Source organism: Pleurodeles waltl, chromosome 7 (assembly GCF_031143425.1).
Source record: "Pleurodeles waltl isolate 20211129_DDA chromosome 7, aPleWal1.hap1.20221129, whole genome shotgun sequence".
NCBI classification, from domain to species: domain Eukaryota; kingdom Metazoa; phylum Chordata; class Amphibia; order Caudata; family Salamandridae; genus Pleurodeles; species Pleurodeles waltl.
The window spans coordinates 1477008201-1477080289 of NC_090446.1; the positions used below are offsets into that span (position 1 = coordinate 1477008201).

At 44.9% G+C, this 72089-nt stretch overlaps 2 protein-coding genes across 2 annotated transcripts in view; both read right to left on the minus strand.

Moving 5' to 3' along the window:
• Positions 1–1692: 1692 nt before the first annotated feature.
• On the minus strand, positions 1693–15724 carry LOC138246537 (lens fiber membrane intrinsic protein-like). Its single transcript, XM_069201200.1, has 5 exons — positions 15633–15724; positions 12935–13129; positions 9658–9807; positions 7149–7271; positions 1693–2089 (listed from the first exon to the last, which is right to left on the minus strand). The coding sequence occupies exons 2-5, from the start codon at positions 13092–13094 to the stop codon at positions 2049–2051; spliced, it is 474 nt and encodes a 157-aa protein (XP_069057301.1). The 5' UTR covers positions 13095–13129; positions 15633–15724; the 3' UTR covers positions 1693–2048.
• A 55782-nt stretch (positions 15725–71506) lies between these two features.
• LOC138246538 (lens fiber membrane intrinsic protein-like) overlaps positions 71507–72089 on the minus strand; it is a 14061-nt gene continuing 13478 nt past the window's right edge. The window contains exon 5 of the mRNA XM_069201201.1: positions 71507–71903. Coding sequence (XP_069057302.1) covers positions 71863–71903 — 41 coding nt within the window. The 3' untranslated portion in view covers positions 71507–71862. The remainder of the gene's footprint in view (positions 71904–72089) is intronic.

The following is a 72089-nucleotide window of genomic DNA, read 5'->3' on the forward strand; positions in this document are numbered from 1 at the left end:
TACCTGTGGATATATCGGAGCCAGACTCAGATGAGGATGATGATCCCATACCACCCCTACAGCCAGCAGACAGGACCAGTGCAGCAGAGGGCAGGCAAAGGCGTGCTGACATCACGCACAACCATTTCAGATGTAAGTAATGACAACACCACCTCACTGACTTGTATTCCGGTAGTTAGCACCTTTATTACTTTGACTTCAGGTAACATATGTCATACCACCTCTTCCGTATCTCTTCCACCGAGCGCTGCACAACCCCCACTTCACAGATTTTGGACTGGATGTCAGCCCAAAGTTTCCGCTTCTCACTCTCTGGCACCTGGAGTGAGCTCTTCCCAAAGAGCCGGTCATGGCTCCTGACCACCTTCTCAGTGAGCACCTCCAATTCTTGCTCACTGAATTTCAGCTTCCTCTTCCTCTCTCCCTTCTCCTTCCCATTGCCAGCATTGGCCATGTTGGTGTTAGGTCCTGGCTTGCTCACACCAGCATTGGCCATGTTGGTGTTAGGTCCTGGCTTGCTCACAGACTTGCTCCCTGGGGCTGGTCTGTGACTCTCTGACTGCTCCTGTCGGTGTGGTACCTGGAAACAGCATGGGCTGACTCACTTTCTGCTTGTGATCATCAGGCTGTGCCGGGTAACCGTTTTCGCAATTTGCGATTTTCAAATATCGAATCGCAATTTTGTTTGCGATTCGGTATTTGGACCTCACAAATTGCATTAGCGATTCTTAAGAAATCACTATTACCGACTCGCAATGTTGGTACATCACATTTTGTGTGCCGGAAATAGCGATTTCTTAAAATTCGCTATTAGGGACTCGCAAAGCAAAATCTTCATACATCTGGCCCTAAGATCCTAAGACTACATAAGACTAGGCGCCAGATGTATCAAAAGATTTTGCATTCGCAAATGGTGCGAATTGCAAAATTCCTCTGTTTGCGAATGCAAATTCGCCTTTCATGATTTATGAGAGGAATTCGCAGTGCAATTTTAAGGAATCACAAAAATAGTGATTCCTAAAAATTTCAACTCCGATTAGCGAATCGCAATTTACGATTCCCTAAATAGGAAATCGCAAATAGGGAATACCTATTTACGATTACCTATTCACATGTATCATGCATTTCCTAAATGCGAATTTGGCATTTAGGAAATGCAATTACCACAAACTAAAGTTTGGTGGTAAGCATGTGCAATTTTCAAAAAATGCATTAAAAATGCATTTGTAAAAATGACATGTAGCGCAAACATGCCCCTTGGGCATGTGTGCGCTTTACATGTCCACAAATATTTTTTTGGGGTGCATCAAAGGGGGCGTTAGACCCCCAGCACCCTGGAGTTTACATTACCTAATTTGCGAATTCCTAACAGGAATTCGCAAATTAGGTAATGCAAAACCATTTGCACCTATGGGCCTTTAGGGATGAATAGAGTCCCATTCCCTAATTGCGATTCGGTAATAGCGATTATTACCGAATCGCAATTTTCATACATCCCATTTTGCATTTCTTAAATAGAGATTTCTTAAAAATCGCTATTTAGGAAATGCAAACCGGGATGATGATACATCTGGCCCCTGATGCCTAAGAATGCTGTGATTCATTGTTAGTTTGGTCGATGGTCAGACATCTTACTGACTATGATGGTAAAACTGATATTAATAATCTGAAACAAACCGTAGAACCTTCAAAGCCATTAAAAAAACATATTTATTAGAAAATAGAAAACAAGCTCCACAATCTATAGGTTTTGTATGTCACCAATATCAAAGTATTTTACAGTCCATTCTTGAAAGAATGTTAAGTGTAATATTATCTCCTCTTCTGGACACTTTTCACATTCTGAGAGTTGCGAGGGCATCGGAACAGTTAGGATGGTTTTCCAATGAATGCTGGTCTTCCTATTTTCAGCTCTATTTCCACATAAATAAGAGCTGAAAGTGCTGCATATTTGCTCTGAAAGGGTCCAGCGCTGGGCAGCTCCATGCCAGTGTTCTTGAGCATCCATCCCTTCTGGCCGCTGCTTCATGTCTAGTTGAGTTCAGCTTCTATTGAGCTTCCTTCTTAAAGGAGACCAAGGCAACAACACCTGCTCATGAGGGTGCCACATGAAGATGAGACACAGATAACAGAAGTGGTGAGAAAAAGAAAGAGCAAAGGGTCAGTGGGTAAGAAACTAACATTCTTGATGTCTGTATCATACTTTTGCATAGGCGGTGTAGCTCCCCCCAATCTCAACAATGTGACAGAAGCACCAAACATAAAGAACCAACAAGCAAAAAACAAGTACAAAGTGCAACTAATGTTTACCTTCCAAGCAAAAGACAAGTTTCAGACCCAGCGCCTATGTACCTTGTTGTTTCTAAAGAAAGACCAATGCTGCCAGCTTCTGGTGCACATGCAGCACTTGGCACATGGGTGAATGGCTGTCTTCATGCTGCACTAGGTCTCTTCTGACCATGTGTCCACTATCTACTTTATTAGTCTGCAGATGCATCACTTATAAATATAGGAAGACCCTGCCTTGTACATATTCACAAGATGGAGGTGCGGTTGCTTTTCCAGATTGTGAAATATATTGCTGACATTCATGAAGGTGGAGAGAGGAGACCAAGAAACTGAAGAGGGGAAAGAGAAGACAGAGCTTTCTTTAGAAATTCAGGTATTTCTTTTTGCTGAGACGAGCTGCCGATTAGTATTCCTGAGCACTACTGTTTGCTAGATGGTGACGTTAAAGGGTGAGACTGCTCTCTTCAGGTGAGCCCATCCTTTGTCCCTTTCCCGATCACTGTTCAGTGTGGCTGTTGATATCCAGGTGCACAAGCTCACAACTGTCTGTGACTCTGTTGTGGTACTCCAGGCCAGGGACTACCCTACTATGAGGAGCCCTACCGTATTAATTCTGGAGAACATCCTGGAGAGGCCTGATGACAGAAAAATTACTAAAACTGGTTCTAGAAGTGCAAACAGAGATTCTGCAATCCCGGTCTGCAGAAGGAAAAAAACTGTTTTCCTGAAGTGCCTGGAGGCCAACCTGCTTGCTGAAGGAGGGAAGGAGCATGCCATTTTCACAGGTGGTGTGGTTCTCCAGAACGCGCAAAAAGCAGCTGGCCCTGAAGTTTCAGGGACTGTCCACCTAGGAAGATGAAGGACACCAATCTGTATGCTCCTGGGACCTGATTGCAGTCCATCCCAGTTAACTGCAGGCACAGCAAAGCTGTGAAGTTTTGCCTGGACAGATCGTGCCACTGTGACATCATGGAATTATGTCCAAGCGGATTGTGCTGCTATGACCTTCATGAAGTTGTGCCCGAGTGGGCTGTGCAGCTGCAACGTCACGAAGCTGTACACAAGTGGACACTGTGTGTTTTAACTACACCTGAGCAGTCTTTGCCATTAAACAAGCTATATAAGACATGGCCAGGCCATGCTGCCAGAAGAAGTGCGCCTCAAGACAACCCTGTGACCCTTGACCCCACGACTCACCACACTAACCCACCCAAAGCACAGAAGTGGGCTTACAGCTAGCCAGAGACAGTAACCATGCCAGACGTTATGCACCTGCACAGTACATGGGTAGCAGGCTAGGCTGTTGCCTTCTGCGGACCTGACTTGAGTGCCTGTGCACTCGCCAGTTTATCTCGGAAGAGAGAGAGAGAGATAGAGAGAGATTGACAAGTGCTGTGTATCCCTGTCTCGGTCGAATAGCAGATGGAACTCCACAGTGGTTAGATAAGGACAGCACGGACTAATAAGAGTAACTGAGCAAGCAATCTCATTAGAGGGGGTAACAATGTATCTGTACCTGATACCTGATGAAGACAGAAAGCCATTGTCTATTGTGTGTGGATGTCTAGAGTGACAGAAAGCACAGCTGCCATCCACCTCAAACAAGTGATCAGAGAGAGGCAGCAGGCTCCAAATGGCTGAAGTAAGAACATGACAACTTTCTAAAAGTGCCACTTTCAGAATTGCAATATAAAAATCTGACTTCATCATAAGTTATAATTTTAAATTGTGATTCCAGAGACAACAAACTCGAAAAGTTTCTCTCTTCCAGATTGTGAATTACATGTATAAACTATAATAAGGTAATTCCAATGTCATCCTATGGAAGAGGTAGGCCCTGCAATAGTGAAAAGCGAAATTAGAAGATTTTCACTACCAGGGCATGTAAAACTTAAATGTGCATGTGCTAAATTTTAAATGCCATGCACTCAGCCCTAAGGGCTCTTTATTGTCTACCATATACATGTATTAAAAAGGAAGATTTAGGCCTGGCAAAAGTTTGATTTTGCCAGGTCAAAATGGCAGTTTAAAACTACACACAGTTTGCAATTGCAGCCCTGAGTAAAGTGTGAAAGGGCAAATTAATTAAGTGGGTGGCATAATAAATGCTGCAATGCTCACTGGTAAGATTTCATTTGCAGGCATAGGTACATGTAGTACCAATTTACCAGAGACTTACATGAAAATTAAATGTGCCAATGGGGTGTAAGCTAAATTTACCATGTTTACAGGAGTGAGCACAACCACTTTAGCACTGGTTAGTAGTGGTAAATTGTGCAGAGTCCAAGAGCCAAAAAAATTAATTCAGAAAATTCCTACTGCCCCAAATTGAACATATAAGTCAATTTACGTATCAGTAGATTTCAATGGGGAGCAGTGTATCCCATATCAAGAGCCACGGCCATCGCCACTGCATTCACCATGCGGGACCTTACACTGCACATTGTACTTCTGCATCCTGGTTAGTATTACAGCATTCACTTCACTGCACCTGTCAACACTTATGATGCTATTGGTTTTGCCAATGCTAGTTGCATTTCATGACTGGTGGAATACGGGGTCTGCAGTGTGGACAGCATTGGCCCCTGACCTCACTGAGCCGAGCCTTACAGCATCCCTGCACTATCTCAAGACTGCCACAAGGGGGCAAGTTCCGATTGCAGCCCAGCTCACTGGGAGCAACGAATGTGTAGGTATTTGTCCCTTGCAAACCTTATATGTACACTAGTTGTAATACAGAACTAGTCTTCCAGGTTGGGGATCGAACTGCTCACTGCTAGTTATGAATTCCTCATATGCAGACGATGCCCTGACTGCTATTACAAGAATCCACTTCTTCCATGACACAGCCAGACCCCACCATGAGTGAACTTTACTGATTCATGCTATGTCTGAATGAATATTTTAGTGACAAATGGCTACATAACTTGTGAACAGGTTTAAGTTACCTAACAACGTGCCTGTTTAGCAACCCGTCTTGCAATGCAAGAGTTACGTTGCCTAATCGACACGCATTGGCAAGATCAGAAACATGGAACCCAAATAAAGCATACAGTAATAGAAGAGAAAGTGATTCAAAATGTCACTTGCAAAATAGGCAGCAAAAAGAAGATGGTCCCTGTAAAAGTCAAGAGTCTATGCGTTCTGTGAGCAAGACCTTCACCAAGGAAGTGTCAAGTCTGAGCATCTGGGTTCATCCCAGGACAAGGACTTCCAGCCAACTACTGCCGGAAATAAAAACATTTTGTTTTCTTTAATTAAGTGCAATTGATGTTCATCTAAAATATTGTGGAACAGTGTGGACACAAAAGTAATCATTTCTTTCAAGTTGTAAAATGTATCTCAAATGAGTGCGCTGTCTGGGATAAGGAAAGCCTGATGTCATATTTGTTGGTGTTGAGTATCATGGGGAGACTTTTTAAGAAATCTATTACAGTTAATTACCAGTGTTTAGTGATCATACTGAAAGTTAAAGCTTATTAGAGTTAGGAATCATGGTTGCGAATCATGGGGAGTTGATATTAATGTTTATTAGAGTTAGGGTCAGCAATGATGATCATGGTGAAATTTGGGCACAAATTTATCAAATAATTGCGTTGTCCTTGTGTCATCCAAGACGAAGTAAGGGCAAGGCAATCCTTAGGTCAGATTTACTAAGTCGTCGAAGGCCACCTTGCATGGTCTTGAGTGGTTTCATAAATCTGGAGTAAGGCAAAGCAGAAAAAGTCGCTGCCTGGTTACTCTGTGCTGGGAAGGCTTTACAGGGGTGCAACATGTGTGTTCCCACGCATCTATCCAAACATTTTGGTGCATTCCAAGATTTGCTAAAACCTGTAAACCGGGCAATGTGTCAAAATTGTACACCTTCCAAACATCTTTATTTGTCATTTCTATTTCGTAGAAAGAGGAAAATGTCTCCGAGAACTGTTTTGTGCAGGAAGGTGTTCCTTCCTACACAACAAAAATCCCACCTCAACGCAGTCACCCTGCCCCATGGCACAAGGGTGCCTGAATTGGCACTAGGCAGCCACAAGTGCACCATTGAAAGGAGAGAGCATGAATGCACCATATCTTGCTAGATACAGTGAATTCATACCCTCACCATGCAGCACAGCAAGTTGTTTAATGCCTCTACTCCCCTGTTTAGATGGACGAGTCCATAGGTTTAATCATAGCCACGATTAAACTCCTCTGACAGCCCTCTGGCGTAATGAACATTGGAGGCAGACCTGTAATGCCGCCCATCTGATTTAGATGCACGGAATCAGAGGTCAATTTTATCCCCTGTCACTGTCAGGAAAACTCTGGTGGTAAGGGACAGTGGAAACTGCTAAATGCTGTCATGGCAAGGGGAGCATTATCTTTTTAATTTTCAAAAACAAAATCCTATTTTGGGATTTTCCTTTAGAAAATAAAAAAAAAGAAAACCATTTAGTGCAGGGATCCGTCATGTTGGTGGAGCTTGGCACCAAACAGTGAAATGCATTGACAGGAGCCGCAGTGACGGCAGTTCCTGGCAATGCTTCATAAATGGCCGCCAACTTGGCAGTCGTTTAAAAGTATGGTCCCACGGAACAATGGGCCATATACCAGGATTTAAATCAGGCCCCTGGTCCTGAAGTTTATTAGAATTAGGAATCAGCACTGAAGATCATGGTAAGACTTGATAGTAATGTTAATTAGTGTTAAGTTCTGGCCTTGGGAATTATGGTGAGATTTTCAATTAAAGTTTGTTGTAGGTAGGGATCAGTGTTCAGAATCCTAGAGAGACTTGGTAATGAAGTTTATTAGAGGTAGGCATCAGCACTGAAGGACAAAGTGGAGCTTAATGTTAAATTGTATTAAACACAGTGTCTCACCTGCCAACAGACTCAGTCCCACGGAGACCCAACCCAGGGCGTACGACCAAGAAAATGGAACACCGGCTCCTGCGCTGTTTGCGGATCCAGTGAAGACACCCATGGCAATGATGGCACTGCAAGCTGGCAATAAAAAGGAACAATGTGAGACATCTCTTACATCAGGGAATGAAGAGGAGGCCTTGATCAGCAAAGAAGGTTGACTGCTTACCTGGATCACTCAGACTTGTTTAATGTGAGAAAATCATTATAGTCATAGTTGTATTTGTGCTCATCCTGTTCTTTTGCATTATACAAAAGTTTCAAGATTTTTAGAAAACCCAAATAAAGAGAAATCAGGTAAATATTAATAGCACCAGTATTAATAATGACTGTTGTCTGTTGCCTTCCCAGCATCGAAGCAGAAGTGTCTAGTCAGTGATGTGCCAAAGGGCATGGGTTTGACATTTGCATGTTTTAATAGCCAAAGTTCCTGAAAGAAAGAAAGAAACAAACAAACAAAGAAAGAAACAAACAAAGAAAGAATTAACCCCAGGTTTATGCTTGTGGTCAGTGCCATGTGTTCAAGGGAAACACCATTGGCAGAAATGTGCACATCATCATCAAGAAACAATTCCATTAAAAAATGTACATCTAAACTCAAATCTTCTTGAAATATGCATTAACATTTACCAAATATAAACTGGCAAATCTAACGAATTAATCTAAACCCAAACAGCTTGTTAGTGCTGCTCCCGAAAACAATGCACTCGCTAGGAGGTGGAATTATATGTTATATTATGTTATGTTATATGTTATGTTATGTGTTTTATGTTATGTTACGTTATATGTTACGTTATTTTATACGTTACGTTATGTTATACATTGCATTACGTTACGCTATGTGTTACATTACATTACATTCTGCTATGTTATATGTTATGTTATGTTATGTTAAATTATGTTATGTTATATGTTATGTTATGTTGTTATGTTATATGTTATGTTATGTTATGTTATATGTTATGTTACGTTACATTATGTTATGTTATATGTTATGTTATGTTATTACGTTATATGTTATGTTATGGTATGTTATGTGTTATGGTTTGTTATATGTTATGTTAATTACATTATGTTCTGTTATATTATGTTATGTTATGCTATGCTATGTTATGTTTTATGTATTTGTAAAGTGAGCTATACGGTATCCTAGAATAATACACCTACCAGCTCACAGCAAGGCAGTGGATGAGAGAAACTCCTCTTGGCTGATCCAAAATGTGGGACAGTGTCTCAAGGCAATAGCTAAAGGCTGCTGATGCCAAATAACCAACTGGTTGTATATTGTACACAAGAGGTTGACTGCCAGATTCAATAACATCCAGGACGTATTCTGGGTACATTAGTAGAACTTACTGCTTCGCTTTTGAGATAGCAGCAAGCCCTATTGCCATAACTGTATTTCTTCATCCTACAAATGTCTTTCTTAGGGGTTATATGACTATACAATGCTTACCTTTACCATGCATGCCTTCACCACAAATCATTTATCATGCAGATGCCTTTACCATTCATGCCTTTACCACTAAAGGAACATATAGTTCAGGTAAGCTTACCCTTTACCTTTTTATATACCCCGACTATTTTTATATTAAATATAAATGTATGTTTTTCTTTATTTAGGGGAAGACCCTCCAAACCTCCCTTTTTTAAATTACCTTTACCAACCCATACTCCCACCCACACCTAAACCCTAAAAATAGCCTTCAAACAACCATATACCCTCAACCACCTCTAAACCCTAATATTTCCTTTACCGCATATACCATTACTCACCCCTTAATCCTAAAAATACCCTACCAGCCTATGCTTCAATCCCCCCTACCCCTAAAAATACTCTTACCCTCTTCTACCCGGGCCACACTTACACCCCAAATATACCCTTGTCACCCTATTCCATTTTCCACCCCTGCATTCTAAAAATACCCTTATCACACTATACCCTTACTGATGCCTACGCCCTAAAAATGCATCTACACCTCTAAATCCCTACTCAACCCTTACCCTAAAAATATCCTTACCGCTGTATGCCCTTAACCACCCCTAAACCCTAAATTATATGTTTATATGTATGTCTGCCCATACACATACACATGCATGCCCTCTTGTATCTTAAATGTACGTACCTTGCTCTCTAAAGGCATGCGTGGTGAAGGCATATGCTCTATAAAGGCATTTGCGTAGTAAAAGCATACATAGTAAAGGCATGTGTGGTTAAGACAGCATTGCAAAGGCTGTTTCCCTTGTTGGGGTGTGACTTTTATCTGCGCAGAAATCACCCAATGTTGTATAAGATGCCATCCTCGCCTCACCGCTAAGCAGGATCCATTGCTTAACTGACAGAATCAATGTCATTCACAGTCAAGTAAGTGATAAAAGGATTAGTTGTAGAATACCTCATCATATTTATTCCAGTTCTTATGGAGACACCGAACTGTTCTAAAACAAGGATAGTATATGGATTCACCTGCACAAAAGTTCATTATGGTCACCAGTTTCTGCTTATTCACCCCCGCCATGACAGTGCTGATCCAGATTTCAAGGATCTGCAGGACGCCAGATGCCACCAACAACAGGAACGAGATGATGATGAAGGCTCGAGTGGCGTCTACATCAGCTGCAAGGAACCAAGGAAAAGTTTACTAAGCTGATCCAGAACATGTTTCATACGTCACTTTGCCTATGAGTTGCTAATGGATATTCTAGTGATGGTCTTCAATGGCGTTGTTGCTCCTTCTTGATCTGAGCTAAGACAAATTTGTAATTTCTGTGAAGATCCACCTCCCTCCGCTTTTGAAAGGCATTAAAAACATCTCTTCAAGGAACAACCTGTCCATGAGTGTATAGAGCTACCACATTCTGGTCTTGGATGCTACATGACCAGATACCCCACCTCTTCTGCATAAAGCATGCTCCATCATGTAGTCCTGCCCCTAGATTCTAAAGTGCTCTGCTACTTTGTATCAAGGTCCACACTCTACAAATGCCCCGATCAATTCTTTAAGTGCAGTGTTCCTGTGTGATTTGTGGTGATGGCAAGAAGAAGATTTATAGCTTTGATGGGTTCACTCCTAGTAAAGTCTGCCCTAGACAAATACTTTAACTGATTGGTGATGCAGAGGGTGGGATTTAGAGATGGGTGGAAAAGGATGGGGAAGGATTACATCCTTTTACCTGGGATTCAGAATCCATCAGCAGACGTGTATCCGCATGCTATCCTTATCTGGAAATTAATCCTCATGCAGATTATGCGGCAAGGTGGAATCCTCCAGGCGAGCAATTAGCACTTCCTCGACCAATGGGGGGGATTTTTCATCACCGCCTAACTCTAATTCACGCTCATAATTATTCTGTTACCCCCGAGTTTAAAGTTACATGGCTGACAAACCAGTTTGAGGAAGATATACCATCAGCAGATTCTCCTTAGTACAGGATGTGCTTCCAAAGTCTCCTCTGACATTTTATCCCAAATGCTGGGACAGTTCTGTTAGTTGGTATTTCAGAGGCCAAAGCAACACATCCATTAAAAACTGAGAATTTGTTAATGCTGCTCAATTCCATACCCTGCCCTAAGAAAGGGGTCCAAAATTAGAAAACAATCAACAAACACGCAGAAAGGACGTTAAAAAATAATGATTGATTTTAAGAATCCCGGCTCGCGCATTTGACCAAACGTTTGATTTTAGGCAATTTTTTATCATCTCATTGTTCCTGGAATAAAAGTATATGTAGTCTTTTTGCAATGTCAATAAGCTCACCCTCTGGTCTAAGTGAAATCATTCTGCCACCTATGTCTGCGCCACCTTCTTACTGTGTAGAAATGCTTTAATGTTGGCCATCCTCAAGAGGATGTTACAGTCTAGGTTAGATGTAAGGTCAAACCCCAGATCGTCTCCCTAATTGTGGAAAGCTTAAGACCGCAGCCTTTTCTGCAATCTCATGGAGGAAATTTAGGAGCAAATGTATGGAAACAGGACGCAAAAAGAGATCAGAAATGTTGCAACACGCACCTCACTTTGCAATGCAACCTATACACTCGGTCGCATCACAGTCTCAGGTTACAGGAGATGGCACGGCAACGTGACTAATGAATATTGCTTTTGCAATCTGCTGTTGTTTTTGTGCGGCTTTACATAGCGCCAACTCGACCCGGTGGTACCGGAGCGCTTTGCATTACACCAGTTACGTTATACAAGAACGCATTTGGTTCTCGGTAGGCACGGTGAGGTTAAATGATTTTCCCCGAATCACAAAAAGTTGAGCTGATGCCGAGATTCGAGCCTGTTTTCCCAGGTTCAAAGTCGGTAGCTCTGGGCGCTAAGCCACAGCCGCCCTCTTTGGTTACAAATTCAGGTGTGGTAGCTCCGGGAAGGAACAGCGGCGCAGCGTCCCTCTTGCATTTTTTTAAAGGAGCCCATGTATATTGCAGGATCTGTAGCGGCTTTAAAAAAAATGGGCCCCTTCAGGGAAGAAATCGGGGTTCTGGGAACCACTGCCTGCTTCCCCAAGGATGCCCGACATGCTTTTTAAAGGGGACCCCCTCCCTTTTGCAATTCAGTGAGAGAACCACCGCATGTCAGGTGTCGGTAACAGGTCAATATTTCGCAACCACTGAAAAGTACCGCACCGAATCGCAATTATGAAGTAACCCCCCTTTTGCGCCCTTCCCTTATTGCGATTCGCTATGAGGCGCTAGACCCGTGGCAGCTCTTGTAAAGTAGTTTCAACATCTGGCCTTAAAGCAGGGGTCTCCAACCTTTTAATGATGCGCCCCCAGTTGAAAAATAAAAATCACTGGCCCCCTTCACAATTTTTCACCAATATTAATTAAAGATGTCAATGTTTAAATATCTCCAGACATATTTAAAAATTGCAGTTAAGTACTATTACCTTTTTAAAAATACAATAACATGTTTCTGCTTTAAAAAAAACACTTATCTGTGTAATGCTTCTTTTGACCAGAGCCTGACGCCCCCCCTGGGGTCACTTGAGGCCCCCTAGGGGGGCCCGCCCCCCAGATTGAAGACCCCTGCCCTAAAGTGAGAGATGAGCAACCTCTGGACCTTCAGGGTGGGATGGCTGAATTCTGTCATTCTGCAATGGCAGGGGTTACCTTTCTAACGCTCGAACTAACATATTTCATAGTAACCATGCGGGCTTCCACAATAACTGAATTATTCAGAAACATAAAAATAAAATCATATGTTTTTATGGTACTGGTCAAAGATCCCCTTAGCTTCAGGGACGCTGAAGGTTAGGGCTATCAAACTTGGGCACAGGACGGTCGGATCCACGCTAGATTTTCAGGATTACCACTGCCGATGTAACTTGTTTTCATCTAGATTCATTTATTGCAAACATAGCACCCTGAAACTCTGGCAATGCCCAGTGGCGTAATAAAACTGAAGCCCCTCCCCCCCCCCCCACCCCCACCTCCTGTTAAGGACTCGGGGGAGGGTCCTGGGCTCACTCAGGAGCTCTCAGGCCAGGCTGCTGTGCTAAGGCACCCCCACCCCCCGGATCTCGGGGCCACCCCGCACCGCGGGAGCCTTTGTTACGCCACTGTCATGCACCCAGCCCTTCTGGACTCACATTGGACGCTTTAAAGGTTGCCCATCCTTCGAGGCAATGCTTTCAGATAGGCCACCAATTGCTGCTTTTCGTGACTTTTATCGCTTAGATGAAAACATCCCATACACATTGTTACATCTCTGTGCACTCGCCAGTTTGATTCCTTCACTTACCGGCAGATCCAAGACTGGTGCAAATACCCTGGACACAGAGGCGCCAGAGACCAAAAAACGAAACCGAGCTAGATATCCAGTAATCGGATGCGAGCGAGATTAAAACCACGAGAGCGCTGACGAAGATGAGGACCAACGAAGACAACTTCAGGGCGGACATCACTAATGGATTCCTGTAAAACTTCTTTAACTCACCTGAAAAGATACAACACAGGTTATTCTATTGATAACATTTCACATCAATAAATCCTGAAATGCATAACAAAGAAAAACTTCACATGTTAAGGAAACCATAGGCGAAAAGCTTTTCACAATGCTTGTGCTCTCTTCACGCCGACAGAAAGGAGCTTCGAGAAAAAAGCTACTAAGCCTGTCTAACAATGGCTTGTGGTGAAAATGCAGAGGTTTTCCACACAGAGTCAATACAAATCCATTGTGACCTGAAAGTTGAGCTTTCGGCTCACTCGCGTTGATTTGATCCAAGCAGATGCTGCAGTCAGCGCCATCTTGCATTATTTCTCACCTATTTAAATGGTAGTAATGGCCAAAGCAAAGCCCCTTTGGACGTCTGTCCAGGAAAGGCTTATGTTAGGTTTACTCCCTTCATAGCCTTTGTAATCAGTTAGTCTGTAAAATCTAAGATAGGCACCCAAGTGCTTGAAATGTAGGGTAATATCCCCCCTCTAAAAAAAATCACAGTCGGATCCCGACGTTCTTTCAATCAGTACACCTATTTGCAAAGTCCCTCAGAGGGCCAAACTACTAAAACATATTGTCGGGGTCCCACTTCAAGTATATGGAGACCAAAAGGACTTTAGAAGATTCCAGTTGGGGGTTTCACATCACTGAGTAGGTCTCCACAGCATTACCAATGATCCCTGACCACTAGCGCAGAGTAACAGTTTTGCGAGATCTGTCACTGGTCACCAGCACTGCCACTCTTAAGACACTACAGGTATGGTTGACCTTGTCCTAGGGGGCGTAGCTTGTTCACGGATTGACATGTGTCTGTTTCAAAGAACAGAGAGAGCCCACAGTGCCATCTGACGTGCCCCAGGGAGCAGCATCGTCACTGCCGCTTTTTAGCTTTTATTTTCTGGAAACTGACTGTTGGAAGTGTTGTAGTGGCATAAATTAAATCCTAGCAAAACAGAGCAATTCCTACTAGTTGGCCAAAAGAAATCTGAGCAACGGAAATATGTTCAAGTCCAGCACCAACAGTGAAGTTGGAAGGATGGACCATAAACTTTCTATGAAAGCCCAAATCTCTGAAGCTGAAACCACAGGCGTTTACTATCTTCACCTACTGACAAAAATGTTGGCTTTTTCAGTTTCCCCCCAAAATACAGCCGATTTTCGTGATAGTAACAGCCCTGAAACTTTGTAAATTGGTCACATTTGGATGTGAACCAGAATTCTATCACCTATAAAATGTATCTGCTGGGAATCTCATCCCTTTCATCTGTAAAGCCCACATCTCCGGGCGCAGCACATTGAAGCCTACAGTGGCTCCTGGTTGGAGAACGTACTCAATATAAGTCAATAACTATGGCCCAAGAGCTGTATTTCACTAAGGACTTAGCTTCTTGAACCCCCCTTCAGCAGATCTCAACTAACTCAAGAGTTAGGGTCAGTAAATGATGCTCTTCTTGTTCCCAATCACAGACCTGCTAAGAAGGGTGGCCTGCCCCTCTCAGCCGGTGGCACTAGACTATGGAACGCTCTTTCACTGAAATTCCTTATGCACCATTTCCCTAAATAACTACCTTTGAGTGCCAGATGACTGCCAAGGCTTTGTTTCGGCAGTTTATAGGAGTTAACAAGCAGCATGGACATTATATTCAGCATTGTCTCAAATCAGCTCCCAGCAGGATTTTTAATTTGCTACTAGTAACTAATTATTACAGGAATAAAAAAAAACAGAAAAATGGTGATTAGTGTTTCTCCTTTAATTATGTAATTAGAGTAACATCCCACATGTATTATGTTTACCTTCTAAAAAGGTCTGAGTAGGAGAGCACTTTTTAAAATCACATCCTTAAAAAAATAGTTTTTGGAGGGTACAAATCTAATATATTTGCAGGATCAAGAGTGTTTCTAAACATACATTTTCAAAAGATTCGCTTCTTGCTCACATGTTTTTGTAAATGATGAAAACGTTTTCATTTTCACTGGAGCGTCGCAGAGTTTCCCAAAGATTCATTGTTTGAAAAAATATGTAAATTCTCAAAACTATCTGCATTTAATACAGCATGGAAACACAGCTTACAAATAAAAATAACATAATGTATACACTTCGACCTTCATAAGCCTATGCTTTTAGCCAAGCAGCCAGTGTTCCTTTTGTGTATTTAGTTTGAGAAAACTCCTCTGCACAACATTGTTTATATTATCGCTAAGGCTCCAGGCTCTCAAAACGAAATTTATTAATGTTCACCAATCACAAGTGAACAATTAATTTCTGAATGAGATAACATAAGACTTCAAACAAACGTGTACAGTATATGTGGTTTGTTGTGGATTTTTTTTTCTAATTTTGTGAAGTAATTGTGGTACCAGTTGTTCTAGCATAATTTCAAGTAAAATAGCAAAAACCTGCCACGTCAAGCAATGTTGCTCGAAAGAGCATGTTGAACAGTCCAATCATTAAATGCCAGCGCTTTCCCCCAATTATGAAATTCTCTAGTTTTTGACTTACTGGTGTAGCGGTCGCTCTGTTCCTCTGCAGTGACGTGTCTTCTGCTGGGTCAGGTTGCTGTTCCTGTTGAGCACTGCAGAGGGGCCTCCAAGTTTCATTTCTTGCCTTTTCGACCCCTTATATAGGGCGTTCATAGAGTGACTCAATCTACCTACCGCCCACTTGTATTGCACGCGCCTAATTGATAACTACGAAGGTACTTGCACAATCCTTTCTTCTGAGATGCTTTGTAACTGGGGCTATGAATCACCTTTTTTCCTAACAAGCATCAGGAGTGGTGAGGAATCGAAACTCTAGTCTTTAAACAAAGGACATTTCCTCAAAGGATGCTGTTTTACATACACACATACACAGAAGCATTCACACACACCTACACGCACACACATTCATGCACGCACACACACAGACACACACACAGACACAATATATTATATAGCAATATTGAAGTGAACACACACACCCACACACACAATAAATTACATAGCAATATTGAAGTGAACACACACGCACACACAGACACGCACACACACACAATAAATTATATAGCAATATTGAAGTGAACACACACACACAGACACAATAAATTATATAGAAATATTGAAGTGAACACAGAGACGCACACACACACACAATAAATTATATAGCAATATTGAAGTGAACACACACGCACACACAGACACACACACACACACACACACAATAAATTATATAGCAATATTGAAGTGAACACACACACACGGACACAATAAATTATATAGCAATATTGAAGTGAACACAGACACGCACACACACAGACACACACACACACACAATAAATTATATAGCAACATTGAAGTGAACACACACACACACACACACACACAATAAATTATATAGCAATATTGAAGTGAACACACGCACACACAGACACGCACACACACACACAATAAATTATATAGCAATATTGAAGTGAACAAAAACACACGGACACAATAAATTATATAGCAATATTTAAGTGAACATAGACACGCACACACACACACACACACACACAATAAATTATATAGCAACATTGACGTGAACACACACACACACACACACACACACAATAAATTATATAGCAATATTGAAGTGAACACACACACACACACAATACATTATATAGCAATATTGAAGTGAACACACACACACAATACATTATATAGCAATATTGAAGTGAACACACACACAGTCAGTCAGTCAGAATAACTTTATTCAGCATACTGCCATAAAAGTACACATACATACATATAAATCATCATAATATACAGTACCTAATTGTATAATTCAAAGACAAATATCTTTGATCTGCAAATCTATAAAATCTAAGTTTGCCACTTAAGCCTACTAATCAGTATAAAATAATAAATACTTATAAAATCGTATACAGCAGTAAAACAATATCTAAATTCCCTTAATTAATAATCACATTACTGATTCGTATGGGTTCCTAATGGTGATAGCGGATTTGATAAAACTTAAAATAGAACTGCACATTTGTTTGGATGAAAGGCTTTGAATGCCAATCAATCCTTCTTTATAGGAAAGGGTGTGCAAATTATGCAAAATAGGTAATACAAAGATTTCCCTAGGAGCTGAGTCAAGTGTACAAAATAAAATAAAGTGGCAAGTGCTTTGTTTTGAAAAATTATCACAAGGGCATGGTGGTAATATTTTTTCCCACACACATTTTGTCGGGAACGCCACTCTAAAATGGATCAAGTTAAATCTAAAAAGTACAAGTAAAGAGTATAAGGAGGGGATCGGGAACCAAACAAAATAAGGTTCTAACGAATCTAAAGGTGAAATTTGTACATATGAATTAAAAGAACTCAATTTCTCTGCCACTTGATATCTAAGATTCATAACATGCTCTTTATAACGGAGTTTAACAGTTTCTTTTGCATTGGCAGACAAAAGCTCTGGTTTGAAATACATGTACTCCAAGTCCAAGTTTCGAAAGCCATTGCAAACAGAATTTAACCATGGAATTTTGTTAAAATTTGCTAACGAGATACAGTCTTTTATACAATCATGTGTTAAAATGGCCGCCGGATTTAACCATACATTTATCCATAACAGAAGTGGGGCAATATCTATCAGGTCTGTAATATAACGGATTCCCAACTACTCATGGCATATAATATTTGCTATGTTCTTGGGCACCATAAGTGACCGATGGAGAAATTTATTCTCTTCCAGTTGTAATATACTTGAACTGGTATATCCCCGGAGGCCACTCCCATAGATCGCTGCCGAAACACATTTGGATTTATAGAGCGTGATGATCTGGTGAACCGGTCTATGCCCAAACTACGGGCAAAGCGGAAAATTGCTTCAACATTTCTTTCCAGTTGTTGGAGCTTAAAATTCCAATGAAATTTCCATGACAGAGTGGTACTAAAATACAGACCTAGATAACAAAAATCTTTTACCTTTGTTAAAACATTTTCCCCCATTATAAAACATTTAGTGCGTGTGTTTTTAGGGCCGCAAATCATAACATGTGATTTTTTTTAATTTACTTTCAGATCAAGCTCTTGTATGTGTGTTAAAAAAAGATCCAAAGAGACTGTAGGCCATTAGCCGTGCGGGCAATTAAAACAGCGTCGTCGGCGTATAATAAAATCGGCAATTGTCTAAAACTCATCCTTGGGAAATCCTTGCCATTTTGGGCTAAATAACTATACAAACCATTTATATACAGCAGAAATAAAAAAGGTGCCAAAGTGCAGCCCTGTCTAACACCCCGGTTAGATGCAAGAGGATGGGATCTTTCGCCATGTTGTCCAAACGGAATTATAATAATAAGGTCAGAATATAGGCGTTTAATGAAATCCAACAGATCTTGCTCGATCCCCATTGTGTCCATTATTTACCACAATTTTGCTCTGTTCACCATATTAAATGCACTGGACAGATCTATGAAGGCTAGGTGGATAGATTCCCTTTTTGCAATAACATATTTGCTAAGAATGAGATGTAAATTTAGGGCCTGATCCACTGTGCCTAATCCAGGCCTAAACCCATATTGAATTGGCGATAAAATGTTTGTCCCTGCAGCCCACTCCTCCAGCCGAGTCAATATGATACTCCCCAGAATCTTAGCCGTGAAGTCAATGAGAGAGATGGGTCTATAGTAGAAGGGGTCGAGCCTATTACTCTTTTTAAATATCGGGACAAGTATTGCCGTTAACCATGAGGAAGGGATAGCGCTTTGAATAGCACTATTCAAAACATTTGTAATTAGTGGAACCCACAAATCAGGTAAAGATTTAAATAAGTCCACTGGAATCCCATCGAGGCCGGGGGCTTTCCTTATTTTCATTTTATTTATTGCTGCACTGATCTCATATGCCTCAAATAAAATACTACTCTTGATTGGAATGGAGGTGGGCGAGCGTGGGAGGACGCGTACCTCCACACCATAATTAGGGTTATTTACAGACTGAAATACGGCTGAGAAATGTTCTACTCAGACCCCTTCTGGTATCAGACAGTCATCCTCCCTATTTGCCTGCCCTGAAAAATAAGGATGATTAACCACCTTCCAAAATTGGGAGGGGTCCCGCAATTCTGTGGCTGCCATGAGATCTTCCCATGCGCCATTCTTTCTTTCCTCAAGAACTAACTTGTATCGGCCCCTACCCTGTTTAACTAAATCGCGGCTGAATGGAATCGTTTTAATAGCTGTCTTTAGATCTCTATGGGCAGCCGTACAGGCCGAATTGAACCACCGCTGAGGTTGTGCGCCTTTGGAATGTTGGGCACACTTCAGTGCCTCAGAAATAGCATAGCTTAAAGACTCAAAAGCAGTTATAAGATGGTCACAAGTGGATTGCAGGGACAAACAAGTATTGATGTGGACCTTGTTTTGAATTATGAGGGCCTCATGAAAAGTATTTGGGTTTACTCTCTCCCATCTCATGCAGGGGCCAGAATTTCTTTTAAAAACCTCTTTACCTTTATGTACTATTCTAGGTAGAATTTCCCTAGTTTTAAGAGCTAATTTTATGCTCAAGGGATTATGGTCACTGGCACAATGAGATTTAATTTTAAAATCCACCATTGAACGTGAAAGTGAAGGACAAATAAGGATAAAATCAATGGTGCTGCCATTCGTGCTCCGTGTATAGGTGGGTATTTCCCTTGACCGACTATTTGTCATATCCCTTGCAAAAGCGAGATCAAATTTGTAAATAAGAGTATTCATGGCATTACCTAAATTAGAGTGGGTAAAATGGGTGAGTAGCTCTCTGCCTTCTGTGGAAGCACCACACAGATGGGGTAATTCATAATTGCACAATTGAACATTAAAATCTCCAACCCAAATCATATCAAATTCCCTGTCTTGGAGTTTTCCAGCAGAGTCTAAAAAATCTGTAAGCTCTTTGAGGCTTCCTGGGAGGGCGGTACTCGGAATATTATTATAAAAGTTTAAAAGTAAGATGTCTTTCCTGCCCAGTCATTGATAATAAAACCACCAAGAAAAAAGCAGAGGACCAGATCAAAGAAACCTTGATTTTTGGAAGTAATAATGACACAAGTACCAGGAGCCCACCACTTGCTCTGCCAGCTCTGGATGGAAGAGCTGGCTGGGACACAGAATAGTAGCCATCTAGCTAAAAAGGTGCTGTATGCCAAGTTTCATGAAGACAGATGATATCAAAAGTGGATACAAACTCCAACCATTCTAAGTTTTCAACTTTAGAACGGAGACCAGCAATACATTATATAGCAATATTGAACTGAACACACACGCACACACACACAATAAATTATATAGCAATATTGAAGTGAACACACACACACACACAGGCACAATAAATTATATAGCAATATTGAAATGAACACACACAATAAATCATATAGCAATATTGAAGTGAACACACACACAATAAATTATTTAGCAATATTGAAGTGAACACACACACACACACACACACACAAATTATATAGCAATACTGAAGTGAGCGAGTTATAATGGAGAAAGACCAGAACACTGGAGAAAAACACTGCACTTTAAATAGCTAGTTTTGTAGCCTCTTGATTCTGTCAATTGTCAAATATAAATAATTAGTAAACAGGGAACAACTACTAATGAACTGTTAAAAAACATTTTGTTCTCTAAATATATGTTTGACAGTAAAAGTGAGCATTTTGTAATTTAACCCCTTCGCTGCCAGGACTTTTCCCCCTCAGGTGCCAAGCCTTTTTTTGGCTATTTGGGGCAGTTTGCGTTTACGCCCTCATAACGTTTTGTCCACAAAAGCTACCCACACCAAATTTGCGTCCTTTTTTTCCAACATCCCCGAGAGTCTAGAGGTACCCGGAGTTTGTCGGTTCCCCTGGAGGATATGAAGAAATTTGCCAAAATACAGCAAAAATTAAGTTTAAAAAAAATAAAATGGGAAAAAAGGGCTGCAGAAGAAGGCTTGTGAAAATGGCATCAACAAAGGGTCTGCGTTACTAAAATGACCATCTTCCCACCTTTCAAGAACAGGTAGACTTGAACCAGAAAACTAAATTTTTCAACACAATTTTGGCACTTTACTGGGACATAGCCCATTTTTACTATTTTTTGGTCTTTTAGCCTCCTTCCAGTTAGTGACTGAAATGAGTATGAAATCAATGTTGGATAGTGGACAGTTAAACATTTCTGAAAAGTAGACAAAATTCTGAATTCAGCAAGGGGTATCTTGTATAGATCCTACAAGCTTTTCCTACAGAAAATAACAGCTGAAATAAAAAGAATATTGAAATTGAGGTGAAAAAAACATAAATTCTTGTTACCAGTGGTAAAGTGCTCAGAGTTCAAAAGCCAGGTCAGGAAAAATAGGAGGAAGGAGGCAAAAAGATTGGGGATGACCCTGCAAAAAGGGCCATTTCCAACAGATACCATTTTCAAGGGACTTATCTGTGTGTCAGGGCTGTGCCAATTGTGGAGACAAAGGTACAGTTTTAGGGAAAGAACACTGGTGCTGGGGCCTAGTTAGAAAGGTCCCAGCACACTTTCAATCATAACTAGCATCAACAATAGGCAAAACGTTAGGGGGTAACCATGCTAACAGTGGCATTTTCCTACACTTTCCTTTAATTTCCATGCCTCTCTGACCTCCCCTGCCCCCGTACTGGGGAGAAACTAATCGGTTTCTCCTCGGATCGCGCTGTAAGCATGGCTTCCAGTGCGATGGGAGGCGACCTCTGATGAGGTCAGTGCGCGATTGCGCTGTGACCAGCCTTTGTCCCTCATGAAGAATGCCTGTCAGTCTGAGCAAAGGTCAGCCTGTCAGACACTCTTCATGTTCAGCTGAGGCAGCCAGGAGTGAGACAATTTGCTCAGACTCAAGGCTGCCTGAGCTGAACTTTGCTGGGCTGAAGAGGTCTCAGCTCCCATGGGGGCGTGACCTCCTCAGCTCAGCAATGGTGCCTCGAGGCACTCCCCCTCGGTGACGAGGGGAAGCGGCACCCATTGACTTCGACCTGGGCGCTTCAGGTTTAAGCCCTGAAGCGCTTAGGTTGAGTGTCAATCAGTGACACTTCGTCACAGAGTGGGGTGGGGTCAGCAGTCTCACTGACCCCATCCCACTCTGTGACGAGGCTGGGACTGCTGCCTTCCATCATTGGCTGACCTAGGTCAGCCAATGAGGGAAGGCAGCGGTCCCAACCCTCCTGGGGCCTCCGAGCTGATGGTAAGTGTGTGTGTTTTTTTTTTTTTTTAATGAATGTTTGGTGCATGCATGTATGTTTGAATGTTGAAGAGTGTTGTGAATGGATGTGTGTTCGTGTGTGAATGAATGAGTGTGAGTGTGCTTCTCGCCCGCCTCCCTTCCTCCTAAAATTACCGGCCGCCACTGCCGCTGACGTCATCAGACGTCGATGGTGTAGGAAAGTACCATCTTGCCTGGCATGTTACCCCCATTTTTACTTGTGTGTCAGTTTGTTTTTGCCTGTCTCACTGGGATCCTGCTAGCCAGGACCCGAGTGGTCATAGTTGTGGCCTGAATGTGTTCCCTGTGTGGTGCCTAACTGTGTCAATGAGGCTCTGCTAATCAGAACCTCAGTGCTTATGCTCTCTCTGTCTTTCAAATTGTCACTGCAGGCTAGTGACCATTTTTACCAATTCTGATTGGCACACTGGAACACCCTTATAATTCCCTAGTATATGGTACCTAGGTACCCACGGTATTGGGGTTCCAGGAGATCCCTATGTGCTGCAGCATTTCTTTTGCCACCCTTAGGGAGCTCAGAAAATTCTGACACAGAACTGCCACTGCAGCCTGAGTGACATAACGTCCACGTTATTTCACAGCCATTTTACACTGCACTTAAGTAACTTATAAGTCACCTATATGTGTAACCCTCACTTGTTGAAGGTTAGGTGCAAAGTTACTAAGTGTGAGGGCACCCTGGCAATAGCCAAGGTGCCCCCACATAGTTCAGGGCAATTTCCCCGGACTTTGTGAGTGTGGGGACACCATTACACGTGTTCACTACATATAGGTCAATAGCTATATGTAGCTTCACAATGGTAACTCTGAATATGGCCATGTAACATGTCTAAGATCATGGAATTGTCCCCCCATGCCAAATCTGGTATTGGGGTGCCAATCCCATTCATCCCGGGGCTCCAGCATGGACCCTGGGTACTGCCAAACCAGCTCTCTGGGGTTTTCACTTCAGCTACCGCTGCTGCCAACCCACAGACAGGCTTCTGCCCTCCTGGGGTCTGGCAACCCAGTACCAGGAAGGCAGAACAAAGGATTTCCTCTGAGAGAGGGTGTTACACCCTCTCCCTTTGGAAATAGGTGTTAAGGGCTGGGGAGGAGTAGCCTCCCCAGCCTCTGGAAATGCTTAGAAGGGCACAGATGGTGCCCTCCTTGCATAAGCCAGTCTACACCGGTTCAGGGATCCCCCAGCCCCTGCTCTGGCGCGAAACTGGACAAAGGAAAGAGGAGTGACCAATCCCCTGTCCATCACCACCCCAGGGGTGGTGCCCAGAGCTCCTCCAGTGTGTCCCAGACCTCTGCCACCTTGAATGCAGAGGTGTGAGGGCACAATGGAGGCCTCTGAGTGGCCAGTACCAGCAGGTGACATCAGAGACCCCTCCTGATAGGTGCTTACCTGACTAGGTGGCCAATACTCCTCTGAGGGCTATTTAGGGTCTCTTCTGTGGGCTTCTCTTCAGATAACAAATGCAAGAGCTCACCAGAGTTCCTCTGCATCTGACTCTTCAACTTCTGCCAAGGATCGACCGCTGAATGCTCCAGGATGCCTGCAAAACTGCAATAAAGTAGCAAGAAGACTACCAGCGCCATTGTAGTGCCTAATCCTGCCGGCTTTCTCGACTGTTTCCTGGTGGTACATGCTCTGGGGGCTGTCTGCCTTCACCCTGCACTGGAAGCCAAGAAGAAATCTTCAGTGGGTCAACAGAATCTTCACCCTGCTAACCCAGGCACCAAACTTCTGGTTCACCGGTCCTCTGGGTCCCCTCTCATTGTGACGAGAGTGGTCCCTGGAACACAGGAGCTGCATCCAAGTGACCCTGACAGTCTAGTGGTCCATCTGTCCAGATTTGGTAGAGGTAAGTCCTTGCCTTCCCACGCCAGGCAGTAATCCTGTGTAGTGCGTGAACTGCAGCTACTAGGGCTTCTGTGCACATTTGCAAGGAATCCTTTGTGCACAGCACAGCCCAGGCCCCTAGCACTCTGTCCTGCATTGCTAAACTCGCTGAGTTGACCACCGGCTTCGTGGGACCCTCCTTTGTAGTGTTGAGCCAACTGCTGTGCTCATTTTTCTTGAACCTGTGTTCAAGTACTTCTGTGGGTGCTGCCTTCTTCTGCATGGGCTCTCTATGTTGCTGAGTGCCCCCTCTGTCTCTTCCTCCAAGGGGCGACCTCCTGGTCCTTCCTGGGCCTGGGCACCACCCATTTTCTTCATCTGTGACCTTTACAGCTAGCAAGGCTTGTTTGCAGTCTTTCTGCATGGAAACAAATCTGCATCCTCCAGCACACCATGGGACATCTTCTGTGCAAAGGAGAAGTTCCTGACATCTTCCGTTATTGCAGAATCTTCAGCTTCTTCCACCCAGAGGCAGCCATTTTGCACCTTCATCTGGGATTTAGTGGGCTCCCCCACCCGGACACTTTTGTGACTCTTAGACTAGGTCCCCTTCCATTATAGGTCTTCAGGTCCAGGAATTCGTCTTCAGGGCTTGGCAGTCTGTTGTAGTCTTTGCAGAATCTCCTATCATGACTTTAGTGTGTTTCGGGGAAGTAGGGTAACTTTACTCCTACTTTTCAGGGTTTTGGGGCTGGGTATCTTGGACACCCTTAGTGTTTTCTTACACTCCCAGTGACCTTCTACACAGTACACTAGGCCTGGGGAGCCTGAGAGCATTCCACTTTCATAGTATATGGTTTGTGTTGCCCCTAGGCCTATTGCATCCTATTGTGTTCTACAGTGTTTGCACTACTTTTCTAACTGTTTACTTACCTGATTTTGGTTTATGTGTATATTTTGTGTATTGTACTTACCTCCTAAGGGAGTATATCCTCTGAGATATTTTAGGCACATTGTCACTAAAATAAAGTACCTTTATTTTTAATAACTCTGAGTATTGTGATTCTTATGATATAGTGCTATATGGTATAAGTGGTATAGTAGGAGCTTTACATGTCTCCTAGTTCAGCCTAAGCTGCTCTGCTATAGCTACCTCTATCAACCTAAGATGCTAGAACACTACTAATCTACTAATAAGGGATAACTGGACCTGGCACAAGGTGTAAATACCATTTGGTACCCACTATAAGCCAGGCCAGCCTCCTACATTGGTGGTGCAGCGGTGGGATAAGTACTTGTAACTGCTTTGCCACTTTTTCATAGGTACTTTTCATAAGACAAACATATACCAAATACTTTAAGATATACACAGTTAACCTAAACAGTTTAACTTTCTTTCTACAAACTTTCTAAAAAGTTTCTAAAAAGTTTTCAAAAGTTTTCAAAAGTTTGAAAAGTTTTTCTCTTTTCTTTAAAAGTTTATAAAACTTGTTTCTGTCCTAAACCCTTTCTAACAACTATGTCTGCAGTAGAACTTACTCCCACAGTTGTCCAGGTAACCTATGGTAGTTTAACCTTTAAAAGTTTGAGGGGTCTCTGCATAGGAAGAGGTTTAAGCATTGGTGAGAACCCTACCAAAGACCTTCTCCTTAGCCATCTCCTAGAAAGTGACCAGAACCAGTCTGGCCCATCCCAGGATCAGGAGGTGAAGGAGTGGGGTACCCAGCAATAATCAGGGGAGGGCCCTAAAGACTCTGGGGATGGTTCATCCAAAGACCTGCCAGCTAGCAGGCCACACTGGTAGTGGGAGGGAGTCACACACTAGTAGGGCACCTTTCACTCCAAAAGGCCAGGTAACTAGAGTCCAGCAAGTTAGAGACAGGTCCACTTCTGCCAATTCCCACATTTCCTCTGTGTCTCAGAATTCCCAAGCCTCCCACCCTGAGAATAACACCCTAGAGAGGGAACTCAGAAAGCAGAGGTTGGAAGAGGCCAGACTGAAGCGGAGACAGCAGCAGTTCGCCTTAGACAGGGAATCTCTAGATGTAGAGAGGGAAAGGTAGAGGTTGGGGCTAGTTCCCCATGGTGGCAGCAGCAGTGTCCTTGATAGTAATCCTGTAAGAGAACAAGATTCTAGGAACCTGCATAAGATAGCCCCCCCTTACAAGGAGGGGGATGACATTAACAAGTGGTTTGCTGCACTTGAGAGGGACTGTATAGTACAGTTGGTCCCTCAAAGGCAGTGGTCTGCTATCTTGTGGTTATCTTTCACTGGTAAGGGTAGGGATAGGCTCCTTACTGTCAGAGAAAGTGATGCTAATAATTACAAAGTTTTGAAGGATACACTCTTAGATGGATATGGCTTGACCACTGAACAATACAGGATAAAGTTCAGAGATACCAGAAAAGAGTCCTCTCAAGACTGGACAGACCTTTGTAGACTGTTCAGTGAAGGCCTTGGAGGAATGGTTACATGGCAGTAAGGTGACTGACTATGAAAGCCTGTATAATCTAATCCTGAGAGAGCTTATTTTGAATAATTGTGTGTCTGACTTGTTGCATCAGTACTTGGTAGACTCAGATCTGACCTCTCCCCAAGAATTGGTAAAGAAGGCAGACAAATGGGCCAGAACAAGAGTGAACAGAAAAGTTCATAAAGGATGGCAAGAAGAAGGATGGTAAGTCTTCTGACAAGGGTGAGGACAAAGATTAAAAAGCACTCTGAGTCTTCATCAGGCCCACAAAAATCCTCTGGGGTGGTGGGTCCAAATCCTCTTCCAACAATCAAAAGAAGCCATGGCGTTATTTATGTAAAAGTAAAGGCCAAAGAAAAACACCAAGGCTCCCACTACCACAACCCCAACTGCGTCCTCTAGTGCCCCTAGTAAGAGCAGTGGTGGTGGGAAGTCTACAACAAATAGCCAATCAAAGGGTGTAGATGGGCTCACCATTGGTAACATAGTTGGGGTTGGTCTTGTTAGGGAGACCACAGAGGCTACTTTAGTCTCTCATGGTGGTATTGATTTTGCCACCTTGGTTGCCTGTCCCCTTAATATGGGTAAGTACAAGCAACTTCCCCTAATTAATGGTGTTGAGGTTGAGGCCTACAGGGATACAGGAGCCAGTGTCACTATGGTGATTGAGAAACTAGTTCACCCTGATCAACACCTACTTGGTCAGCAATACCAAGTGACTGATGCTCATAACAACACTCTTAGCCACCCCATGGCTGTTGTGAATCTCCACTGGGGGGTGGGGGGTGGGGGGGTACTGGTCCAAAGAAAGTTGTGGTAGCCACTGATTTTCCTGTAGACTGCTTACTAGGTAATGATTTGGAAACATCAGCTTGGGATGAAGTGGAGTTGGAGGCTCATGCAGCAATTCTGGGCATTCCTGGGCATATCTTTGCTTTGACAAGGGCTCAGGCCAAGAAGCAAAGAGGACAGGGAAGCTTGGGTCCTGGAACAATGGACCAAGTACTCCCAAAAGCTTGGGGTAGAAAGGGTAAATCCTTGCCCACTATCCCTCCCTCTCCAGAAGATTCCCCTTTTGAGGAAGAGGAATCCTCTCCCTGTGCAGAACCCTACACCAGATGAGCTAGCACCAGACACTGCTGAACTTTTGGGTGGAGGGGGGCCTGCTAGGGAAGAGCTGAGTGTGGCACAGCAGACCTGTCCCACACTAGAGGGTTTAAGACTGCAAGCTGTCAAACATCAGAATAGGGGTGTCACTGATAGCCATAAGGTCTATTGGGAAGACAACATCCTTTATATTGAGTCAAGGGACCATAAACCTTGAGCTGCCAGGAGATTGGTTATCCCTTTGCAGTATAGGGAGGTTCTTCTGACCTTGGCACATGACATTGGGTTGGTATGTATCCTACTTCACAAAGAGTGCTTCCAGACTTGATTTTGTAGGTAAATAGATAGGTCGGACAGCATTGTGAAGTTCAGGGAGAGCTTTGTAGATGAGGATTTGTTCACACTCTTGTCTTGTTGCTGTCATTGCTGACCTACATCATGTGTGTACTGCTTGAGCATGACTTTCCTTCATGGTAGTATACGCTGTAAGGGTGATTGATGCAGTGTAATTTGGTTATCATTCCTTTCATTTTACAGCATAATTTCTGATTTTAGTATTGCAAGGTGCCTACATTTCTCAGCCACCATTAGTTGTCTAGAATAGCTATAGATGGTGCATCATTCTGTCCAACACAGCATGATTGTGTGTGCTTAGTCCCTTCATCAGTTATTTTCCTCAGTATAGTAAAGCTATGATGCAATCCTGGCCACTGCACAGATGTTTCAGTATACATGAAATCAGGACAGTAGTATAGAGAATCGACATGGTTGCCACACAGCCACTTTGGAGTTATGTACTGCACAGTTGAAGTGTGAAATGACACAGAGACACAATAGGTGTGCAAGTGATATTTATTTTTAGGTGGTGTAGTGCAAAATGTCCATTAACAATGTTAGGTGAGTCCGTTCTGGTGCATTCTTAAATGGTGATCCTATTTACAGGGTGTGGATGATGCTCCTGACATGCTGGGGTGATGTCACAGACGGTGCAGAGGAACAGGAATTGCCAAATGGTAGGAGAGAAACATTCACAGCCAATGTGGACAAGTTATACAGTGGATTGCCGAACAGTCATTGAGGGTAGTTGGAGTGAGACTGGCATGTGTCAAAACGTAGGACCTTGGAAAGAGTAGGCCATGGTGCAGGGACTAGGGCTTCCGGGTACTCTTGCGTGTGAATGTTATCTGTTCCATGTCTTCTTCTTCTGATGTGTGTGTTGCCTGGTGTGTCCTTGTTGTTGTTGGTTGTGAAGGGGCAACACACACCTCAGTGTTAGAAGACATGGAGGCAGACATCCCGGGGGCTGATCCCTGTCGAGTAATGAAGGGCAGTACTGCAGCAAGGAGGGCCTGCTGGTTTTTCAGAATGGCAGCCACATCCCGATGGTAGGCAGCCAGGTCGGCCCTGAGGGGTTCTATGTTGCATTCGTGCACACGTTGACTGGCTTGCTGTTGGAGTTGTTGTGTCAACTGGATGACAGCTGTGCAGATTGCCTTCTGTGTTATTAAAAGTTCCTCCAACAGCGATGTTCTGGCTTGCATTGCAGCTGCCTGATCATCAGTTGACAACATGCACGAACGCACCCCCTCAAGGCTGGCTGCCATAGTTTGCATCCCCACCCGCACCTCCTTGGCCAGCTCCCGCTGGACCCCAACGACTGTTCTTTCGAAGCTGGTGCCAGTGTCGTCAGAGTCCTCTGCTGTGTTGGAGCTGGCAGGTCTTACAATTGGGGTGGCGGGTGGTTCTACTGTGGTGGCTGCTTCTTCTTGGCTCCTCCTTGTGACTGAAGGTGGGGTTTGGAGGCTTTCAAGGACCATGTCAATGGTCTCTTTTGTGAGGTTGATGGTCTCGTCATCCATGTCATCAGGGAACTCATGGACAGGCATATCGGCAGGAGATCCGTGTTCCTCTGCAAAGAAACAGGGTACAATTAGTGTGTCTGTGTTGAGATAATTTTGCACTAAGATACAAGCCTTTGGATGCCTTAACTTTGTACTCTGTTTTTGTCTTGGTATCTGCTGTCCGTCATAGGGCATTGTTGTAGGCCTATGGCCCACCTGTGTGTCACATGTATGATATGGAGCTATCATACATGTCTGCCAGGTCATCTCTAGGTGTTGCTTTGTAATTATTTTGGAATATGCATTTTTTTGTCCTACTCCTCCCTCGGTGTTTCACTATTGTTATGGAGGGACATTTGTTTGGGTGGGCTCTCATTATCCTACATGTGATTCTTGGCTTTCTAGGCAGCAGGATAGCTAATGGTGTGGGGGACTAAGTTTGACCCACTTGTAAATAACTCTGTCACCCAGATATTCCATTTAGCTCAGACAGACTAGCAGTGCCTCTGGTCTCCCACAACAAAGGAATGTTTAGACATCCGAGCGCATGACATCTTTGGAACTTCTCAGGGAAGTGGTGGTCACTCAGGTCCTACACATTTCTATCTTTTCCGGTATGTTCCCATACACAAATGACACAGACAGTATTTGTTTGATATGAAGTTTCTTTGTACAACTGACTTGTAGGAATTTAGGTGTGAGCCCCAATAACCCAAACAATACACACAGTTAGAAATGAAATAGTCCGCAGGAGAGTAATACATTAGTACACAGCTATCATGGTGCCTAACAGTTTCTACTCTCCCTCTGCTTGTTCTATGTATAGCACAGCATGTTAAGTTTGGAGCTTGGCTGTCTGAATCACAGGGGAGACATCATCCCTCATATCAGAGGAATGGGCTGGGATCTGGTTGTGCATCAGCAGCAAGGCAGGCAGCATCTAGTTGTGATTTTCTGTTTGGAAACTCCCCCATGCGTGTCTTGGGACGAGGAAGTGAATTTAAAAGACATATGTCATTGTGATGACAAAGTTTCCCTACGCAGGAATGGCAAACCTTAACCCCTACCACATCTATCATCAACGTACCAGACGGTATCCTTGACTGGGGCACAGAGTGAATATGTTCTGGCAAACTCCAGTGCAGAAGTAGGCTAAACAGGGTGATTTGACTAATTGACAACACCTTAGGACTGACTATTTGCTACATTAACTGATAGGAAGGGCAATGAGAATCATTTAGTGCAAAGTGCTCTGAGGCACTTAGATGTGAGCAAATGAGTATAAGTACATTCAGGGTAAGATGCACAAAGGCCTCCAGCCTGAGGCTAGTGCGCAAAGTATACGTTTCACTTGCCACGCTACACTTTGACTGACTGTGGGTGTTGTGACTGCCCTGCCACCACACTTGCCTCTCAGGCCCTGCCCCATACACTTTTTATTCACATTGCATGATCTGTACATGTTAGGTGGCATTACCTATGTATGTCAATGTTAGGATGTGGTATGGATGTAAACATTGTTGATGTTTGTATATGATGGGGTATCATGTGTGTCTTACTGGATTGGCCTGTTTATCGTATGAATGTCCTATTTTTTGGTTAGACTGTGTAAATGTGTTTCAGTGACCAGTTGCCTGTGTCCCCTCCTCAATGTTGTTGTCTGAGCAGTATGACATTTCTGATGTAGCCTTGTTAGGCAGGCACGTGAGGGACCCTGACGTATGCAGCATGTGTGTGTCGTTAGTGCTGTGTGGCTCCTATTGCTGTTTACTTAGGCTTATGTATGTGTCAGTTATGGACATTCGGCATTTGAGTGTACTGGTACCTTTATCTTATTTCTAGGAGTAGTTGCAGATGTCATCCTCACCCCCTAATTTAGGTATGTATGTTCCAGGGTGGGGTTCCTGCCATTTGGTACTATAGCTGCACAGAGATGAGAGGTGTTATTGTCAACTGTGGTGGCAGTTAAGTTGCAGTTGTTGTATTTGCTACTGCATTACAGGTAGGGACCTAGTTGATGGGGAATAGTTTTTGCAATACAAGTGCCTGGATGTGGATTTGAGGTAGTGTCCTTCCCACCTGTCACTGGTTTCCCTTGGCTCTCTTGTTGTAATTACAGGATGTCCCCGTGGGACTGTTGTTGTTGCTGTATTTTGTCGTGCCCCAGCTTTGGTCAGTACTGGGCATTCCCCCCTGCCGTGCCCCTTTCCCCATGCCACTTCATATATGTGCTAAGTTACATGCATTGTGTAGTAGGTATCCCCCCCTTGCTTACAGTCCCCATTATTGCATTGTAATTCCCCATGCGACTTACCCTGCATGTGCGTAGTGTCGTGGTAGTCTGCGCTGTCCAGTCCTTGAATCCCTGTGACGATCTCCTCCGGGATGACGGCTGCGACCATCTCCTCCATGTGGTCCAGGGCCTCCTGTTGTGCTGGACTCCCCCCTCCAGTCTGCATTGCTGCCTTCCTGTTCCTGGCCATTTTCTCTTTGGTCCTACGTTTACAGTCATGCCAGCGTTTCTGACACTCGGTGACTGTCCGGCGTTCTTCAGCCACACTGTTTATCTTGTCCACAATTTCTTTCCAGATGGCCTCTCTCCTACTGAGTGGCAATTTTGAGGAGATGAAAAGTTGGTGCTGGTGTTCCGTCACCTCTTTCACCAGGATTTCCTGCTCCTCTGCACTGAAGCGACACTTTCTTTTTTTTTTTTAAATGTCCTGGTTCCTGTATGCTTCCTCCTGGCTGGTTCCTGGTCTGCTCTCATCCTCCTGGGGTCTGTTGGGGCATCTAGGATCCATTTTGGGTCTCCTCTCCTGAAAGGGCAGTTTTCGCGCAAAAATGTCACGCAATAGCGTGAAAAAAAACGGCGTTTTCACAATTGCGTTGTCGTAAATCGACCCACAGTGATTTGCGTCGCTTTTACGTTGGTTTCCCTTACGAAAGACCGACGCTGTGTGCGTCACGAAATAATGACTCCCACCTGTTGGTTGCGCCGCCGTACGTCAAAGTATAAATTTTACGCCCGAATGGCGCATCCAAAAGGCGTTAGACGGCGCAAATTTTTTTGACGCAAAACTGCGTTAGCGCAGTTTTGCGTCAAAAAGTATAAATATGGGCCCTAATGAGCTGTCTGATGGTCTTACAAAGACCCTTCTCAAACATGTCTAACAACGCATACCTACAGTCAGTTGAAGCACTGATTTATGAGATCTGCTCCGATGTCTCCACCTTCACCCTCATCACAGTAATCCTCACTTGGCATTTCTGCATTCTCCCCTCTGGAACTGCTGGCTCCCCCTCATCTGGTATATATGGGATCTGACATCTCATGGTGAGGTTGTGGAGCATGTAGCAGGCAAAAATGATTTGACTACACTTTGGCAGGTGAGTAGAGAAGGGCTCCAACAGACTTATCAAAGCAAAGAAATCTAGCCTTTAGGAGTCCAAAAGTCTGCTCCACAACACGCTTTGTTCCTCCGTGGGCCTCATTGAATCAAACTTCCCATGGCAAGTTTGGGTACCTCACTGGTGTCAACAACTAGGGAAGGTTTGGGTAGCCAGAATCCCCTGTAAGGAATTACTACATGTATGCAAACATGAACCTTGGACATCCTTACTTTTGGCAGCAGACATAAGATATTGACATACATCACATATATGACTTACCCATCAGCCAGGCCCTCTCTGTGTACTGTTGTGTCATCAGCAGTAGGATATTGCTGTTCCGCATACTGAAGGCATCATGAACTGAGCCGGGGTGTTTTGCACATACTTGGTAAATGTAGAGGTCTGCCAACAAGACTACTTGGACATTAATGGAGTGGAAGTTCTTCCTGTTCCAATACACCTGTTCATTGCCATTTGGGTGGATCAATTATATTTGGGTACCATCAATGGCTCTAATCGCATGTGGGATGTGTGCCAAAGCATAAAAATCAGCCTTCCCACATAAAAATAAGCCTTTGCATGGGCCAAATCTTCACGTTGTGAAAATCGGATGTAGATGTCCAGGTGTTTCAACAGTGCTGAGAGGACATCCTTCAAGACCATACTGAACATAGGCTGTGACATCCCTTCAGTTGGGCCACTGTATTTTGAAAGGAGCCTGTGGCCAGGAAGTGCAACGCTGAAATGACTTGTACAATGGGTGCAATGCTATTGGTATGACGAATGACAGGCATCAGATCTGTCTCCAACTGACAACAGAGATCCATGATTGTCTGCCTATCCGGGTGGTAGATCTGGATGACATGTCGATCCTCCATGGTCTCAGGTCTGCTAGTGGACAGTACATTGGAGGTTGCCTGACCCTTCTCTTTTAGGGTAACTAGATGAAGGAATATAAGAAGGTGTGTCTATCAGTCATTGTATCCATTGTAAGTGTGAAAATGCATATGTTACACGTAATGCTTGGACATGACATCTGAAATAGTAAAAACATGGTACACATGACATACCTAGGGAAATAATGGCTTATTGCTGCAATGTCATCCCCTTACCTCAATTATGACTTGGAAATGGATATGATTGTCACTCTTATCATGTTTCTCACATAATAGACACAAATACCATTCATCCATTTGCCATGAGGGTGCAGACTATGCCACTAATGCTACATTACCCAGATATCATGAATATTACAACATGTCTGTTAATTCGGATTTTAAATACATGGTTGCTCAAAGCCAGCACTGAAAACTATGGAGTAGATATGTTTCTGACCTCGTGACGCATCTTAAATTTAACTTTTCTGAGCATCTAAGGACCTTAAAATGGCAGCTGCCTAACCCACTGTACTGGACATTAGGATATGGCTTACGTCTGCTGGCAGAAGTCGTCATGTTGGTAGGCGGATACTACGACGGCAGATATTGCAATAGGAACACATTGCTGCCTTTGGGCCAATGGCGATGTCTGCCAGCAGTGACGGTCTGTTACGTGGCAGAAGCGGACGCCATTTCATACTTCATCTCTCACTTGACTCCTGATACTGCTGCCAGCAAGACCTCCAAGACTTGAGCTGCTGTGTACTGCCTCTGGGAGCAATCATGCCACATCCTACAGGTGACAGGGCCCCTGTCTCCTCACCTGAGGAGCTGGAGAGGCTGGTGGAGGAGGTCCTACCCCTGTATGAACAGCTCTATGGTGCACCAGAGGAGCAGGTAAGTGCACCATGTGCACAAATATTTAATTAGCTGGTCTATACTAAGCAAAGGCTGATGGGCGATGTTTCTGATTGTGTCCTTAAAGTTTGTGGGGTTCCAAAGTTGTGATAGAAAGAGATGCATTCCTGATCGTGGACTTATGTTTGGTGACAGATTTTGAGTCCTGAGACTTAGTGGAGAGTGTTGGATGTATGTTCCCTGACCCACCTTGTGACTATTGCACCAGGTTATTGGAGTTGGTATGCCAGACTCCTCCTGAAATACCATATTTGCAAATGTGTTTGCTGCCTGGTCATATGTGATAACATGACAGCTGGTGCTGGAGATGCATGTTGTCTACCTGTTTCCACCTCACATCTGGCGTGACTGCATATGCTCATCTATCAGTCGAGGGGATGTTAAAGGCAGTCTGTGTTTAGCTTGTTGTACTAACTAGTTAGTAACCCTGTCTGTTTTAGTATGGGACATGTGGACATGGCATACTGTTTTATCTATATCATCCATGCAGGTGAAAGCCCATCAGAAGAAGGCTGCGGGCCCACATCCGGCAGAGTACTGACTGTTGGAAGAGGTGGGAGGACCTGAGACGCTGGTCCTGGAAGACCGCAGAGGAAGGGGTGCCCATCAGACCATGACCCCCCCAATGGCCCACATTTTGGCGGTGGCCTACCCTGAGTTGAATGGGCGTTTGAAGGCAGCACAGCAGCCACAGGGGGTAAGTACAGACCTAACTCATGTTGTTCCTTTACCAAGTGATTGAGTGAGGGAACATTATGTTGGCTCTGACAATGTGGTAAGTGCAAAGTGTCACAGATCTCCTGTTTACACATTGATGTACCATAGCCATCTATAGCACACAGGTGTGCTCATACAATTGTATTTAGAGGCATGTTACTCAATTAGGTTGTCCCCTCGGTACAATAGAATATTTGGTGCACATATGACTGTGTCATATGTGTACCACTGCACAGCATTTTCTACTCTGGTGATTGTTAATACCCACCAACAGGTCAATCCTCCCAATGTCATGGTGGTAAGGTGTGTAGGTCCTTGATCTCTGTACTCTGCAATGTCTCAAGATCCCTGTCTATATGTTACATAGAGTCAGACATATTGAAGTAATCTCTAGTTTTCTAATGCTTTCTGTAAGTGCCAGCACCATGTGAGGCTGTGATGACCATCTGACAAGTCACATGACATACAAGGTTAACATCTCCACACCTGTTACAAGGTAATCCCCCTTGGTAAGTGAGGGATATACATAGACATTTGTGAAGTCTCATCAGAGTAGACAACCATGTTGGATACCATTGAGCTGTTACAACATTTCTATGGGCACACATATATTGGCATCAGAGGCTAGGAATGTTACTACCTTGCTAATGTTCTGTTAGTGGACAGTGGCCACACAGCATTGTCCTTGGGCATACTGTTGTAGGCATGAAACATAGGCGATGGTAGCCTATTCACAGTTACATTCTTGACAGATATGTATCAATATCATGTATCAATTGAAAGGTTCAGTAATGAATCAACATCGGAAATAGTTATGTCTACTTGCTGTTGCTATGAAGGATGTGGCAAATGAGTCCTGACAGTTTGGGAACCGAATGTTGGCAATGACACCTATGTGGCACAGTTGTGCTAGTTCACATGTACCTGTGAGTGGTACTGCAAGTGTATCTAGGCTTGTGGTTTGCATCATGGTAGGTGTACCTTTTATGTTACCAACACATGTGCTTTGGCCATGAGAATCCTCCACAGACAGATGTAAGGCTTATCATGTCTGATGTGTGTATAGTAATGAACCCACTCAGTTGGTGGCCTATTGATGGAATAATTGCATAATTAGGTAGGTCTGATTGTCATCTTCCTGCACAGTATAGTAGTCCATATGTAAGGTACACTCTTTTTGACAGTGTGTGGGACATAGGTCATAGCTTGCTTGGCCCTTACTTGACTGATACAGTTTGTTTTCAGAAGACCAATGACCTAGATAACTTGGCCCACATTGTATTTTCAATCCTTGATACATCATTATTGGAGCATGTGTGTGTGACATGTGTTCTGACTCCTTAACCTAAAATTGAAATGTATGACAATTTGAGTTGTTACAGATTTTAATTTGTCCATTGTGTATGGTTGTAAGTATGTGAAATGAAGAAGGTATAACTTGTCTACACTAGGCTTGCTTGCCTTTACTTTACAACATGTGTCATAGCCTAGTACATAACATCAGAGTAAAATATTTGTGTGTGCTGGGTATGTGTTTTTGATTAGTGATAATCAATTTCACATTCCTAAACTATTGCTTGATTGGTGCTTGACTATGTTGTTGTGAATAAGGCACCTGTCTCATGCTGCAAAGTCACCTTGTCATGGTATGGTCAGTGTGATTGGTCCACTTCATTCATGGTATTGTAGATGTCAGTTAGGTAGCTTAAATGGTGTTTAACAATGTTTATATTGCGGAACATACATCATATTTTGTTGTGACAAGATGTTGGCACTTTATTGGCACTACCTGGGGGTGTTGTTGAACAGGATTGTAATGAGACTTATGTGTACTGTATGATGGAAGAGTTATCTTGTGAATGGGATGACCATACCTGATTTCTGTGTTTCAGAACCAGCAGGTGAAGGAGACGGAGCACAGCCAAGTGGGAAAGCTTCTGGCCACGGGATCTCTAGTCACAAGAACACCAACGGCGAAGAACACAGTGGCACGGAGGGTGAGGGAAGTGCCACAGGGGAGACCGGATCCACTAAATCTTCTTAGGCATCCTCCTCCAGTGGCCACTCCCTTGCGGTGTCGGACCTATTTGGGACCACCCCAGTACAATATCTGTCTGCCACCCCCATTCTATCACCGCCTTCCCTGTAGCTCCCCACCCAGTTGGCCATGCCCACTCATCCAAGAGGGTGGGCTTCTCCTTCACCACAGGCACCTCTGCCCCAGACCCTATTAGCCCTGCTGCCCTCAGTGAGAAGGCTATTGACCTCATGAGGTAGATCTCTGTGGGTCAGTTGACCATTGTGAAGGCCATCCAGGGATTGGCAACTCAAATCCAACAGAGCAATGCTGTTAGAAATGGGGTCTCTGGTTGGCAGTCAGTATGCCCTCATTCCAAGCACCCTTTGGTAACGAAGAAACAAGCTGGTGCTTGGAGTCGGGGAGGAGAGGCATTGCTGGATTCGGAGCAAGACGTCGGTCCCTGACGATCCAGCAATGTCGATGAATACCGTAGTTCAAGACATGTTGAGTGACCTCAGGGGGCATGGTCACGCCACGGGCTGCTGATGCCGTAGCGGAGTCGGATGTCACAGACGTCGGTGACACAGCACTTCAGAACCCACAGAGTCGCTGAACTTCGGCGAGGCTGTGGCAGCTTCAGTCCTGTGTTGTTGGATGGGGCCATCACACTCCAGCGGGAACCATGGCTTCAGGTTGTAGGCAGCGATGCAGAGTCACGTAACAGTGCTGGTTCTGGAGTCGTCTGCAGTCGGTATGCCTGGATCTTCTTCTGTTCTCACCAGAACTCGCTTCCAGGGGCCCAGGAACTGGACTGGCACCACTTCACAAGTCAGGGTTCTCAGCAGGAGTACCCAGGAGCTGGTAGGGGAAGTCTTTGATGTCCCTGAGACTTCCTAACAGGAGGCAAGCTCCGTCCAAGCCCTTGGAGAAACTTCACAAGCAGGATTTCAGAAAGCCAGCCCAGTCCTTTCCCCTCTTAAGGCAGAAGTAGCAGCAGCAGGCCAGCACAGCAAAGCAACAAGCAGAGTGGCAGGTCCTCCTCAAGCATCATGGTCTTCTCCTTGGCAGAGGTTCCTCTTGATCCAGAAGTAATTTGAAAATCTGGGGTTTTGGGTCCACAACTTATACTAATTTCTGCCTTTGAAGAAGGCAAACCTCAAAGGAAAGTCTCTGTTGTTCACAAGATCCTGCCTTGCCCAGGCCTGGCCCCAGACACACTCCAGGGGGTCGGAGACTGCATTGTATGAGGATAGGCACAGCCCTTTCAGGTGTAAGTGTCAGCTCCTCCCTCCCCACTCTAGCCCAGGAGACTCATCAGGATACGCAGGATACACCCCAGCTCCCTTTGTGTGACAGTCCAGAGGGAATTCACAACAGCCCAACTGCCAGTCTGACCCAGATGTGAAATGCACAAGCGGGCAGAGGCACAGAATGGTTAAGCAAGAAAATGTCCACTTTCTAAAAGTGACATTTTCAAACAGACAATCTAAAAACCAACTTTACCAAAAGATGCATGTTTAAATTGTGAGTTCAGAAATCCCAAACTCCAGATCTCTGTATGCTCCCAATGGGAAACTGCACTTAAAAGACATTTAAAGGCAGTCCCCATGTTAACCTATGGAGAGATATGCGTCGCAATAGTGAAAACCGAATTTGGCAGTATTTCACTGTTAGGATAGGTAAAGCACATCAATACATGTCCTACCTTTTAAATACACTGCACCTTGCCATGGGGCTACCTGGGGCCTTCCTTAGGGGTGACTTCCATCTAGTATGATGAAAGGCTTGGGCCTGGCAAGTTGGTGCACTTGCCAGGTCGAATTGGCAGTTTAAAACTGCACACAGAGACACTGCAGTGGCAGGTCTGAAACATGTTTACAGTGCTCCTCATGTGGGTGGCACAATCGGTGCTGCAGGCCCACTGGTAGCATTTGATTTATAGGTCCTGGGCACCTCTAGTGCACTTTACTAGGGTCTTACTAATAAATAAAATATGCTAATCATGGATAACCAATCATGCATACAATTTAGACAGAGAGCACTGGTTAGCAGTGGTAAAGTGCAGAGAGTATCAAAACCAGTCAAAGAGAACTACACCACAGGATCCAAAAACCAGAGGTCAGAAGCAGAGTACAGGTAAACCATACCAAGAGCTGCCAGGTCTAACAAATGCGTTTGTGCAAGGCATTCGCGGTGCACTGGCTGGCCTTCAGAGATCATTTCTAGCTCTGGCCTCCACACTGATGGCAGCCAGTCACCCCTTGTCTACCGTCCCCCCTCCACCTTCCTCTTCCCAGTCCAAATCCCCCCTTCCCCAACCCAGCCAAAATACACAAACAGACAGGCATGCATCCATCTCAACATTTAAGGGTAGCGCAGACAAATATAAGCACCACAAGACACATCACCGCCACCACACAGACAACATCCTCCTGCAGACACAGCAACAGTCACGACCTGCCCTGACACCCCCACCACCCCCAGCATCACAGACACAACACCTGACACACCTGCAGACACCTCACCAACATTCAGGACCTGATTACGACCTTGACTGAGGGGAGTACTCCATCACAAATGTGATGGATAACCGTCCACCGTATTACAAGTTCTATAGGATATAATGTAACTTGTAATATGGCAGGAAGGATATCTGTCACGTTTGTGACGGTGCAATCCTGTCTGCCAAGGTCATAATCAGGCCCTCAGGGATCCAGCCACCACACCTATCCTACCCGCAGACTGCACCCCAGCAGACACTCAGACATATACCCCAGTCACACACCTGCAAACACCACAACCGCTGACACACCTTTGTGCACCACATCCAACATACCTGCAGTCACCACACCAACAGACAGCAACCCACCCACCATGGCATCCCCGAGCACCTCCACCTCCCTCAGCCCAAGATACATAAACGCACAGACACCCACCACCCACAAGCACACCTCCCATGATCATGCGCCCAAGACATCCACACATAAACGTCAGACAACCACTCCCTCGTTCTTCACACCTAAACCCCCTTCTGATGACTGTCCCCTTGTGTCAAAAAAGTTTTCCTTTTTGAGTTTGACCTTTTTCCCAACTCTTCCCCCGTGCCACCCCTAAAAGAACTGTTTCCCACCCAAAGGCCATCCCTTCCACCTCCAAGCCTCCCTATCACCCTGCCAGCACCCATGCCCCTCCCACCACCAAAATGAAGTCCATCCCTCCCAAACATATCTGACACATTGCCTGAGCCCAAACCCCCCTTCCCCACCGCCCCCAAGGATCCCTGAGGAACCTGCCTGCCCCCTTGATGCCCCTACCTGTGGAGGTTACTTGGCAGTCAGGAGTCAAGTAGGGGCACCATTTAGTGCCTTTGCTGCTGTTTTCAAGTACAATGGACTGGCCTGTGGCCTTAGACAATCTTATTCAATCCCATTATTTTAAAAAATATTAAACCAAACAGTTGTTGGTTTTCTGGTTACATCTTTGTCCTGCATGTTCTTTCCTAGGTTTGAGTTGTTCCTGGCTGACATTGGTTGTGTGGCAGTATTTGCATGTGTGTGTGTGTGTGTGTGTGTAATGCTTGATGCTTTCAGTATTGTCTGAGCAGTCTGAGAGGTTGTGTGCAGTGCTTTTATCCCCCAGGGATAGGGTGTGTTTTGTGTGATGGGTATGTGTATCAAGTTGAAATGTTGTCATGGTGGTGTGTTGTGTTAGTGTTGATATGTGTTTGTTATAGTGCTTTGTGGCTTTGTGTGTTTATATTGTTTGAGTCTGCGTGTATAGTGCATGGAATAATAGGTTTGGTGTAATGTGTGTGATGTGTATGTCGACTGCTAGGTTGCATGATGGTGAAATAGTGTGTGTTTCATCACAGATGGTTGTATATTGTGTTGTATGTGTGTGGAATCCCTGGCCACTGTCAGTTGTGAGTGTTCGACATGTGTTTATATTTGTGCGGTTGTGGTGTTGTTGTTATGAGTTTGTATGTTGTATGTGAATTTGTGAGGCTGGGTGTTAGAAATGGCGTTTCTGGTTGGCCAGGGTGTGCACTTAAGCCAGGTAGAACCCACCCACTCTAGTCAGAGCAAGGGACTTACACGTTCAAGATAACCCCTGCTCACCCCCTTGGTAGCCTGACACGAGCAGTCAGGCCTAACCCAGAGGCAATGTGTAAAGCGTTTGCACAACACACATGACACAATAAATACACCACAAAGGAACACAACACCAAGTTATGTAAAAACAAACTGTATTGCACAAAATATAATTAGACCAAACATAACATGTCAGTAATACCCTGCTACCCAAGCAGTTGACAGAACATCATATGGTACCCTGAGGAATAAGCAGTAGTCATAATAGAACACATAAGTTACTTATTATTCTGCAACATAACCAGTAGTCAGGAATCACATTAGTCAGAACTACACTTGTCCTAAAAATATCATAAATGCCCATACCAGGAACATTATACAGCGTATGGCAAATCATAAAAACATATTGGCATAGAATGCCACTAGAAGGAACATCAACACATGTATGGCACATCAACAAAAGAAACAGGTTAACCTATCAATCCCAGCAGGCCCATAAAAGGAACGGGGGCAAAACATATGTCAAATCAAAGTACCAGTGGTTGATGGAAGGGCACCTCTAGCGCCCTGAGGCCTACAAGGGGGCCCCCGGTGCTCAGTGCGCTCAACAGGGGCCTTGCGGTGATGTTTGGAAGGAGGGGGGTGATACGCACCCCCTCCGGCTCCTATATTGGGGCCCCTCCTGGGACCTGTGATCTACGGGTCCTCCCAGGGGGGAACAAGGCCCATAGGACGCCTGAAGCGGCCCAAGGGCCCAACAAGGGTGAAAAGGATGGGGCTAGGTGGGGCGGGGGGGCATCCGGTGAGGCTTCCGCCCCGCCCGCAACGTCCACAGACCACTAAGGGGCTCCGGTGGGGCGGGGAGCCCCAGCTGAGGCCTCCTCCCCACCTGATCTCCTCACTGTAAGGGGCTCGATGGGGCGTGGAGCCTCCGATGAGGCTTCCTTCACCGCCCATCCTTCACTGAAGAGGGGAAGCCCGCCTGGGCCGCAGTGGTGAAGCAGCACCAAAGTAGGTGCCTGCTTGTGCCCCAGGGGTGCCTCTCTCGGCACACTTCACCCCATGAGCACTAAGAGGAGTACAGCAGCTCCCATTGTCGCTCCTTCGGCCCGGGTGTACCAGTTGTAGCACGTCTCCAATGCTCTCGGATCTTAGAGAGCCCGGGCTGCGGAGGTGAACTTTGGAAGTGGCAAATCACATCTACAGCGCAAAGGGGAAATTTTTAACCCGGCAATGCGCCTCATGAGCACAAGATAAATCAAAATAAAAGAGCTCACAGGGTGCTAAATTGCACCAATGACAAGTGCTCCCAAAGCACTTCAGAATAAGTAGAGAGCGCTCTCCCTGGCACTATAGCATGAATGGGAAGCGCTCCTTATGAGCTTCAGGTAGTTGCAGGGGTCAGGAGCCACAGCACCCTGCCCCTGGGGGGACACAAAGTGGAGCACAGGGTGGTAGGGCCCAGCAACAGGCCAGCACAAAGTGGATGCAGACAGTGGCAGTTCCTCCTGTGGGTCACAGGTCAGCACAGCATAGCAGTCCATGGAGGTCCCTTGTGAGTCCTTCCAGCAGCATTCTATGTCCAGTTACAAGTCTTTTTCTTGTGCATCTTGTGGGGAAAAATCCCCTGCACTTATACTCAGTTTTGCAAAGCATTTCCAATGCAGGGGGGGGGGGTTCAATCAGCTACAGCTGGTTCTGGGGGTGTCCCCTCTCTCCTCCAACACAGGCTCGAAACATCATTTGGGGGTAAACGACCCTTTTGTGTGTGGCCAGGGAACAGCCATTACAGATGCATGTGTGCCCCGCCTCCCCCTTCTCTCAGCCCAGGAAGACCATTCAATATGCAGATGCACCTCTGTGACACCTCCAGCCTCTCTGTGTACAGGCTGTCTGAGAAGTACGCACAAGGCCCAACTGTCACTCTGCCCAGGCGGGGATTGGAGTCAAGCTGCAAAACACCAGAGTCATAAGCACAGAGAAATGCTCACTTTCTTGAAGTGGCATTTCCAATGCAATTCTATGAGAAGGTAGCGCTCACAGTAGTGAGAAACCAAATAGGCTGTTTGTCACTACCAGGACAGGCCACGCTACTAGCCATATGTCCTGCCTTCTACATACATAGCACCCTGCCCATAGGGCTAGCTAGGGCCTACCTTAGGGATAACTTACGTGTTTTAAAATGAGAGTTCTGGGCCTGGCAAGTAGATTTAGATGCCAGGTCCCCTTGTCAGCAAACTGCGCATGGACGTTCTGCGCTTGCAGGCCTGAGACAGGTTTGCAAGGCTACTTCAGTGGGTGGCACAAGCAGCACTGCAGGCCCAATAGTAGCATTTACTTTCCAGGCCATGGGTATAGGGACACCATTGTACAATGGACTTACAGGTAAATTAAATGTGCCAATCAGGTACAAGCCAATCATACCAAATTTGCAAGGGATCGCACATGCACTTTAGCACTGATTAGCAGTGGTAAAGTGCCCAGAGTCATAACGCCGGCAAAAAAGGGTCAGAAAAATAAGGAGGCAAAGGCAAAATGTTTAGGGAATGACCCTGTAGAAAGGGCCAGTTCCAACAATAGGCCTCTGCTGTGTTGTCATGCATAACTGTGTGTTATTGACGTCTGGTATGTGTGTGTGTGCTGGCTACAGTGTGCGTGCTGTGTATGTGTGGGTGTATTTGTTGCTGTATCTGAGTGTGTGTGTCACTGTACTATTATGTGTGAGTGTAGCTGTCATACCCCTCTCCCTACGGAATGTAACAGTACAAATTAATGCATTTTACAAATGTAACAGGTGAGTGTGTGTACTTACGGTTGTTGTCTTCATCATCGGCGATGATTCCGTTGTCTTTTTGTGAGCAGCGGGATAATGTCTAGATGTGGTTTCATGGCGACTCCAGAGGAGTATTGCTTCCTGGAGATGAGTGTCTCCTTTTATACTGTTCATTTCCGCCTGGTGTTCCGTGGTGGTCCGACTGCGGCGGAAATCTTGGTGGTGTGTAATCTTGTAATGAGTGCAGCAGAAACATGGTCTCCGCCGGACTGTTGGTGGCTCCAATCAACCGTGGCGGTCTGACCGCACTGGCGGTGCCAGCAGTGCTTCTGCGGGATTTTCTGTGCCTCACCGCCAATGTCATAATGTGCTGTTCTTCTCCAATATTCTGTTGGCGGTTGGGCCGCCACCACCAACATGGTGGTCCTCGGACCGCCAAACTCATAATGAGGCCCTAAATGGTCAATAGACAAAGGCAGATGGCCAAGGTCAGGTCCCTGAAATTACAGGCATCAGACAAAGTCATGTGGAGAGGGGTGCTCCTAAAATCGCATAGTGCAAGACATCACCAGATTACGTGATACCCAAGGGTCAAGAAAGCACAAGTCTATGCTGCAGCACTAGCAGTAACAAAGTTGAGAAGGTGCCTGAATCCTCCATCAGTTCAATCGGTGACCACAACATGTGTGTAATGGTTACTCTCCTCCATTTTAAGGTGTCTCGGTAATTATCCCTTTTTGCAGTTGTACACTATTAGTGCCCCAAAAAAGTGTCTAGACTAAGGCCTGTCCCCAAAGCCCTCTCAAACAGCCATGAGGATTCTTCATATACAAAATATAGTTGGTAGAAAGATCCCTGATAGAGCCAGGTGTTAACAAGCCAGGCCATCGGCCTGCTGCCGGAAATCACTGCTCTCCTTCTTAGATTGATTTGCAGGAAAACCTACTGAAGTCATGCATTTTTACTACTTATTCATTTAAGGTGTTTTGTAAAGCTTTGCATATCAACTTGCAGTAACTTTGAAGTAGGCAGGAACAGATCACAGACATAAAAGCATGTAGTGTAATTTACAGTACAGAAGGCTATGGAGAGAAATCTAATGTGATACTCTTTGCTCACAGGCCAAGATGTAAGAAATCGGGGGAACAAATGTCTACATAGTCTGGTTATGTGGAGTTTCATGATTTAGAGATAAGCCATTTGAGTTCTAATGAGGTTCAGAGTTTATGTACTTGCATTCTGAGGGGCCGGCCTCCATGTTTCAATCAAGAGCATGGGTATTTGGGGATAAGGTGTATCAAAGCTTAACAGACTTTCTGCAGTGGTACATAGTCAGAGGGCAGATTATGATGGTACAAAGGGCCTAACTCTCTCTATCAAAGATCAGACCTGATCTATGATAGAGAGAGTTAGGAATTTGTTAATAGACTCTAATGATAGCTAGTAGAGAGCTTTCAGTACTGGACTGACACAGTCAAACTTCCTTAGGTTTAGGTATCCAATGTAGTAGCGCAAAGGAAGTGAATAAAGAAATAATCTCTGGAAGAGGATGATTCTGAAGTTCCAATGTGTATTTGATGACTGTGATGTCTGAGGAAAGAACTGATACAGTTCCTCTGTAATATTTTCCAGAAAGAGCGCCTCTCATGGGGCTGAATTATTCATTTTATTCCATATATTCTTGTAGTTTCATTTATTTATTACTGGAATTGCTGTGTTACTTGAGTATGTGAATGGCAAGGCTGGTGTAGTGAAAGCTAGGTCCTGGTCTAAATGGTAAGAATGTGGAACAGAGGGCATAGACATTAGATGATCAAGAAAGGGGTGCATATTGAAAGGGTATGGCACAAACATATTACACCCTAGAGGAATGGCCATGGAAAAGAGTCTGCCTGGAATTATAAGGGAATACAAAGGAGTAGGCTGTAAATATGATGTGCTGAGCAAGAATTGGGCATGGGAAGGTGATAACGTGGAAGAGAGTAGGATTGGAGAGGAGTGGGTATTGAACAAAATAGTCTTCAGCAGACTTAACATCTCTCCTCAAAGGATGTATTTAATCTACTCTGGTTTGACTTCCAGACTTTTGTCTCTAATGAGATTTTACCAAGACTTTATAACCTCAACTGCCATGTTTACCCCTTTTTTGTTATCATTCTCCTCAGCGGCTTGACATCTTTTGGCAAAGTGGATCATTCCTCTTTGCTCATTTTCATCTCACCACCCAGCATTATTGGCTCTGTAATTGATTGTTTCTCTTTCTACTCATTTGACCGCTACTTTTCAGAATCTTCGTGCAAGAGCCACTGATAACCTTACCTCTTGCACTCCCCTCATGGATCTTTACTGGGTCCTCTTCATTCTCTACTTTTTCTCTGTTGATGACATTCGCATTTTCTTGTTGATGTTCATTAACTCACCTATCTCGAGTCTCGAATCCCAGAGTGACTCATTGAAGTCCATCACTGGATGCTTTTCAGATTTCTCTGGCAAATTCTTCTGTAAGTATATTCACCTACTTCAACTTCTATTTTCCTGTCTATTCCTCTCTTCTCCTTTTAACTCCTCTCATGCTCTTCTGAGGATCCCCTGCTAAGTTTTCAACAATAGGATTTGATTTGATTCCTTCATTTCCACCACAGGCACATTTTCTACTTTTCAGCTTCCAATTTCACCTCATCTATTCTTGTAGATAACTAAGGGCCAGATGTATCAAGCGTTTTTACATTCGCAAACGGTGCGAATGTCTGTTTGCTAATGCAAAAATGTGTTTTACGATGTATGGAAGGCATTCGCAGTGGGAAAATAAGAAATTGCAAATATTGCAAATTTTTGCGAATGAGACACAAATTAGCGTGTCGCAAACAGCGTATCGCAAATAGCGACATGATTTACTGAATCACTTTGTGCGAAGCGCTAATTGCGATACAGAATAGCGAATCGCAGATAGCGATCTCCTAAATCGTGCCGCTATTTGTGAGATGCCGGTTGCGACACGCAAAAACGGATTCGCAATGCGATGTAGCAAAAAATCGCAAATTGCGATTATTCGCAGAATGACCGTTTGCACATGCAATGTACCACAAATTGAAACCAGGTGGTAACCAGGTGCAACCTATATTACGAGGCCCAGAATGCCTCAGCCCCTCTTCCACAATGGCTGCACTCTACATCATGGAGAGGAGAATGAGGATCTTGGCAGGTTTGAGGTTACAGAGGAGGAGGCAGAAGAACATTTTCAGAGTGCTCATAACCCTTTTTGAGGAGGAAATTTATGATAAGTACAGGTTAAGCTCAGCCATAATACTTGACCTGATAGCTGAGCTAAAACCCATGCTGCAGCGCACAACACACAGGACAAATAGCATACCCACACATGTGCAGGTATTATGCTCCCTGCACCTACTTGCCTCAGGGAGCTATCAAGGGGTCATAGCAGCAGCTGGAGGGGTATCACAGAGTGCCCTCTCTAGATTTTTCTACGCATTTCTCAATGCCATGCTGAACAGAATACAACTGTACATAAGATTCCCCAACACCCACAGGCATTACAACAAACTAAAGTTAATTTTTACCAGATAGCACAGTTCCCACATGTCCTAGGTGCCATTTATGGCACACATGTAGCAATCTGTACACCATCGGCCAGTGAGTATGTGTATTGCAACTGTAAAAACCATCATTCTATGAACATACAGGTGATATGCAATGCCTCCTACATCTTTACCAGTCTCGTTGCTAGATACCCAGGGAGCACACATGAATCCTACATCTTTCGCCACAGGGGGATACACGCAAGACTGCTAGCTGGGGAGTTTGGGGAAGGATATCTACTAGGTAATAAGTTCAGAATAATGCATTGATGTAAGCATGACGTCAGACAGCAAATGTACTCATTTTACTTTCTGTGCATTCAGGAAACAGTGCCTATGCAGTGCGCACTTATATGCTAACGCCCTACCTGAGCCCTGCCTCTCCAGCAGAGAGGAGGTACAATACTGCACATAGGGCTACCCCCAATGTGGTGGAGTGCACTTTTGGGCTTCTGAAGAGCTGTTTCAGGTGCATCCGTGGGAGTGGAGGTGCACTACAGTACAGCTACAGAACAGCCCTGAGACAACATGCAAAATTGTGGCCACATGTTCTATCCTGCACAACATAGCAACCACCAGGGACATACCAGTGGAACTCACGGAGCCAGACTCAGATGAGGATGATGGTTCCTTACCACCCCTTCTACCAGCAGACAGGACCAGTGCAGCAGAAGGCAGGCAAAGATGTGCTGACATCACGCGCAACCATTTTTGATGTAAGTAATGACAAATCCACTTCAATAATATGTATTTCAGTAGTTAGTGTTGACTTCAGGTAAACAATGTGTCATTAGGACATAGCTATTCACAATGGGCAGACATGAACTATTAACAGTGTCACACTATTAACATCATAGCATGACTTTATTTCGACATGTTGAGGTGGTCCCCTGTAGCCCTCAACATCACTTCTTACGTCCACGCACTCCACTTGAGTGCTCAGTGCCCTCACTGGCACCTCTAGTAGCAGGTTCACCTGCAGTACTGTGTCTGGCACTACAATGCCTTGGATCAATCACAGGAACTGTCAGACTGTTGAGGCTAGAGGACTCCTCACTGTCACCAACACCCAGTTCGATGGTTGTGGCACTGCGTGCTGTTTGCATGGCATCCACTACGTTGGTAATTTGCACCAGTCCCTGTGCAATGTCCCGACTGCAATGTGCCATCTCCACCTGTGCGGCAATGGCACACCGTGATATCTGGGCTGTTGAACTTGCATGCTGATTGATGGATCTACAGAAGCTATCAAACCTTCCCAAATATTGGTGATGGCACCTGCGCTGGCTGACGCGCTCCTGCTGTATCTCAGTGCATAGTTCCCCAATGGCCTGTGTTAGCTCCTTGGTGCTTTCAGCAACACTTTGCTGTCCCTCAATCAGGGTCTCCAAGTGCTTGTTTTGTAAGCCCATATTGCTATTATGAGACACAAACTGTCTGTGCAGTGACTTAAAATGTTTACATTGCAGCCGCTGCACCTTCAGCATGGAAGCTTCCAGGCCGCCAAAGATTGATGGGCCACTCCTTCTTCTGTGCCCTGTCTGCCTGCATCATGGCACTTCCTGAGGGGAGTTGACTGACGCTGGCGCTGGTGCAGGGACTGCTGTCTTCCTGTGGGACTCGCCTCTGGTGGTGGTGTGGATTCGTGTTTTGGCATCTCATCTGAGTCCAGGTTGTACTCTGGCAGTGGTAACACCCTTGCCCTGCGTCTAGTTGGAACAATACTGTAGGACTCACTGGTATTTGAGTCTGACTTTGGCTGTGTTTCTGCTTCCCCCACTTTTTCAGATCCTGCAGCAGCAGGGACCGAGTCATCTGCAAGGACAATGTGCAGCATGTCAGTTCTAGCATTTGTCATAGATTTCCACAGTGTTGCTTTAAATGTACAATTAAATTGTGTCACCCTTAGTCGTTTGTGGTGTTTCTATATGTGGCTGACCACTATCTTGCTATTTAAGTTGTGTATTCACCTTAGGGCTGTGTACTACCACTCCCATAAGGCACTGTTGTGTTGTATGTAAGATGTGACATGGACTACTTTTCATTGTGCATCAAGCTATGTTCTATTTCCTAAGGGGAATGTGTACTTGCACATGTGGGGATACACATAATGACTGGCCTTACCTTTGCTGGTGGTGGGTGTCCCTGAGGTGTCAATGTCAGTTACACCACTGACAGCTTCTGGCAGCAAAGTGGTCTCCACCAGGTCTTCCATATGGGTGGACGGTGTGTGGGTGAATGGTCCACCTCCGGTGCTCCTTGCATTCCTAAGCCGGCTGGCCACCCTCTCCTTGACACGGGACCGCAAGTCATACCATTGCTTGCGTATCTCCTCCACAGAGCGCTGTGCAACACCCACTGCACATTTTTTGTCTGGATGTCAGACCAGAGTTTCCGCTTCTCACTCTCAGGTACTTGGATTGAGTTTTTTCTAAATAGTCTATCATGGTTCCCAACAACCTCCTCAATGAGCACCTCCAATTCTTTCTCACTGAATTTTAGCTTCCTCTTCCTGTCTCCCTTCTCCTTCCCATTGCCAGCATTGGCCATGATGCAGTTTGATCCTGGCTTCCTCACAATGCTGACTCCCTGGTGCTGGGCTGTGTCTCTCTCACTGCTCCTATGGGTGTGGCATCTGGAAACAGCATGGGCTGACTCACTTCCTGGTTGTGATGTCATCAGGCTGTTCCGGTTTGCCGTTTTCGCTATTTGGGATTTTCAGTTACCGAATCGCACATTTTTTTTGCAATTCGGTATTTGCATCTCGCAAATAGCGTTTGCGAATTTTAAGAAATCTCTATTAGCGATTTTGAAATATGATACATCGCGTTTTGCATTTCGAAAATTGTGATTTCTTAAAAATCGCAATTTGGAAATTGCTACCTGGAATCTTGATACATCTGGCCCTAAATCACTAATCACCACCCCTTGTTATTAGCAATCCGAAGTGCAGCACAGTTTCCCAGCAACACTTACCATACCCCTGAACAAAGTCATAGTGTTTGTCACCGGGTCCATTTTGATCTTCCTCATCAGCCGCAGCCACTGACCCAATACCTAATTCAGACTGGATGTCTTTAGGAAAATACTGAGTGCGGGGTTTTCCACTAACTTCACACTCTCGTACTGAAGGCATTTATGGCACCTCCTTCACTCACTTTTTACATACACATCACACATCCTTAGATGGTACACCACTGCCAGGAGATTGGGTTCAATCACTCCCTAGAGCTGTTCAGGGATCACATCACGGATTCATGCCTTCCATCTACTGTGTCCCCATCTACAGCAAATGCTTGCTCTATCACCCTGTCTCTACCAGCTTTGAAAACTACCTTCAAAGTCCATCTACTCAACTTGACCGTTAACACATTCACAACTAATTCTTGCACTACTATGCAACCCAGCTCCAAAACTGTAAACAAATATTCCATATTCCATTTCTGACATTATTTTTGATCAAGCCCACAATTTGTCATGAATGTAATCCACTCAAGCTGTTATGCTCTTTTATGCTGTAAATGAAATTGTGTCTCTAGTTGGCAGAGGTATGGACCCTGTCCAAGTAGGGACCACAATCATAGTCAGGGTAAGTTAGATACACACTCTAAATTAACCTGTGCTCCCCCCTGGGAGCTTGGCGCAGAGGGGTCAGGCTTAACCTAAGAGGAAACGTGTAAAGTATTTGTGCAACACTTAATTACAGTAACACAGTGAAAGACACCACCAAAAGACTCTACACCAGTTTAGAAAAATAGATAATATTATGAAAGACCAAAGAGGCAAAAGTCTAATAAGTAGAAGTTGAGATATGATTTTTTGAGGATTAGATGTGAAAACAGTGCTTAGAATTCACTAACGGTTAAAAAGTTACTTGAGGTCGCGAGGGACCAGTGCAAAGACAAAATCTAGGTCGGCTGCGTTGGAGGGTAGGCCAGCTACAGACCCCACACAGGATCTGCTGAAACAGTACCTTTGATGGAGCAATGCGTTGATGGCGAGGACACGATGCGTCAACATTTTCACTGCATTCGCTGGGCTCCGTGTACATGGATGTGATGCATTGTCGGCAGGCCACGCCTGAGTGTCGTAGTCAGGTTGCGATCCATTGTCATCGGGCAGCCGCTTGTGCCGCTCTTGGAGATGCAATGCACTGGTTTTTCTGCTGCAGTCTGGGCGATGCATCACTTTTTGAAGTTAGCAGCTGTAAACTCACTTCTGAGGCCCAGGACTGGAAAGGGGCACCTCAGGCAAGGGTAGGACTCACAGAGACCAACAGCATCAGGAGAGTAACAAGCAGTCTTTGATATCCCTTAGACTGCAGAGCACAGGGGGCAAGCCAGCAAGTGCTTCAAGATTCTTGATTGCAAGAATGTGGAGAGCAAGTTCAGTCCTTCTCACTGCAGGACAGAAGCAGAAGGCAGCAGGCCAACACAGTAGAGCAAACAGCAAGGTGGCACCCACTCCTACAGCACAGGGCACAGCAGCAGTAGGCCAACACAGCAATGCAGTTGCAGAAGGGCAGTCCATCCTGGCAGAACAGCAGTCCTTCTTCCTGACAGAGTGTCCTTGGTTCCCTCAGAGATCTGATTTGCATGGTTTTGGGGTACAGTACTTATACATTAAAAGGCCTTTGATATGGAGGAGACTTCATAGGAGTTCTCTGAAGTGTACAAGTATCCCGTTCATCCTAGCCCTGTCTGCCAGGCTATCTGTTAATGGACACCACCTACTGAAGTGTAAGTGTCAAGCCTTCCCCTTACCTCTGCCAAGGACTACCCTGAATGCAGATGCAGCTGACTGACCTGTGTTTGTGGCTGGCTAGTGGAAGTGTAGCTCTCAACTAGACCAACCCCGACTGGTATTCAGAGACAGGCTAAGGCATAGAAGGGTTTCAGTTAAGAAAATGCCAACTTTCTCTGGGTGGCATTTATCATATTTACAATTTGAAATCCAAGTCCACCGTAAGTTGTGATTTAAAATTGTGAGTCAAGAAACACCAAAATCTATATTTCTATCTCTTCTTAATTGGAAATTACACTTAAAGGGTGTTTTAAGATAATCCCAATGCTATCCTATTGAAGAGATAGCCCTTGCAATAGTAAAACGAATTTAAGAGTTTTCACTATGTGGACATGCTAAACTTAAAAGTACATGCCCAATGTTTTAAATACAATGCACCCTGCCCTTGGGGCTGACTAGGGCCTACCTTAGGGGTGACTTACATGTCATAAAAAGGCAGGTTTTGTCCTAGCAAGTGAGTACACTTGCCAGATTGAAATGGAAGCTTAAACTGCCCACACAGGCTCTGCAGTGGCAGGATTGAGACATGTTTGAAAGGCTACTGTGGTGGGTAGCACAATCAGTGCTGCAGGCCCACTAGTAGCTTTAATTTACAGGCCCTGGGCCCATATAGTGCACTTTACTAGGAACTCACGGGTAAATTCAATATGCTAATTGTGGAGACGCAAATATCACCATGTTTTAGAGTTCAGAGCACCTGCACTTTAGCACTGGCCAGTAGTGGTAAAGTGCATAGAATCCAAAAAGCCAGAAAAAAATAGTCAGAAAAACAGGAGGTCAGAGGGCAACAAATTAGGGGAAACCACACCAAGGATGCCAGGCCTAAGACGTGCCCCCCAGTTGAAAGTGGGGCTACCCAACCCCTCGGGAGTACTCTTCACTAAGGTGGAGGATCCTGGAGAGGCCCTCAGCATTGGCGTGGTCTGTTCCAGGACGGTGTTCCACAGCAAAGTCCATTCCCTGTAGGGAGATGGACCACCTCAACAGTTTGGGATTTTCACCCCTCATCTGCATTAACCATCTGAGGGGCCTGTGGTCTGTCTGAACCCAGAAGTGAGTGCCAAACAGGTATTGCCTTAGCTTCTTTAATACCGAGACCGCAGCAAAGGCTTCCCTTTCAAATTGCGCTCCACCTCTGTTCCCTGTGAAGTAACCTCCTACTGATGAAAGCTACAGGCTGATCCAGGCCCTCTTCATTTAGCTACGGAAGCACTCCCCCATGCCATCCTCTGAAGCGTACGTCTGTACAAAAAATTCATTGGAGAAATTTGGGGCCCTGAGCATGTGTGCTGTACACATAACCTCTTTCGGGCATCAAAAGATTTTTGGCACACCCCTGTCCAGATCACCTGACATGGCTGCTTCTTGGAAGTCAGCTCTGTCAAGGGGGTCACAATGGTGCCACACCCCTCAATGAAGGTTTCCAAGCCAGAATGGTGCCAATCTTGGGTTGTAAGGGCTGCACCTTATGCCACCCCCTACTAGGTGTCCCAGATAGACCACAGAACCATGCCCTGTCTGGCACTTACCGGCCTTCATAGTCAGGCCTGCCCTCTGCAGGACCTGAAACACTTCCCTCAGGTGCCACAGTTGGTCCTCCCAGCTATAGCTGAAGACTGCAGTGTAGTCCATATAGGCGGCACTGAAGTTCTCCATTCCAGCTAGGATCTGATTTACCAACCTTTGGAATGTGGCGGGGCATTCTTTAACCCAAAGGGCATGACCCAGAACTGGAACTGCCTTTCTGGTATAAAGCATGCAGACCTATCTTTTGTCCCAATGGTCAAGGTGATCTGCCAGTACCCAGACGTTAGGTCAAATGTGCTGAGGTACTTGGCAGGCCCAAGCCACTCTATGAGCTCATCAGGTCTGGGGATGGGGTGTGCATCAGTCCTAGTGATCGCATTGAGCCCTTGGTAGTCTGTACAGAACCAGAGTTCAGGTGTGACACGTGGCAAGGCAGCCTTGGGGAGCAACACCACTGGGCTGGACCAAGGGCTGTTTGAGTGCTCAATAACTCCTATCTCTACATCTTGGAGACCTCCTCCTTGATGTTAGCCCATACCTTATCAGACAACCTGTAAATGTTATTCTTTACAGGTGGACTGTCCCCAGTGTCAATATCATGAGTGCACAATGTAGTGAGCTCTAGGGTAAGGGAGTATAAAGAGACAAACTGCCCCAGCAACTGGCACCATTCTCTCTGTTCATCTAGGGTCAGTGTAGGAGACAGGTTGACACCCTCCACTGACCCATCCTGCTCTTTGGAAGATAGGAGGCTGGGGAAAGGTTCACTCTCCTCTTCCACCTCGTCATCAATTACCAGGAGCATGGTCACTTTAGATCTCTTGAAGTTGGGCTTGAGGCGGTTCACATGTAGGACCCTCAAGGGGTTTCTTTGAGTTCTGGGGTCCACCAGACAGGTGCCATCACTCTTCTGCTCCTTAACCTCATAGGGCCAAGACCAGTGGTCTTGCAGAGCATGGGTCTCCACGGGCTTCATGACCCACACTTTTTGGATAGGCTGAAATTCCATCACAGTGGCATTCTGGTCATACCAACAATTCACGTCTTCTGGCTTTCTTCCAAATCCTCTTGAGTGAGCTTTCTGAAGCACGCAGTCTGGTTGCAGAGGGCCAGCATGAAGCTGACCACACCCTGGGGGGGGCTCTCCTGGGAGATTGTTTCCAGCCCTCCTTTACCAGAGGGGGAGGTCCTTTCACAGGGTGCCTATACAGAAGTTCAAAGGGGCTGTAGCCAACCCCTTTCTGTGGTACAACAGACATGGTATGGGGACATCCAACTTACTCCTCATGTGATCCGGTAAACCCATAACCATGCCTTCCAGGGCTCAGTTGAATCTCTCAACCAACCCATTGGTTTTGGAAGTGGTATGTGTTATAATCTGCTTTGCTTGTAAACATTCTGTGCACACCTCCATTGTTCTCTGCTCTGCTCTGGGTTGAAAGAGACCCATTTCTACATTCACAAGATGCCCTATTATTTTGGGATGAGAATGGGTTTAAAGAGACCCGTTCCTAAGTTCACAAGATACTCGCTGTTCTGGGTTGAGTGTGGGTTGAAAGAGACCTGTTGCTAAATTCACAATATGCCCTGTCATTTGGTATGAGTTTGGATTGAAAGAGACCCAATGCTAAATTCAGAAGATGCCCTGTTGTTTTGGGATGAGCGTGGGTTGAAAAAGAACCGTTTTTAAATTCATAAGATGTCCTGTTGTTTTGAGATGAGTGTTGGTTGAAAGAGACCCATGCTAAGTTCACAAGATACACACTGTTTTGGGTTGAGTGTGGGATGAAAGAGACCCGTTGCTAAGTTCACAATATGCCCTGTTGTTTGGGATGAGTGCGGGTTGATAGACACCCGTTGTTAAATTCACAAGATGTCCTGTTGTTTTGGGATGAGTGTTGGTTGAAAGAAACCCATTGCTGAATTCATGAGGTTCTCTGTTGCCACAGATTAAATGAGGTTTGAAAGATTCCTATTGCAATTTTCTAGAATGAGGGTTGAAAGACACCTTTGCCAAGTGCTATAGTGAGGTTTGAAAGACACCCATTGTGTCTACACTAGCCAGCTCCAGTGACTGCCCACCAGTGATGGACTATGCCCACTTGGGACACTTGGCGTTTTCCCGGTAGTGCCCTTCCTGTTGATAATCAAAGCACCTCACGGGAGCCTTCCCTGCAGATTTGTTCTCAGGGAACCAGTTTTTCTTTTTCACAGAAGGGGGAGAGGAACCCTGTCCCACAGAACTAGTGTGGGGCCCTTTAGAGAACTCCTTACTCATTTGTTCCCGCTCCCCCTTCTTTAGGAGAGGGCCCTGCCCACACTTGGCATGATCCCTTCCAATAGACCTGGGTTTTAACACAGCGGTCTAACTCCTTAGCAAGCTCTCTGGGGTCAGTAAGCTTACTATCCACAAGGTGTTGGCACAGATCTGTATAACAAAGATTAAACAGGTGCTCTGTTGCAAACAAATTGTACAACCCCTGGTTATCTTTTACCCACTCCCCTTCACCCAACCATCCAGTGCCTTGCAAAAGGAATCCATACAATCCATACATGTCTGTTGAGAACTCTGGCCCTCAAGGCCAGGCAGGCAGAGTCCAGCAAGGATGGTGGCAGCCATTCTACTCTGTCTTCTAAGATCTAAATACTTAAGAATTTGTTGTTTGATTTTGTTGGGTGAGATAACATAGACAGACTGGCTGGAGGCATATCTGATTGCCCTACAAATGCTCAAGGTCCCTGAAGCAGATTGGAGAGCTGGTTTGTGGGGGCTCATTCCTTGAGAAGGGAGAGATGCTCTCTTGGCCCTGCCAAGGAAAGATGAGACGAGGTATCCCGCCATGAAGGAAGCTCTGATCAGGAAGTTTGGTCTTGCCCTAGAAAAGTAAAGGTAGACATTCAGGGATAGTCACTCATTCAGGTTCAACTCCTGAGCAAACATCAACTTTTTCTCTTCAATAGCCAATCTCTTTTAGCTCTCCTCTATTTCCGTTACTATTTTCGTTTGGCTTGCCTCCATCTCCATTCCCAATCTTTTAAGGCCTGTCTCCTTTCCTCCAAGGCCTTCTCCTTCTCCAATTTAACCAGCTCCAACCTGTACTTTCTCCCCTCCCTCCTGCCGTCCAGGCCCTCTGGGGACAGGACTTTGAACAGCTCACTGGTTGCCTCCCTGTAAAGGGCCCCCAATCCTGAGAGTAAATTCCTCACCTCCCCAACAGACAGCAGCCCAAGGCCTCCTCTCAGAACCTGATCCAGGTCATCCTCCATATCCACATCCACCTCATCCTCATCTCCTCTGGGACCTCATTTGCAACAGCATGGGCTTCTAAATAAACTATCAGTGCCTTTTGCAATTCTACCTTCTTGCTCCTTGCAGGCAGCCCAAACCCCTTACAGAAATCCTTGAGCTGGGCTACAGTGTAATTCTTCAAACTCCCGCCCTGCAGGTGCAGATGCAGAGCCTCCACCGAGAAACATGATTTTGAGTAAAAATAAAAATGCCAATCAGGGAGAATTGAAAAATTAAAAATTCCAATTGAAGAGAGTAGAAAGATATATACCAATGGGGATCACAGACAGCTGATTAAAATCGGTCTAAGTGTGAGCAGTAGTGTACACCAAATTATTGTAAGGCACTTCACAAATGCCTACCATCATCACTGATCATCAATGTTAGAAATTGGGTGTCTGTTTGGCACCGGTATGCACCCTGTCCAAGTAAGGACTACAATCCTAATCAGGGTAAGTCAGATACACATGCTAAAGTAAACAGTGCTCACCCCCTGGCAGCTTGGCACAGAGCAGTCAGAGTTCAACTTTGAATTTAGCTCTTTCCTCTGTCTTGGGCATACCCTTCACATGCTCTGCATGATCTTTAAGTAGCTCCCACAAACATCAGAAGGACCATCATTCAGGCTCTCATCACCAGCAGACTGGACTACAGAAACATGCTCTACATAGGGATCACAGCACACCTCCTGAAGAGGCTCCAGACAATACAGAACTCAGTGGCAAGACTCATACTCAACCTCCCCAGAAGGACCCACATCACACCCCATCTTAAGAAACTACACTGGCTCCCGATTCAGAATAGATGCCAGTTCAAGATGCTGACTCATGCCTACAAGGTCCTGCACAATGAAGGACCAGCTTACTTCAACAAACGCCAGACTTTCCGCCAACCAATCAGACACCTCCGATCAGCGGAAGATGCTTCTTCTCGCACCTGGCAGCCAAGGCTTGGAACAACCTGCCCATGCACCTCAGGACCGCATTGTCACTCCAGTGATTCAGAAGAGCACTAAAGACCTGGATGTTCGAATGATCATACCTCCATGCAGCAGCAAATTGGTCCAGCGCCTTGAGACCCTGATTGGTGGTTTGCCATGCTCTATAAATGTTTGATTGATTGATTGGATAAAAGCCATGCATAAATTTGAGAAGGCGCAGAGTATATGTGGAACATCTCTTCAATATACATGTTATTATTATTTGATGGTTTATCCATTGCATGAGAGAGTTTCTGTACTTTATCAACACTCAATATCAGCCCATGCATTTGTTTCAAACAATCAAAAGTTATCTGTGACTGATTCTCATACAGGAGGAAATTGGTCCAAGATTGTTGCAAAGTGTCAAATCTCTCTCATCCTTCAGACATAAGTAAATCATTGTCTCACAAAACATTCCCCTAGGTGAATAATTATTGAAAAGATCAGCATAGAGTTTGTACAATTGGATATACAAAATACCAAATACCGTACAATACATTCTTGCCCATGGGATTTGCCATTTTCCAGAAAGCCAATTGCTTTTTGTAGTTTATTCAACTTCAAGTCTATGTCTAAAGCAGAAAAGTCACATGGCATTCAATTATCTTTATAAATAAATAGAAGCTGACTAGCAATCCGTATTTGCTTCTGAGGGTTTATTATCAAGGAACATAGATAATACAGTTTTAAACAAACATTACTGTCAGATTTCCCAGCATATATTTCCCATGTTTTTAAACAGATTGTTTTGGAGTTTCAGCTTACATAAACCTCAGTAAGTGGGGCCATGTCGGTTGACATTCAAGGAGTAAATAAACATTGCCATCATAGTACTTCAAATCGGTTAGTGGCATATAAAAATGTGCAGATGCGACTCAAATGTATCCGATAACATCAATACGCCATCTCGCCCATTGCGAGGTCACTCAGACTATCACCCTTCGTTAACGTAATGCAACAACATGATAACATATCTCCCTCCCCAATGCCTACCTCCCTCCCACCCACGTGCCTTGATCGCTCCAAACTTCATAGTAATATATGCGTCGGCATGGGGGAGCGGTCCCAGTTGGTACCGTGTACCAGGGGCAGCTCCCTCATAAGGGCCGAGGAGTGTCGCCCCCCTGCCAGCAGTGGCAGCTGCAAACCTTTTCCACAAAAACGATAATAAACTTTGTTCTTGGGGAAAAGGGGTGGGGTCACGGGGGTGATGAGCAATGAGGGGGAGTGCTGAGCACTCCCACTCACTAGGCATGTATGTTTCGCTGGCCGTCTCGGGCCGGCCAAACACACATGCGCAGAAGGGTCTCTTCAGCCCAGCAACCATGTTGCTGGGCTGGAGAGCGTCTGCACACGCTCCCAGTCTGCCTGGGAGCGCCCCAATACTGACACTGCTCTGAGCAGCCTCAGGATTGGCGCAGGGCAGACTGGGAGCCTGTGCTGCAGGTAGAGAAGCAGAGCAGCGCGGTTCTGAAGGTGGCGGCAGTGGCACAGGTAAGCTTTTTATTTTTTTATTTTAATGTAATCCCCCATCTCCCTTCCCCGTTAACTCCCCTCGCTCTCCCCACCCACTGTCCCTCCATCGTCACGCGAGCCACGACTGCTGTGTACCTGTCCCATCCCTTGTGGATTTTCACCTCTCCAGTACCCTTAGTTGTGACCCTCATGATGGATTTCGAGCCCAAAGTGTGTGTACTACATCTAGGGGGTAAGCAGCTCTTCTTCAAGGGTATGGGGGTCAGGGATCCTCAATGCATCCACTAATGTCTCTCAGGCCCTTGCCCCGTCCAGGGAACCTTCCCCCTGTTTGGTATCTCAAAGTTTTACCTCGCCCTCATAGCTCGTCCGCGGTAGCAACTCCGACTTCCGCACAGCCAATCGAGGTTCCCTTAGATCCTTCCAATTTCTGTTCATTTCACGAATATATTTTCCACGTTGCATCTTTAATCATATTGATGTGAGATCTCTGTTTTTTAGGATAATTCGCAAATAATTCTCCTTTTTTGGTAGTAATTTTCCTATTTTCTTTTGACTTCCAAAAAATGTTGCTTTCGTTTTAAATAAAAGATTGCTAGAATGTTAAACAGATGTTTTATTGAATTCTATTTTGGCTTTAACTACCTCTTCAAAAGTAGAGTGGGATTTAATAGTCACTATTAGAAATGGGGTCCTTGGTTGGCAGTCAGGTTACCCACTGTCCAAGCAAGGACCCTTTCTCTATTCAGGGTAAGTGACACACAATCCAAATTATCCTGTGCCCACCCTCTGGTAGCTTGGCACTGAGCAGTCAGGCTTAACTTAGAAGGCAATGTGTAAAGTATGTGTTCAATAAATCATGCAATAACACAGTAAAACACCACAAAAATGCACCACACGGTGTTTAGAAAAATATTTAATATTTATCTGGTAAGATGCAGGTAAAAACGATCAAGATTCAATAAGTATACGTTGAGATATCACTGTAAAAATATATAAAGTGTCTTTAGTCTTTTAAAAAGCAACAAGTGTCTCTTGCCAGCACAAAGTACCTGGTTTGCATTCAAATTCTCCGCAAAGGACCATAGAGGAGGAGCTGCGTGGAAAACGAGGAGGTGTGTGCCCATTTTTCTGGCGCACACAAATGACACGTAGTCGAGTTTTCCACGCAGGGCAGGCTTTGCGTCGATTTCCGGCACGTAGACTGGGATCCATTTTGGGTTGTGGGGTTTTCGGACGCCCCGGGGATGATGCGTCAAAATCCTGGGCGTTCAGGACGAAGTCACAGGGGCTGCATCGACCCGGTGGGCGATGCATCGATTCCTCTCAGGAAGTCGGGCTGAGTCATTCTGTCTCAGCTTTGTGTCGATCCAGTGGGCTGTGTGTCGAATTTCCAGTCGCAATGCTGGCGCTGCTTCGATCTTCTCCTTGCGAAGGCAGGCTGCGTCATTCCGGTTCGGCGTGCGGTGATTTTCTTACTGTGATGCAGGCTGTGCGTCGTTTCTTGCAGGCTGTACGGCGATTTTCGCCGCTCAGAGCAGGCGTTAAAAGGAGGCACACCATTGTTTACAATGGGCCTTGTGGGCTTTGCAGGATTAGCGTAAAAAATTTTAACGCTATTCCTGCAAAGCTCCGAACTAGCAAAAAAATGTGACGCTAGTTCCCTAACTACCACCATGGTGCGCCGTATCTTAGATACGGCGTACACATGGTGGTGTTAGGGGGGCACAAAGGTGCACAAGGAAAGTGATGCTGAGGTGGGTGCAGCGCCACTTCCCTTAAATCATGCCTTACTCTTGTAGGTTATTGATAAGGGACCTTGCTTACAACCCCCCTGAACCAGTGCACAAACATTAGTATTTTATGGCAGTACATATTTATTTTGTGCCCATGTAACATAAATCACATTAATTAGGAATATAACCATAATGATAGATAACTAGTACTCATGAATGTTATCACCATGAAGAAAACATAGACCTCCAGCATTGTTCATTGCACATCTCTCATTCATTAGTTTAGACTGCTTTATATGTCTTGCATCAAATGATTATGCTGTTTATTGACGTAATATCCCATTTATTTTAAGGTCTCATTTCAAGGTTTAGTGAGAAGGGAGCACACAGTGTGCAAATGCAGAACTGGTAATATATACTAAGGTCTCTAATGTATATTAACACCATCAAAACCCATAGGGAGACCGCTTCATGGGGATTTAATGTTTATTTTGAGGAATAATATGAAGGAGAGGGTATATCTGTCCCGATTTCCACATGTCTTTTTCTGTTGTTTCACACTAAGATTTCGCTGCTGCAGCCACTTAAACCGGATTGAAAACAAACATTACAATCCCGTAGGAACCTGGCTCATTAGAATTTATGTGCTGCGTTTAAAGATGGTCCAAGTTGTCTGGAAGGGGCTTCCACACAGGACCGGCTTTAGCGCCGGTGGGCGGAACAATCTTTTTTAGCACCCCCCGCCCCATGACGACCTCCTTGGATTCCCTCACTACCAGCGGGCAAAAGTTCCTCTTATCTCTCCATAGCCCCTCTCTCAACCATATTTAATTTGTTTTAAAGTGCTTGTAAAGGCTGGCTTTCTAATCCACGCCACTGTCCACATAAAATACAGTTCTGTTTTTACAGCAAGCATACTAACCCTCTGCGCTACTTTATGGCAAGTCAAAACTGCCACTGGACAAAAGACGATCGCTCTCTCTTGCAAGAACATTAATCACAAGAGTTATCTTGACATTTTAATTGCCACCTAAAGATTGGACGCACAAGGAACGTGTTGTAGGTTATTGCTAAACACAGCAACCCCCTGAGTTCAGGGCCCCCCATCCAGGTCAGTACCCGGTGCAGCCTCACTGGTTGCACCGCCCTACAGCCGGCCCTGATCAGTTAATATAATGGTCAATAGGTTTACTTACTTCTGAATCAGACTTAAGAGTGTCTGTCACACCTGGTCTTCACGTCAACTTCTCATTAGGTATAAGTCTGGGATGGAATGTGAAGCTTAATATTAACCCGACAATGAGTTCTGGTTTCAGACTACAGCACAGTGGGACAGTTAGGTGGCACTTTCAGACCATGCTTCTTTTTAAATGTGTCCCATGAATCTGATGCCCTGTTGTGAAATTCTGATCCACGGCAATGGCACTCCTGATAGAGCAAGTATGGCATTACTTTTATATTCATCAACCACTCAGGAAAAATTGATCCCTCTCTGTATGGGTCAGAATATCATTTAATGGCAGTAAATGCATGCAAAAAGAGATTCAGAACCCTACAATAATATTACTAAAACAACAAGCATTTGCAAAAGTTTGGAATTTGTATGCTATGTTTTGCAGATTTGTAGAGCGCACTATTACCTGGAAGGGTGTCCTGGCACTGAGCAGGTGTGACTCTAGTCAAAGTTAGGGTCTTTTGCAGCGTCTAACAAACCCAGATCTTCAGCTTCTTGCGTAATTCAAGAAGCGTGAAGGAGGCTCTTACGTGTAGCGCATATCTTTCCACGCTTTAGGAAGATGTAAAAGGCTCGACCACGAAACCTGGTTTTCTTTATGCGAGGGATTTGAGCAAGCAGGAGCCCCGACGAGCGGAGGTGTCTGGAAGGTTTGTGAAAGCAGGTGCAAAAGTTGAGGTACGCTGGGCCAGTGTTCTGTAGTGCCTAGAATGTGTGGATGAGGAGTTTAAATTGGACTCATTTGTATATGAAGAGCCAGGTCAGCTGCTTCAGGTGTGATGAGATGTGAGTGTGGAGCGGGGCGTTAAGAGTGATTCTGGCCACCGAGTTCTGAATGGTCTGCAGATTTGGGGTATAGTGAATGGAAATACAAACCTGTGTGCTTGTGTTTGCATGCATTAGCACTAAAGGCCAGGTGTACTGGCATTGCTAATCTTTTCTTCTCTTCCCTTACACAGTCATCTCCAAATGCGATAATCCTGTGGCATCGATGATGTATGGATCACTCGCAAGGAGCTCGCAGGACGTTACTGTGATGGAACACAACTAGTTGCAGGTCATTACAGATGTTTTTTAATTGTTCCGCAGGTAACACACAAACATCATTTGTTATCATTGTAAATCGATATTGAACAACACGAGATTCTTTCGGAATTAATAAAGTCAATGACAGGGCACTTGCCCTAGGAGAAGCACACAATCCCAAAATGCGTTAGGGTGTGTGTTTCAAGAACACCCTCAGCATTTGCCACAATGCACACAAAATAACAATTTAATTTGAACACCCTGCAGATGCTGAAAATATCATTAGGCTGTTGCGCCTTTGCACCACTTTGATTAATCTTTTGTCACAATGGATCACCCTTTTATGACCAAACAAACAAAGCCTTGACCACTGCTGGGCTATTATTAAATAGATTGGAGGACAAAATTAGCAAAATATGTCACATCTTCTCAGCCACTGTTTTGACAAATATTTCAGAAAACACGTGATTCTGCAGTGAGGGGCGTGGCTTGGTCAGTGTGATTGGCGGGGTGTGAGCTTCAGATTTCACAACCACCTCACTGGGACAATTTTTTAAAACTCTTTATATGACAAACAGAGGGGGCTTAAGGTGCAGAGGTAAGAGAGGAATGCAATTGTTTAGGACACTCAAAACGCAATCTTTTTTAAACTAATCAACATTTTTAGGGCCTTCAAAACATACACAAGAGTGTGTGTGTGTGTTTTTGTCAGTGTGGCATGTAAAAATCCCAGGTGAAATCCGACAGACACTTCACATTGCCCGACTGAAACAACCAGTACTGAACTATTTACTACAGAATGCACTTTTTAGGAGGGAGGTGTATAAAGTATAAAGAATGTTGGACCAGAGAAAAAGTTCAGAGCAGCTGCGCATCATTTGAAGAAGGAGATTGAAAAAGATGCCCATTTTAAAAGAGTTGATTTCCTGTTGAGCTTGATGTGTGGAATCATTTTCCACTTGTGAACATTGGCCAACACTTGCCCAGTCCTTCCAGGCCCAGTTTGTAGTCCTGGTTAGTAACAGGAATCTACACCAAGTGAACTGGTTTGGAACTTCCACAACTAAAGAGCAAATTGAAACCATGGGCGTCATTTAGGGGTCGTTAAGGGTCACAGCTGCGACCCCTGGCTTCCCTTTGCGACCCCTGGCACTGCGACTCTTCACTTCAGAGGTGGCAAATTCAGTGCTAGGAATAGAGTGGCAGCTCATCCTTAAGGACACCTGGTGGGACTCCGCTCTTTTTGTTTTTTCTCAATTTTTGGTTCAAGTATTACACTAATAGTGAATAATAATATATGATGTGTGCGTGCTTGCTGGTAAGAGTGTGTTTATGTCACAGCGTGTGTGTGTAAGTGTGAATTTGTGTGTATGTGTAAGTGTGTGTCTGTGAGATAAAGTGGTGGTCAAAGGGCATGTGATGTCACTTCCGCTACCCCTGGTGAATTGATGCCGATGATTGTAACGTTTGAGAAAAGTAAGAAGCCAAAATAGAAAGGTAAAACGCACCACTGGAAGGACAAAGTTTCTCCTCTGAAGAATGGCAGAAACCATGATAGGTGTGGTGGGGGACTCTAGCATGTCAGAGAAGTATTATACTCCACAACTAACTGAAATGTGAGAAAAGTGAACCACACCTCCCACGATGCATTGTGTGCAAACCACACTCTGGGGCATATTTAGAAGAGGCTTACGCAGCTGGAGCATCACTGTTTTTGTGACACTCAGGCCGTGCAAACAAGTCAACCAAATCTATGGGGGCACACAAAGCCACTTTGCGTAGCTTTGAATGGCCTCCTAGATATGGAGTAAGCAAAGCAGCGCAAGTTGCTGCGTTGCCTTCTCTGCACCAGGGAGGCATTCCATGGGCGTTGCAGTGGGTTTTCCTACGCTACACCCATTGATTTTGATCTTGCCCCAGAATGACTTAATCAGGCAAACCTGGGGTGGCAACAAAAACCTCACACCTCTTTAGGGCAGGCGTAGCGAGGAGAAATATTTTCATTTCTCCTTGTTTTTTCCTCTTTCCATGCGTGCTGCATTCAGCAGCACACATAAAAAGAGGAAAACACTCCCCAGGATTGTTCCCGTGCAGGAGGGTCTCCCTTTCTGCAGAAAAACAATCCTGCATGCAACGCAGGCACCCTTGCACCACGGTGCAACTGTGCCTGCATTCACTCTAGGCAACCAATTGTTCGCCAGCGCAGGGGGAAAGGACAGGAATGCGCCGTGTTTCATAAATACGCTGCATTCCTGCCTTTTCACATTGGTACAGGGCGGCGCTGCAAGAATGACCTACCCCAACTCCCCATTAATGTGTTCCTCTCTGAAAAGTACATGTAACACATGTACTGTGGACAAATAGCACTCAGGGGATCAAATATTCCTTCACCTGTTTGTCTACAAATGGGTTAAATATAATATAAAAATGTTCACAAGCAATAATAAAATGAGTCATTTGAGAGTAGGAATCTCCAAACCAATTACTTACCAGTTCAAAAGCAGTCAGAAAGACGTCTGTTTTCCAACTGTGGTGCCCCTGCTGGCTCTACCTTCAAAAAAATCTACCACAACTCTGGGAAAGAATATCAGGCTGCTGGGGCTATTTAGAGGGGCCAGTTTGAGGTCCTTTTATGGTCACTTATGAACAAATAAAAAATACTAACCCCCACAACTTGAAAGAAAACTGTCAGGGTGTGGGGGCATTGTTTTTTGTTTATCAGAAAAATAAATGGTTCAGGACCACCTGTAAAATGGCAGCCGTGCACCACATTTTTAGTGCCTTCACAGTAGTCAGCTCCTGTGAGCACCCAGAGATCACTCGAAATAGGGCAATCCTTAGTCTCTCAGGGTGGCGTACAAAATGTTCTCTGCTACTCTGACACACAAGGGCAAAAACCACCATAGTGTAAATGGGGCCCTTAGACTGATCATAAAGGTGGGTCGGACTGAAGGCAGGTTGTTTACCTTTTTTGGCACAAACTGTTACTCTATGGTGATGCTAAAGGCAGTTCTTGTGCGGTGAATCTTAAGGACTGGTTTTCGGTGGACTGGTCTTAAGGATATCAGGGGGAGACTGGCAGATCCACAAGTCAGTGGCATAGCAAAACGTGAGGGGGGCTGCAAGATATGCTGAAGGGGCCTCTCACACTCACATCAGTAGAGGCTGAGGAGGTCTCCTACAGCATCGGTAAGTCTGGGGGCTCTCTGTGTTGCGAGGGCTGCCGGGGCCTCTGTTAGACCCCTGCACCAAGTTCTGTGACTTCTTCACCAGTCAACTGGGTGTATTTCCAGGGGGCCGCAGGCAACTGCTATTCACAGACCTTTCAGGTCCAGGCAACTTCAGTCTCCAGAGCATGCTGAAGCCTTCTCAAACCAGATTTATATACCAGTGTTAATGGAACTCTCGGTTCCATAGTACTGGAACAGTGACTAGTGTTGAAGTGTAATACAGTTGCCTGACAGAGGGAACACCCCTCACCAACGCCATCGGGTGCCACTGGCTTGGATGAAGTGAGCTGGTAGGCATGCAGGGTGTTTCTTTTTGGCAGGGCATGGCATGCATTTATGGTCAAGATGGTCCACCTAGAAAGGTTCAGTGCCTGCCTTCCTCTTTGGGCACCGGCAAAGCCCATAAAAAACTGGTCATCTTCACAGAATGCTTTGTGTGCATAATATAAAATACTGAGGGCTCTCCACTGATCAAGTTGGTGGAGCCACTTCACTCCTTTGGAGCAATGTAGCGGACAGAAGAAGGCAGCAAGGTGGGGACTAACCTAAGTAGAAGGGTGCTACAAGAGGCCCATAGGGCATTTCTGAGGGTCCCTTTTCTCACCTCCAGCAGGCTGCTGTCAGGGTGTGCACTAAGAGTGCATTGCCTTTTTGTGTGGCACTGTCAGTGCGCCTCCTAAGGTCATGCTTGCCTCTGCATGTACATCCGTGATATGGTATGGATGCAAAGGCAAAGATATTTCCTCATTTGCATTGCCATACTCCCGTGCAAATGAGGAAACGACCTCTCATGATAGGGTGTGTTAAATGTGTGCCACCAGCACTAGCAGTATTACAGAATGGGCAGCACAAGCATCTGCAGCTGCATCTTTAATACCATGGTGTCCCGGTGGTGCAGAAAGCAAGCACATGCCCATTACGCCACTGAGGCACTTTCTATATTACTGGCCATGGTACTAGAAACTTATTTGATCAGTTTCACTTGGAAACATACCACATCTAATCACTAAGTGCCAGATGTATCAAACGTTTTTGCATTCGCAAACGGTGCACATCGCAGAAATCGGCCGTTTGCGAATGCAAAAACTTGTTTTGCGATGTATGAAAGGTATTCGAAGGCCAAAATAAGGAATTGCAAAAATTGCTATTTTTTGCGAAGCGACATGGTTTTGCGTGTCGCAATCTGCGTATCGCAACTTGCGACATGAAAAACTGAATCGCTATTTGCATCTCGCAAATTGTGAGCTCGAATAGCGACTCGCAGATACAGATTCGGTATTTCTTGTCGCAAATTGCGATACGCAGATAGCGACACCCAAAACCATGTTGCAATGCGATGCATCAAAAAATCACAAATTACGAATATTCGCAGAATGGCCTTTTGCACATGCAATTTACCACGGATTGAAACCAGGTGGTAACCAGGTGCAACCCATATAAAGAAGCCCTGAATGCCTCAGCCTCTTTTCCACAATGGCTGCACTCTACATGATGGCGAGGAGAATGAGGATCTTGGCAGATTTGAGGAGAGGGAGGAGGAGACAGGAGCACATTTTCAGAGTGTGCATTACCCTTTTTGACCAGACTGAGGATGAACTTTTTGAGTACAGGTTGAGCTCAGCCATGATACTTGACCTGATAGCTGAGCTACAACCCATACTGCAGAGCACAGCACACAGGACCAATAGCATACCCACGCATGTGCAGGTATTATGCTCCCTGCACCTACTTGCCTCAGGGAGCTATCAAGGGGTCATAGCAGCAGCTGGAGGGGTATCACAGAGTGCCCTCTCTAGATTTTTCAATGCATTTCTAAATGCCATGCTGAGCAGGATACACCAGTACATCAGATTCTCCCACACCCCACAGGAAATACAGCAGACAAAAATTGATTTCTACCAGATAGCACAGTTCCCCCATGTCCTGGGTGCCATAGATGGGACACATGTTGCAATCTGTCCACCATCGACCACAGAGTATGTGTACCGCAACCGTAAAAACCAACATTCAATGAACATACAGGTGATATGCAATGCCTCCTACATCATAACTGATCTCGTGGCCAGGTACCCAGGGAGCACACATGATTCGTACATCTTTCACCACAGCGGGATTCACACAAGACTGCTGGCTGGGGAATTTGGTGAAGGATATCTACTAGGTAATTTCCAACTTTACAATGTTACATTGATGGCAGTGTGACGTCAGATGGCACAGCTACTCATTATACCCTCTGTTCCTTCTAGGAGACAGTGCCTACGCAGTGTGCACCTACATGATGACGCCCTACTTAAATCCTGCAACACCAGCAGAGCGGAGATACAATTCAGCACACAGGCCAACCCGCAATGTGGTGGAGCACACCTTTGGCCTGCTGAAGAGTTGCTTCCATTGCATCCACAAAAGTGGAGGGGCACTACAGTACAGCCCGGACACGACATGTAGAATAGTGGCCACATGTGCGATCTTGCACAATATAGCTACCACCAGGGGCATACCTGTGGATATATCGGAGCCAGACTCAGATGAGGATGATGATCCCATACCACCCCTACAGCCAGCAGACAGGACCAGTGCAGCAGAGGGCAGGCAAAGGCGTGCTGACATCACGCACAACCATTTCAGATGTAAGTAATGACAACACCACCTCACTGACTTGTATTCCGGTAGTTAGCACCTTTATTACTTTGACTTCAGGTAACATATGTCATACCACCTCTTCCGTATCTCTTCCACGGAGCGCTGCACAACCCCCACTTCACAGATTTTGGACTGGATGTCAGCCCAAAGTTTCCGCTTCTCACTCTCTGGCACCTGGAGTGAGCTCTTCCCAAAGAGCCGGTCATGGCTCCTGACCACCTTCTCAGTGAGCATCTCCAATTCTTGCTCACTGAATTTCAGCTTCCTCTTCCTCTCTCCCTTCTCCTTCCCATTGCCAGCATTGGCCATGTTGGTGTTAGGTCCTGGCTTGCTCACACCAGCATTGGCCATGTTGGTGTTAGGTCCTGGCTTGCTCACAGACTTGCTCCCTGGGGCTGGTCTGTGACTCTCTGACTGCTCCTGTCGGTGTGGTACCTGGAAACAGCATGGGCTGACTCACTTTCTGCTTGTGATGTCATCAGGCTGTGCCGGGTAACCGTTTTCGCAATTTGCGATTTTCAAATATCGAATCGCAATTTTGTTTGCGATTCGGTATTTGGACCTCACAAATTGCATTAGCGATTCTTAAGAAATCACTATTACCGACTCACAATGTTGGTACATCACATTTTGTGTGCCGGAAATAGCGATTTCTTTAAATTCGCTATTAGGGACTCGCAAAGCAAAATCTTCATACATCTGGCCCTAAGATCATAAGACTACATAAGACTAGGCGCCAGATGTATCAAAAGATTTTGCATTCGCAAATGGTGCGAATTGCAAAATTCCTCTGTTTGCGAATGCAAATTCGCCTTTCATGATTTATGAGAGGAATTCGCAGTGCAATTTTAAGGAATCACAAAAATAGTGATTCCTAAAAATTTCAACTCCGATTAGCGAATCGCAATTTACGATTCCCTAAATAGGAAATCGCAAATAGGGAATACCTATTTACGATTACCTATTCACATGTATCATGCATTTCCTAAATGCGAATTTGGCATTTAGGAAATGCAATTACCACAAACTAAAGTTTGGTGGTAAGCATGTGCAATTTTCAAAAAATGCATTAAAAATGCATTTTTAAAAATGACATGTAGCGCAAACATGCCCCTTGGGCATGTGTGCGCTTTACATGTCCACAAATATTTTTTTGGGGTGCATCAAAGGGGGCGTTAGATCCCCAGCACCCTGGAGTTTGCATTACCTAATTTGCGAATTCCTAACAGGAATTCGCAAATTAGGTAATGCAAAACCATTTGCACCTATGGGCCTTTAGGGATGAATAGAGTCCCATTCCCTAATTGCGATTCGGTAATAGCGATTATTACCGAATCGCAATTTTCATACATCCCATTTTGCATTTCTTAAATAGAGATTTCTTAAAAATCGCTATTTAGGAAATGCAAACCGGGATGATGATACATCTGGCCCCTGATGCCTAAGAATGCTGTGATTCATTGTTAGTTTGGTCGATGGTCAGACATCTTACTGACTATGATGGTAAAACTGATATTAATAATCTGAAACAAACCGTAGAACCTTCAAAGCCATTAAAAAAACATATTTATTAGAAAATAGAAAACAAGCTCCACAATCTATAGGTTTTGTATGTCACCAATATCAAAGTATTTTACAGTCCATTCTTGAAAGAATGTTAAGTGTAATATTATCTCCTCTTCTGGACACTTTTCACATTATGAGAGTTGCGAGGGCATCGGAACAGTTAGGATGGTTTTCCAATGAATGCTGGTCTTCCTATTTTCAGCTCTATTTCCACATAAATAAGAGCTGAAAGTGCTGCACATTTGCTCTGAAAGGGTCCAGCGCTGGGCAGCTCCATGCCAGTGTTCTTGAGCATCCATCCCTTCTGGCCGCTGCTTCATGTCTAGTTGAGTTCAGCTTCTATTGAGCTTCCTTCTTAAAGGAGACCAAGGCAACAACACCTGCTCATGAGGGTGCCACATGAAGATGAGACACAGATAACAGAAGTGGTGAGAAAAAGAAAGAGCAAAGGGTCAGTGGGTAAGAAACTAACATTCTTGATGTCTGTATCATACTTTTGCATAGGCGGTGTAGCTCCCCCCAATCTCAACAATGTGACAGAAGCACCAAACATAAAGAACCAACAA

Excerpts from the sequence above, each read along its gene's own strand:
- LOC138246537 (XM_069201200.1), bottom strand. The coding sequence starts at position 13,094 with ATGTCCGCCCTGAAGTTGTCTTCGTTGGTCCTCATCTTCGTCAGCGCT. Across the intron at positions 7,272-9,657 it reads CATAATGAACTTTTGTGCAG|CTTGCAGTGCCATCATTGCC; the intron begins GTGAATCCATAT and ends TTTTATTGCCAG. Across the intron at positions 2,090-7,148 it reads GGGACTGAGTCTGTTGGCAG|GTGTTGTTGCCTTGGTCTCC; the intron begins GTGAGACACTGT and ends CCTCATGAGCAG.